This window comes from Apteryx mantelli, chromosome 1, assembly GCF_036417845.1.
Source record: "Apteryx mantelli isolate bAptMan1 chromosome 1, bAptMan1.hap1, whole genome shotgun sequence".
NCBI lineage: Eukaryota > Metazoa > Chordata > Aves > Apterygiformes > Apterygidae > Apteryx > Apteryx mantelli.
This window is the reverse complement of record NC_089978.1, coordinates 21,149,763-21,204,016: the sequence shown is the minus strand read 5'-3', so window position 1 is coordinate 21,204,016 and position 54,254 is coordinate 21,149,763. Positions and strand designations below refer to the sequence as shown.

The window sequence follows — 54,254 nt, the reverse complement described above, 5'->3', positions numbered from 1 at the left end:
TGTGCTGGGTGCCACAGAATAGAAGAACTGTAGATGCAATTAAGCAGGCCAGCTTAATTGAGTCAGATTGTGCACAGCTGAAAGGGCATGAACAGTCCTGTTTGCTGCCAACAGCATGTCCCTGAAGTTGTGTATGTCCATGTGTATTGTGCTGATTTGCATGCAAAATTCCTGTTCCCAGGAGGTACAATAGGCTATACTACCATGCAACATGTCTTGACACAAGGAAGAATGACTTCATCTGAGACTGAGGGCTGCAGTTTGGAAATAAAGTGTTTCATCAGCAATTGTAATCCCTTTTGGGAACTGGGAACTCTACCCATTCTAGTCTTGCCTGGAATTTCCTTGTAGCCTCATGCAAATGTTGTCCGTCAGAATAATTCCCATTAGATTCTATCTCTTTTGAAATAATAGAAGCTATCGCAATCAAATTACAAGCACCCTTGTCTGACACTGTGCCCATAACAATAAAATACATAGCAATAAAACACACTGCACTGCTTAGACCTGACTTATACTACATTTGTTTCCTCAAGCTTGACATGTACAGAGTTGATGTAAAGTTGCTTTAATCCCATTTTTCTTTTATCCAAATAAAGCTCCTTGTACAACTCAAGCCATCAGCCAGCCTGTATCTACCAAATGCCAATAAGGCTGCTGTGTTGCCTGTGTGAGTGCTAAGAGGCACATCCCACAGTGAACAACTCATGGCAGTGCCAGGTCTCATTATGGTTTTGAACTCCCCAGCCTGCGGGTCACAGGGACCTAAGCTTGCCTCTCTTCCCCTCCCCCCCCTTCCCTTCCTCTCCATCTTCCCTGAAAGCCCAGCATTCTTGAGAAATGACCTTTTCCTGCTATTTACCTTTGTGAAAAAGCAGGCATAGCCATGTGCCAAGACAGGCACCACCCAATTTTCCATGCCTGCCTTGACCAGGAAAGACAGCCTAGACAGTGCCGTACTGGGAAGGGGCTGTGCAGCCAGGTGGGGAGAAGAGAGAAGTGGCTGTGTATGCAGCAGAAGGACTGTGAGCCCAGGGCTGCTGCTTGGATCAGAGCAGCTTGGGATGAAAGCAGGTCTACAAAGGGCTGGGAGTTACCCTGGGGCTATCCTTAGGGCATCCTAGCACAGCTGTGATCTCCATCTCTGCAGCTGTGGACAACTTGTGTGACACCCTGGAGTGTGCGTAACTGCGCACGGGGGAGAAAGGGCACAGTAGGATGCAGGACTCATGGAAAGACCGAGCCACCAGCAGGAGTTACTATGGGCTGAGCCAAGAGGGGCTGGTGAGGAAGTTCCAGCCAACACAACACTGCATTCATTTGAAGTGTGTGGTTTTTGGTGTTTTCCCTTGAGGGTGTCCAAAGTCCACTCCAGCCTCTCTTTGAAAATGTTGCCCTTTTATGTGGTCAGATAACAAAGACATAGGGTTTTTTTGCATAGTCAGTGTATTCTGCCACCATTTACTCATAAGAAAATAAGTTTATACAGGAAACACTTAGCATCAAGAGCATTTTGTCACTGAGACAGATTTCAAAGTCTCATCCTGTCAGAAACATATTTCTTAACAAAAGAAATGATTTACTGACCCATGAAAATGCCCCTAACAAGTCACCAAGTACCTGCTTAGTTGGAGCCCTTGACTTTTACCAGTAAGTACTCAGAGTACATGGGCAGTGCAAACATTACAAAAGACAGTGCTCTTCTTGGACGTCCACCTTTCCCAGCCTGAAGCAAATCACTTTATGATGTATTCGAATGAAGTGGAGAGCAGAGGCAGGAGCATTCCTCACCCAAGGACGTTCTTTTCTTCTTTCTCTCGCAGTGTGTTGGCTGAAAGGGATATTTCTTTTCTCGACCTGGAGTATGTTGTAAGCCTGAATGCAGACATTGCTTAGGAACAATCTCAATGGCATTTTTTAAGAGATGCTGTGTGGCTCTTTCCCTGTCATTTCTTGGCATGGTGGCTATGGCTCTGCTTCGCCTGTGTTTACAAGATCCCTTCTCACAGACTTCTGCAATGAACTACGCCGGGACTTCTGCAAAAAGAAGCGTGACCATAAACAAGCTAGAGTGATGTAGGTGACTGGAACATTTACCTTCCCTGGGACTCCATCACCTTTTGGAGCCAGAAATCAGGGACACTCTCTTTAAATGAATTTAGCAGTAATTATTGCTCCATTCCTGAATGACCTGGTTCCTTTAGCTTAGTCCAAGTCCAGCTGTTTCAGTCTAAATATGGACTAAGTAACCTCCTGAGCTCCTTTCCCTGGTTCTGTGCAGGTCATACGCACCTGCAGTTACACAGAAATCCTGAAGATACTTTCTGCATCATATTACAGAGGTCTTTCAGGGAAGATCCTAGGGGCTTGCAGTTTATCATTTCTTTTCAAATCAGCCAATATAACTGTCTCCCCAAAGAGCTTGGAAGTCACCTTCCACTGCCAGGCCCAGGGAACAGCCTTTCTTCTCTCTGGGGTATTCTGCCCACCAGGGACTCGTTGATCCTCAAGAAAAAGAAATGCAGAAGAGTTCTCAGTTTCGCCAGTCTGTGGCAGCTGCTGATGAAAAGATTGGGAAAAGCGACAGGCTGAAAAGACACTGTCCTTCAGGCAGGGAAGAAGAGCTATTAGAAAGTCAGAAGGACTGGGAAGTGCACAGTGAAGTGCATAAAGATGTCAGGAAGAGCCTAAAATAGCAAACACAGACATTTCAGACTACTACAGAGAAGAGCATTCAGGGACTTCTTCACCAGCAACTGTTGTACCCCACAGACAGTTCAAAGTGATGTTCAAAGCGTTCTCCATGATTTATTGCACAAAGCCGGGGAAGAGCCAACTTCCTTATCCCTTTCCAACCCGTTACAGGCAAGGGCTATGAAACTTTGATGAATACAGAACAGAACCCACTTCACACTTCCCTTCGCTGTTTACAATGATTTATACCATCATAAATTACTGACTCTTTCCATGAACTGCTAGTTCACTCCCTGACTGTTATCTCCTATTGTAGACCAAATTTATCAGAATGCAGGTCATAAATCATGAGCATTGATCATTATTCTAGCCCTTGAATATTAAAAGTCCATCTATTTATACTGAACATTCATTCATCACTTGCAGAAATGCAGTAAAAGAACCTAGCACAACCAGAAAAAAAAATGGAAATGGAATAGATCACACTTACTGGCCCACAAACATTTCACTCAACTGCAGAAGAATTAACTTTTCATTAAAAGTGCTTCCGGGGTCTTTTACTCATGCTAGCAATATATCTAATATTTCCTCTGGTTTTGCTTTTGCATTTATTTATCAGCTTTTACATATCAACAGCACTATCTGAGAATTGTGATGTAAGTCCAGGATCTATATGTGCCATAGAACTCAGAAGAGCTCTTTCCAAGGAGCAATAACATGCTGTAGTCCAGCCCCACTTGTCCCAAACCCCAGCAAAGCATGATCTGTCTTACTCTGACAAAGTCTCCAAGCCGCCCTCCGCTCAGTAGCTTTTTCATGTATTTTGCTACTTGTTTTTGTGTCCGGTTGTTTCAGATCAGCAGAATCCTTCCAGCAAAGCTGACTTCACTCCCCACCCTGCTGGCAACATTTCCCAATAGACTTCCCAGGTGTGAGGTAATGTATAGGTCATCACCAGTATCTTTTCAAGTTTGTGGAATAACCATGAGTAGATGGTATTTGAATCCTTCCTTGATGTTGTTTGGTGCCCAGCATAGGTATTGATGAACCATAGCTGTCACCCAAAAATTACTGCTCCCAATGAGAAGGTGTGGATCTGGGCAGATGCTACTACCTCACATATTTTGTATTGTTTGATGTGCACCAGGCTTGTACTTTCTTGGTGCAACCTCTTTTACTCTATATGGAAGGTTTCCATTGACCTTCCCAAGATGTGTATAATCTGGGGAATATACCCTATTTATTACCTATTCAGTGGCCCTTGGTCAAGCCTACTGTTTTGGCTTCATTTATTATTTCCTGTACACTGCAGAGTCCCTCTTGCACAATTTCTGTTGACTTTCCAGCTCCAAATTGTTGTCCATTGACTAACAGCAGTCAAGCTTGAGCATGCAGCTGCCTGTTGGTTTTCTGTCATCACAGTAGCTCTCCTGATGTTGTCTGCATACAGGGGGACCAGTGCCTGCTTTGCACACAGCTCTGTGCACTTCTGTGGCCAAGAGCTTGGCAAGCACTGCAGAATGTCCCTCATCAGCATCACTGTGTGACCCCATCACACAGTGCTCATTTTGAATCTGCTCCACGGAGTACAGATGACAGCTGAAAGTCAGCAGATTTTTAGGGTTCCCCAAAATATGCACGTAATGACTTTGATGAGTGCTATATTATCTTCATCCATGAGTGATGATGGAGCCGTCGCTCTTGAATGGCAAATGGTGGCAGGCAGTTTCATGATTCATAGAATTACAAGAAAAAAAAGTCTGAAATTGAGGAATGCAGAAAAAAGGGGAATGAAAAAGAAACAGTGGGAATTTGAGAATTTGACTTATCTTTATTTCCCTGGATGCTGTCCATATGGATCCCATATAGCTTCACAAACATGTCCCAGGAGGCATTACTCCAGGGAGTAGCATGGGACACAGGGATGCTACCCAAAGAGCCCTGAGGTTGCAGCTGACTCAGCCAGCTGCACATACCTGTGATCTCCAGGCCACAGCTGCAATACAACACAGACCTGTTGGTGGAACCTGTTGGTGTGGGCTTGAATGAGGCTTCTGCCTTCATAATAGCCCCCCTCTTTTTTTTTTTTTTTTTGACAGCATGGGATTTTATATTCATCCCCTCAGTTCCTCATGACTCTTCCTTCCCAAACCCAGTTCAACTCCTTTGTCTCTGGTTAGTTTAACAGGAGGAAGTGTTTTCCATTGTATATTTGTGTTCAAGAAATGACTTGGTTAATATGATGCATACACAGGTGCAACCAGGTTATTACTGAATCACACTGTTCTTGTTTTTAATCTGATTCAGAACCTGTACTTGAGCCCTCAGCAAACTCTGCTGGATTAGTCATGTATTCAGTGATTTGAATATTGACAAAAGGAACAAGGGAATGTATTTTATTCAGATTGAATTAAAATGATGCAGAATCCTGCCCACTTCCCATGGAGGAGTCATCCATCACACCCGGCTGCTGCCTATTCCCCCTGCTCCATTCCCCTTGAGCTCTTGTCACTGAGTCCAAGGACTTAAAGCAAAGATTTTAACTCCTAAACTCTCCTCTGTGTCTTCCCTTTCTTCTGCGAGGTACACAGACTCAGTCCTTCTCCCACTGCTGACATCCAGCCTTTCCTCAGGCTTCACTGGCACTGCCTGCCCCTCTTACTATGCCCTTTAGGGCTGCTCCATCAATACTGCCTTTAGCAATTTCTCTCCCTCATCTCCAGTGTTTGCCACCAACTGGATTCTTCCTACTCTTATCTCTGCATAAGTAAACTACTGTGGGCTTCAGCAATGCTCTGTGTGCTCCAAGAGATGCGGAAGGACAAAGGCCCTCCTCAGATAAGCATCGAAGGGTCAAGTGCTCCTAGCAAATCTGATAAAACTTTGCTTGAACACCAATGGGGCATTCACTGATACGTAATGTGCTGGACGAGGGACAGGGATCAAGCAAAAGCAAGGCCTGCCCCTAGCTCTGGCCATACCCCACAACTGCTCTCCTTCTGTGGAAGAGCCTTCCTGAGGGACAGTGGAGAGCACGTTCCTCAGAAGCAAAGAAAATCACAACACTCCTTTATAAACCCTCTGCTATCCGTTGGAGCTCAGGTCTATGGTGTATCTTCATGAGCCACACTTTTGCAGACTGTAAGGATTACAGGACTGGTGTCTGTGGCCTGACCAGTGCGAGTGATGTGCAGCAACATCAATATAAACCAGCATCTTTGCAGCTCTTACATTAAATTTCGTGTAAAAAGCACACTGAGTGCTATTATCACACTTGAGCAAGCCTCAAATCCTCTGATCTTCCTCCTACAGCATTTAACCACAGTGGTAACTTTACCAAGTGGCAACCCATTAAAAAAGCTGAAAGATGATGAAGCAGCAAACAAAGTATTTATGTCAAATAATAAAAAAATGTCCTTTGTAAATAAAATGTGCCTTGAAAATGTCTTTCCAGATTAAAGCTCCTATGACCATGTGTTTGTATTCACCAAACTTTGGTAACGATACTCCAGAGACCATTCTATAAAAACCTATAAAATGCAAAGGCCAATTTTTTAAGGGCTGGGATGGCAATTAAAATGAACATGGAAATAATGGGTGGCACATATTTCAAATACTCAGTGTGTACAATGGAATCAAAGGAGATAAAACAGCTTGCTCAAAGGCTAACAAAGTATGATATTTTTAACATTACTATGACTAAAATGAGTGTTTGAAAAATTCATATGGAGACAAACCGGTTATACATGCTGAGTTGAACTGGGAAGGTGCTTTTATTGCTAATGTTGGTGCAAAATGTCAGGTGTAACATAAGTTTAGCTCAGTCTGGAAGAAATTTCCAAAGTATAATCTGACTCTATAGCTATATTTCCAGTTGGTTAAAATAATTATGCACGACAAGTACCAAGTACATGTAAGCTGTTAGGTGTTGAAAAAGCCTCATTTTAAGCAAAATGATGAATAACCTGAGGTTGCTAGACCTATGATTTAGCAAAAATCAAAATGCTTGTGAATAACATATCATAAAACTGGTCCTTCATGGTAGTCAAAACTAAACCTCACTGTGAGGAATATCAAGAAGATATCATCACATTGAGTAAGTGGATAATAAAATGGCAAATGAAGCTCAGTGTCAGTGGTGCAAACTAATGCACAGTGAGGAAAATTAAACCAAAGTATACTTATTCCAGTATATAGGCATATATGGCCCCTTGGGAGGTACTTGTTCTAGTTCCTAGAAACTCAGAGCAAAGAATCTTGGAGTGACTATGGAAAACGTCAGCTCATTGCTCTGAGGTGTTCAAAAGCCAAAACCAAGTAAATAGAAATTACTAGAAAATAACTAGAGAATGCAACAGAAAACATTGTTCTGTGCCTGTATAAACTGTGAATACTGCATGTACTCAGACCACCCGCAGGCACAGAAAGTTGTGATGAGGACAGTAAAGACGCAGAATCCCTCCTGCATGACACAGGCAGCACATCAGGCCTTTCAGCATGAAACGAAAAGGATGGAGAGAGGATATGACAGAAGTTTATGCATTCATGAAAGCATGGAGAAGGTGAACAGGGAAAGCTATTACTCTCAATAGTGAGGACTTGGAGATGTCCCATGAAATTATATAAGAGCACATTTTAAGTAAATTAAACAATATTTTCACATGACATAAATAAGCTATTGAGTTAATTGCTCCAGGATCTTGTGGATTCCAAGGTATATCTGGAATAAATATGAAATATTTATATATTCCAAATATAAAGATATCATCAAAGCATGATTAAACAAAGTAATGCCAGAAAGTGAATCAAGAGCTATTAAAAGCATAGATCCAGACAGCCTCTGGAGGTGGCCGTGGGCTGTTAAATGAAGAGACACAGACACAACCTTTGGGAAGCCCTAAGATACAGATTGCTGGAAGATGATTCCAAGATTTATGCTGTCTTGAAATAAACTAAAAACTGTTTCTGTGTTAAAGAAAGTTAAAAAGTATTTATTTTTCTAGTTTTATGAAGCTTTTATTTTTGCATTACTTTACAATACACAGTAATCTATGTTGTATACATTTATACACATTTTTTAACAAGTATCACTTTCAGTGCTATTAGAACAATCCTTCCTTACCATTGAACATTTACAGAAGCCAGAGCTGTCAATACTTGGCTCTTGCACCTCCTGCTAACTAGCCAAGCATTAAGCCAAGTTTAGGCAATAGGCCTCCATCCTTGGACTTGTAATTTATCAGAATTCCTTGCCTGAATTCCCTTCCTCTTCCCAAATAAAACATTCCATAATTCCTCACACATAAACACAAGCAAACAAAAATGAATAAAAATGAAAGTAACATTCAGCTTTACCCTTTTTGTTTTGGTGGTAAATGACTGAACAACATGAACTGCGGATTTCCTTCAAACATTTACATTTACCGCTATCAAACTTTGGTATTGCTTTATAAAACATAGTTGATTCTTCCAAACATTTCTTCTTAGGTTTTTAAAGAACTTACATATATGACTTCCTTCCTTCCTTCTAAACTTCCCAGAGCAAAAACAGATCCACTTTACTATATTGTAGACACATACATAAGGTCTTGGGTTTTGTAATTCGTATCTATGCAAACCACTAGATCAAGCTTAAATGATATTTAAATCTCTACTGATGAAAGCGTTTTTACTTCCAGACTTATCTTGTAAAACCAGGTTAAGTATTAAGCACAACATATAGGACAGATCTCTACTTCAACTTAAAGATATAAACACCATTTTCAGACAGTAGTTTATATACTTAGGACAAGTTTTCATTACCTCACTAGTCATATGCATAGCATTTTACCATCTTCTAGGTTTTTTTTATATGCCCTCTTTAAGAAAGCATTTTTTTCTGCTGGGATTTTTGGTCACATTGTTTTAAAAAGCAAAGACTCTTTGCTATGTTGTAATCAAGTGTCATTTAACAGAACTCCTTCCTGGTTGCATGGTTTGGGTCAAGTGCAGATAGTGTGAGGCAGCCCTGAGCCTGACAGCAATACTAGGCATAGTTTTCAATCAAGCCCGAGGTAAAGGCTGCGATGGTTCCCGTCTGTGTCAGTGCTGGTCCAAGCCACTCAGTCATGCCCGGCTGGCCATGGCCTCTGTTCTCAGATTCCCTTAAAGATGATATTTAAGGACACTAAAGCAAGAAGCCAGTACAAGAGACCTCTTTTCTTCTTTTTTTTTATCATCAACCACAGAGCCCAAGCTCCAGGGAAGTAACACGTAGTGATCTTCCATATGGCAATTAACTCTTCTTTGATTCCCTCTTCACATCTTCTGCTAGGTTGTTTTCTCTCACAAAACCAGTTTCAAGTGCCCTTTACTGTGGTGAAACCAAGGCTGTGCTCACTATTGGAGATATTAGAAAGGTTTCACACAGCTGTAAAAAAGCCCACAAGACTTCAAACGGAAAACAATCTAAGGCGTACTTCTAAATTACCCTTAGCTGCCTGCTGCCCTCATCCCCGCCTCTGGCTACCAAGACAATTCATTTTATTAGCATCAGATTAGCAGTTAGTTTATCTGTTCCTTGTTTTCCAAATTCAGGCCATCTAGTAAGCCGGGCGGGAGGCGCCGCCGCTCAGCCCCGCGGCCCGGCGGAGCCCCGCGCCCCCCGCCCGGCCCCGGTCCCGGTCCCGCCCCGGTCCCGCCCCGGGAGCCCGCGGGCGGGCTAAAAGCGGCGGCAGGTGAGCGGGGAGGCACCGCAGAGCTCCGCGGCGGCGGCCAGGCTGGGACCGGCCGCTCCGCAGCACCGCGGAGCCGGGAGCCGTGCCGTGGCAGGTGAGGCTCCGCCGCGGCCCCCGCGTGCCGGCGCTGGGGTCGGGACTCGGGTGCGCGCATCCCGCAGCAGGGCCGGGGCCGCGGGGAGGCGCCGGTTGCGGCCGGGGTCGGCGGCGGCGCGGGGCGCCCCGGGGCCGGGCGGAGCCGCCGGGGACGCAGCGGGGCCCGGGCAGCCAGCCCGAGCGGCACCGGCACCGAGCGCTCCCGCAGGCTCCGGTGCGGGGGTCGCACCTGCAAGCCTCCCCCAAAGCGGCGTTGCAAATTCCGGCTGAGAGGGGCCGTCAGCAGTCGGCCCGGCGCGTCCCGGCGCGGAGGGGTCGCGCTGGCTCTGCGCGCCCCGCGCTCTGCTCGCGGCGAGCTCGCCAGGAGCTAATCCGGGTGCGGAGGCAGCCGCAGGACTGGAGCTGCCTCAAGGCATCCGGAGCGTAACCGTGGAGCGGGGATTTCGGGTGGTTTCCAATAGGGAATGGCTGGCTGGGCGGGTGGGTAGATGCGCTCAGCCCCCACAGCCGATTTCATAGCTTTTGTAGCGGCAGATGAGCCGGGAGACTCTTTCCTCCCGGGCTTGTGGCAGTGATTCAGAACGGCAGTGTGTGGCCACGCTTGGAGCCCTGGCTGTTCATCCCCCTGGGATATGCACTTCAAATACTTTCTGTCGGCCTTGATTACCTCCCCCCCCCCCCGAGGGTTTTATTGATTTTTTTTTTTCCCCTCCTCTCAAATTAATTAATTTTTAATGAATACACAACAGATGAGAAAATTCTTCACAGAAAGATGAAGGTATCTGATCATAGCCAAGAGTTTTGGTTAAAGCAGAAAGCTGCATAAATTGTTGCCAGTCTCTGCAGAAAGGGAACATGAGAAGACAAAGGAATTTCAGCCACCTTCTCAAGGCTGCCTTTTTTTGTTGTTTTACCCAGTTTCACCTTTCCTCATCACAGTAAATCTCTAACCTCTCCCTCTTGCCTCAAGGCCTGTCTGTACAAGCAAGGCCCTTGTACCCAGGAACTGTGTTGGGGCATGTTAGTTCTTTAGTTGTGTTGTAACTACAGTAGGGTAGAAAAGTTCTTTTTTTTCTTCTTTCTTTTTTTTATTTTTCTCCTGTTGCAAGGTACCATGCTGTCATCACAGCATACACCCTGTTCCAAGAGAAGAAGGAGCTCTTATCTAAGGCCAGAGTGGCTCTCCCACACAGCGAAGTTAAGCCTTAGCCGCAAAAGATGATGGACCAGCTCTGCAAGTTCCTAGCTAGGGTTTCAAAGGGTTTTGTCCAGTTTGGTGATAGTTTCCAAATGGCTGTGATTAGTGAAAGCCAAGTCCTGAGACTGAATATTGACTTCAGCAAAACTTAAGCCTAATTTTCAAAGGGGTTAAAGAGTGTTTTGGGGTTTTCAAGAGTGGGTGGCAGGGAGGAAGGCTGAAATGGAGCGTCTTTGAAGTTTGACCTCCTGTTTCTTTCAGTGGGGTGTGATAGCATCTAGAAAATCAACAGTAACTCTTTAGCTGATGGCTGTTGCCTTTCAGCTCTCTGGCTCTGTTCATCTCCTTATTGGAGGAGACAGATGAATGTGGAAAGGCAGGCCCTGCAGTGGCCTCCTTTCTCTCTTGGTTACTGCTATAAATGCATGCAACCCTGAGAGAACCAGCCTGAAGTTTCTCAGCAGTGTTGGCAAAAGCAAATGTACTTCCAGGGATGAAGGGGCTGCCAAGAAAGAGAAGTGTCTGAGCTGCAACAGACAGCCTTGGAGGCCTGCTGGAGGTGTCTGGAAGGCATGAGGGCTTGTGCTAGAGATGTCCAAGCAGTATTTACCTTGGAGGCAAAGAAAGCAGCAGCCATCCTAGCCTTCCAGAGCTGTGGCATTGGCAAAGAAGGAATCCTATGAAAACCACTTAGAAGTCTCCACTTTGTCTAGATCTGGCCTTAACTCATGCAGTGATACCATGCTTCTCCATAGCTTTGGCAAACCACCATTGAGAGTCATTCACAGAAAGGGAAATATCTCAAGAAAGGGAAGGAGAGCGTAGAGGAGATGCAGGGAGGCAACTTGTTTGAAGATGTAATATACTTTCTATCACAAGCTTTGAGAAAAGTAACAAAGTATGGTTGTCCCATCATAACTATATAGAAGGAGTGTTTAATATGGTGGTTGAATCCATCATCTTCTAAATATATGGATGGTGTTAATAAAAGTGACTTGCATTTGCCTTTGACTCTGAGTGAGTGTTAGGAAATCTGCCAGTCCATGGAAGGCACGGTACTGATTCTTCACCCCTTGAAAATTGACCATTTGGTGTCATCTTTATGTGATGTTACAGGTAAAAGGACACAGAAAAGAAGATGGACTGGGGAGCTCTGCAGGCCATTTTAGGAGGTGTAAATAAACATTCCACCAGCATCGGAAAGATATGGCTCACAGTCCTGTTCATCTTCCGTATCATGATCCTGGTCGTAGCGGCAGAGAGAGTCTGGGGAGATGAACAACAAGATTTTGTCTGCAACACACTTCAGCCTGGGTGCAGAAATGTTTGCTATGACCATTTTTTCCCCATCTCTCATATCAGACTCTGGGCCTTGCAGCTGATCTTTGTTTCTACACCTGCACTGCTGGTGGCCATGCATGTAGCTTACAGAAGGCATGAGAAGAAAAGGCGTTTCAGAAATGGTGAGAAAATCGACATCGAAGAGCTGAAAAATGAGAAGATTCACATCCGGGGCCCCCTGTGGTGGACATATACCAGCAGCATCTTCTTCAGGATCATCTTTGAAGCCATCTTCATGTATGCTTTCTATCACATGTATGATGGGTACCAAATGCCTCGCCTGATGAAGTGTAATGCTTGGCCCTGCCCCAACACAGTGGATTGTTTTGTTTCTCGGCCCACTGAGAAAACCACATTCACTATTTTCATGCTTGCTGTGTCTGGGATCTGCATGATGTTGAATCTGGCTGAATTGTGTTACCTAGTGATAAAAGTTTGCGTGAGAGAACGCAGGAAATCAACAGCTCTAAAATAATTCCTCCAGTACCACGATTTCTTAGGTCCCCATTTTACTCAAACTTTCTTAGGTGTCAGAAAACAATCTGCAATATTTCCACGCTGAAGGAAAAGGACAAAAATGAAAGATCATTCATAACTTTAAAATGATATCCTCCCTGGGAAGCTGCCACTGAGCTTAGTTCGTAAGCTAATTCAGTATTCTTATCCACAAATAAAGAGAGCAGCCTTTTGGCAGCAACTTTTCCAAGTACGTCTACTGCTGTGATTCTGTTTGGTGGGATAGGGTCACTTTTCAAAAAGTGGGAGTTGAAGGGCCCAGAGGAGGCTCTAGCGCCCAAAGGAGAGGCAGAAATCATAAACACATTGCCTGCATTGTACTGGTCAGCTTCAGGGGCAAGCCAGTAACAGAGTTTGATCAAAGTGGGGGGAAGGGGAAGGGGGATTTTTTGGTGAACTTACTACTTGTGAAAGGCAAGAAGACAGAGAGGCAATCATGTTTATAGCAGGTTATATTCATGTTTATAGCAGGTTGTTATTCTTTCTCTAAACACTTTTGAGAGCAAGCAAAGGGACTAGGAACACAGGCTCTCTATGGCAGCACCGGGGATCAGCCATATTTTAGCTTTTCAGCTCCTCCTCTGCACTGAGGAGCCACCCCAGCAGGGCTAGTGCTGGCCAGTCTCAACCGGTTATAAGTGTCATAAGGTCATTGCAGCTTCCCTCCATTCACAAGGGCTGCAGCAGTGGGAGGAATGAAGTATATTTTTTCATTCTCTTGGTCAGGTGAAAAAAGGCTTGCTGCCTTGGAGAAGGAGGGGCAGTGGGACTGTCTTCCACCTGATTTGTGCTCCTGCAGCATTTTGCAGAGACCCTCAGTACAGTAGATTTTTTTTATCTGATGAGACTTTTTACCACTTGGCTGGGTCTCCTTCAGCTGTTCATCTTTGAAGATTTTTGTTCAATAAAGAAGAAAAAAATTGCCTCATTATTTCATTCTGTTTATTATCCAGGACAGCATGATATACAGTGGATTGCAGCTACCAGTGCTCTTTCCATCAGTCATCAGTTTTACGGAGGCTTTTCTCCACAAAACCTTCTCCTCGTACCTTTCAAGGGAGTACATCAAACCACTCCCCATCTCTCCAATAACCCATATCATGAGACTGAATCATCCTTCCTCTTCTTACTGTATGTCTAGCAAGAATTACAGACACCTTGCAGAGCTAAAATTGCAAAGTGTCTCAATCAGAAATGAGGACGAACTTGATATTTCTCTTAAACTTCACATCGCTAAGCTGTGAATTGTGTGTTACTAACTGGAAGAACTATGTGAGTCAGTCTGGTCTTGTCTGTACACAATAGCCACAACACGCATTCAGGTTTATGCTGTCGTAGGCAGTTACACCAGCACATATAGCATCACACAGCTCCCAAGTGCCTGCCCATTGAACCCACTTGTAGAAAGCTGGCTATTTCTCCTCATCGGCTTTAATAACTAGTTTTCCCTTCAAAAGAATGAGCACTATCTCAGCTTCTCTTTTTGCATCCACCAGCTCCTCCAATACACTCAAGTTTATCACCATTGGAGTAAACGAAGATGCATTAGTTAAGGCCCATGTCCTCTCACTATGCCCTGGGAACGTAGCATAAGCAGACTCCCATTGCTGGTGTGCTAAAACCCAGTGTTACAACTTAACTGCAGATGGAAGCGTGGCAGTTAATAGGGGAGCAGGAAAAAAATCCAAACAGCATCCTCAGAGGCATGAACAAAAACATGGAAAGTCATTAATAATGAGCTGAACTGAAAACTTGATCTGTGAAAACATCCTTAATTCAACCCTGAAGAACAAAGCTTGGCACATATCAGGTTTGTGCTTGGTAGAGTTCCTGCATTGTTCCAAGTACAAGTACAAAGAGAACAAACTATCTACACTCCCAGTGCTTTAGTATTACATTTCTTTTGTAACAACAAGATTTTTATTTTCTTCTGAAATCATAATTAAAGCACTCTTGTGGTGCCTGGGTTCTGTCTTACTTGCATGTGCCATATATTATGTAACATGTTTAATGAAAATCTGTTTACCATAATAGAAAATGTATGTGCCAATGCTACATTTAATAGCCAAGAGCTACTGTAAGCATTTTAGACTATGCTGCAGGTTAGTTTCCAGGTGGTTGCACTGCCTGTTGTCCTACAGACTTCATGAGCTGCCAAAGGAACACCACAAATGTGACCTGTACTAGAAATCAGTTCTGCTGTCTAAATCAGTCATGTACTAGCAGAGCTGCAGCTGATAAATAGCTTACCAGCTCCATAAGACAGAGATTGGTCTCCCAGTCTGCCTTTGAGTTTGACTGGAATTTCGTTTAGACTGGAATAAGAAAATGAGATGCGCCAAAATTGACAGCACTATTTATTTATCTTCAGCTAGCAGTTTGGCAACCAGATTATCATGAAGGGGACAAAGAAAGAAATTGGGAAAGTGACTGGAAGTGGCCAGGAAAGGACCTTGATCCAGAACTGTAGCATCAGTGACAATAGGTCTATCAGGTTATTTACCGTCTGTGACATTTCTTTTCTGTTTGTATTTGACTAAATAGCTGCTTTGTAAGAGAAAAAAAATTCAGCAACTTCATAGGAACTAAGCCCTTTGCACCTATTTCTGTGTGCTACATTGCATGGTTGACCTCCTACAAATGATTTTCATATAGATTAAAATACAATGCTGTATTGGAATTGTGTCTGTCCTTTCCGGAAACATTTACCTTTTTGGCACTTGGTTCCTAGACTCTTTTCACAATGAAAGTTGCAAGGCTATTGACAACTGAAGCAGCAAATCTGAAATCATGACTCTAAAGGAGGCTGATTCCTTACTGTCCAGTGTAAAGTGTAGCCAGAATATAAGGCGTCAAATAATGTGATATCAGAATTAGGAAGTATAGGAGTGGGACAGGCTAGAATTATACCTGAAATCACCAGGAATTTACCATGGACTTCAAGGCTAAACTTTCATCAAAAAACCTTGAAACCAAAACCACAAACATGCTTGGCAGAAAGAAAAAAAAGAAAAAAAGGAAACTTCACTTGTAACCCACACTCAAGATTTGGTTTTATTAGCTAGAGAAAGAAAAGGCCTTCTCATGAAAGAAAGACTGAATTAAAAGGAAAGCAGGAGCCTGTATTTTTGATTTCTGTATATAGAAGTAACTTTATGAAAGATTCTCTCAGACAAAAAAAAAATCCTTCAGTTATTTAGCAGTTACCATGAGCCAATGTACTGTGGTATCCTATCTCACAGCAAGAATGTAAAAGACAAATGTGGTCCGTACAGAGAGAAACACTCCTACACCATTGAGGTTCAATTCAAAATGGCAGCATTGTTAAAAGTTGATTTTTTTGGTAAAAATTCTACTGCAGCAAATATACAACAGTTAAGAGCACTTTACTACAAACAGCCTTGTGGAAATTAATCTCTTTTTTCCTTAGTCACAGTTACCTCCTCTGCAACCTAGGCTAATATGTTTTACCAGGCAAAAAAAATCACACTCAAAGCGTTTCACTGTATTTTGTGCTCACTTGTTCTGATGCCCAAAACAAAGGGCAGTCACTACCCTGGGTTTTAATTACAGGTTTCTTTGGATTTTTCACTATCATTTTATCTATGTGGTCATTTAAAATGGTTTGTAGCAAAGACAGTGGTAAGAGTAATGGTAACTATCCAAGATGTAATCAACTAAGACTAATGGTAATGATCTTCAATATATTTCAGGAGCTACGTATTTTTACCATCTGACCATCCTGGCTTGTCCCTGTCATTTTCTCTTACAGAATATATTTCTATTCTGTAAAGTTGGTCCAGCTCTGACCTGGGTATTTTTTATATATGCCATCCTAGCCACCCAAAAAAGCCTCTTTAACCTGGGCTTGGAAAAACTTTAAGCTTTAATCAGCATCTCCCCTGTCTGGCATTCCACCGTTGCAAACACAGCTTCAGATACCTCTGGCATGTTAGATTGGTTAATGATACCCTAGAATTCAACCTCCGAGTTGACTGTACATTCACACATGCCCCTTCCTTTTTTCTGCACTGTAATCACTGACACTAACTCATGATTAATTTTATATCTGCCTGCTCTATGCCCATTGCAATCCATGGTATTTGAATAAGCCCATCTACTAAAAAAAAAAAATCCTCTCCAAGCATGCTGCCAGGTAGCCAGATGCTTGCGTCAGCCTTTCTGGTAAAGGTGTGATGCGGTATCAGTAATGACATACAGTTGAAAGAAGTATGTGTTGAGTGAACTGATAGAGAACTTAGCTGGGCTATGAATCGCTACAGCCTGCAAATGAATAAAATTTACTGTGTTCAAATGCTGTTTGCTCTTTGCTTTTTCGTTACAGAAAAACTGTATCTTTGAAGCTGCTTTGAATATGCATCATGAAGCATTGCTTTCATGCTGCTGTTTCAAACAACACTGTACACTGAGGACTAGAGAAGAAGAAAGCACAAGAACGTAGTCAAGGAACAGCCCAGTTTGATGTACTGCAGAGAACCAAACAGTATTTCTTTCGCAGCACGGCACAGTACCTATGCTAATAAATACTGTAGTGTCTGAGTGCAGTCACACTGGCCCAAAGCAGGTAGAGTTTTTCAGTGGCCTGGCTGTGCTGGGCCAGCTTATCTGTTTAGATAAACACCTATATTTGCTGTCCTCTTTGCAATTATGGCACTATAGGCTTGTCAGCTGGGAAAGAAAATAGCAATCCTAAAATATTTAATTTAGAATCATGAAATTTGATTAAAAAATGTTTTGCAGATCATTTTCTACTGAGCTTGAAACCTTTAAGACAGCACATAAAAAATCCTCTCACATCTCCAAGTGGTCCACACATTAGCAGGATTGCTGCACTTTCTTTTTATGGGGTGACTGAAAATTTTCCTATAAGTTTTCCACCCAGCTATCAACATTTTTCTTGTCACAAGTCTCCTTTCATTCAATTTGAAATTATTATAGCCATCCTAGTACAGAGTTAATCACTTAATCCCGTTGTTCCTGAGTTTCCCCAGCTGGAACATAAAAAATGACAACTGTGTCTTGTTCACAGACAGCAGGAAAGTTTAATTAAGAATTGTTTGCTAAGATCATTGCAAAGACAGGTGCCAGAAAAATAAAATTTTTAATTATTGTGCCATAAAGATTTCAAACCTATGCTATGTTGCATCATTAATGTAATGCCTAATTATGATTAGTCATGTTCCTGCCCTAAATATTGCATCTTTTCCAAGGACTGAGTGTTTAATATACAGCTTAAATAGCTTCCACAATCACTTCATCACAAACAAACAGAAACAAACTACACGCTTACCCACACACATGTGCACACAAAGGAACAAACTGACTAAATCATTATCTCACTTTATCTCTTAGAAAATTCAAACAATTATGACATGGATTTGTCAGGAATAATTTCTGTCTATCCCATGATAACAGCTTTTATGTATAGCAGTAAAATAGTTATTAATGACTCATTGTCAAAATGTGAGGATCCACCAAATGGCATAAACTGTATGCAGCTGGGAGGAGCTGCAAGTACATGGGAGGAGAGGATTAGAACTCCCTAAGATCTTTATCAGTAGGAGAAAAGGTTTAACAGAAGTAGTTTGGGAAGCTGAGAAGTCTAAATGCCACAGTTGAGAAGGATCAAGCACTTGCAGAATTGTAGGATGGAGAACTGTTCTGAAGAAAGGAACAGTTTTGTAGAGAAGAGCTGGAGTTTGTAGTAGATCCTCAGTGGAACATGAGTCAATAACATTACTGACCTGGAAAAAAATATCAAACTGGGATGCATAAATGCCTGTCAAAAAGATGATGTTTGAAATAATGTTACCACTCTTTTTAGCATCTGCAAGTCCTTACCTGGAACTTACTTTGGAGCAATCTGTCAAAAAAACAGGTATCAGCTGGAGAAATCCAGAAGTCAGGAATAAGAATGACCAAATATCTAGAGCATACACAGCACCTATGAGGAAAGCTTGAGAGAAATGGGTTGGCCTAGAAAAGTCTGAAGAAAGACCCAATAGTGCTCATCAAATATGTAAAAGACTGGCAAAGAGGATGAGGATTTTGCTCTTTGCATCTGCTGGCAACAGGACAAGAAATAACAGGCTTACATTGCAATGAGATGTTGGCTAGTCATTGCAAAAAGCTCTCTGTGGAGAGGGCTAAGCATTGAGTCAGATGATGCGCTCTCCATCACTGAAGGTTTTTAAGGGCAGGTTAGTCCAACATCTGTTGAGGATGCTGTAGGTATGGGACTCTTCTATGGGACAGAGGGAAGAGCTAAAATCTATGGGGAAGGGGACCTCAACTGAAAGAGTCAGTTGTACAGGTTCTTTTTGCTGAGCCAAAGCTCAGCTACTAAATCAAAATTAAAATCTTGTTCATATAAATTCAAGGTTACATATCAGTGCAGAGTCTATCCAGTATGATCTATATCAGCATGGTTCCTTTGTCCTTTTAACAATTGTAATAAAGCATTTTTGTGCTATAATAAATTCCACCTGAAACACAAGAGGTGGCATTATGAATAAATACAATTGTAATTCATATAAATGAATTTGGTCATGGGTGTTCTTTTATATTCTCCTCAGCAGAGTGAGTAAAAAGCTCCTCTTGCCTTGGTCTTGTATCTCACAACATCAACATTCCTCCCAATGGCAGCTAGGTTTCTCTACAAACCTTCCAGTCTTTCCTCGACAAGCCACTAAAACCCAGGTCAACTTTCCATTTTGCTGCCCTGAGCTCAGCTGACTATACATGCAAACATTGCTAGAGATCACTGCAGCCTAGTCTTCACCCAGCAGAAGTTTCACAGCAGTAACGTGCCTTTTCATGTTACTGGTTTCTTCCAGTTCAAAGGCAGATTCACACTGTGCAGCAGTCTGGATTTTTTATAGAAATTTTCCCATACATAAGCTCCGCTTGTTTTTCTGTTTCAAAGCAGGAGATCTATTGCTGTTCCTTTCTTTGGAAGGTAGCCAATATTTGAGGCCTTTGCAAACTCATGATGCATGTCAGTAAGGTATATTCCTGCTAAAATATACCGTATTTGTTCTTGCCCTGAACACAATGGAAAAGAACATCAGACAGGCAATTTCCTTGTTTAGAAGCTATGGCTGTGGTTTGGCATTACAAAGTCTTCACTGGTAATACTAGTTTAAGGTATTGACACTGATTTCATCCCTTCCTATCCCACCTGCGTCTTTCTCCTACCCCATCCAACGCAGTGCCTCCACTCCAGGATCTTTACTGTGCCAGCACAGTTGCTTGCACAGTTGCACTGGGCACTGGATTAGGTGACTGTTTTAGCTGATGACGAAACAAACATTTTGATTTGCTGGATTGTTTTTTAGCTGGATCAGTTCCTTGATCTGGCTTACAGGGAGGCCACATGAACTTTTCTGCTGATGTGACTGTGGGGCAGTAGGCCATGGCATTAGGCAAGAAGAGCTGCCGGGAGTCAGCAGAAGGGGTGGAGGGAATGGCCATGTCTTAAGCTGTATTGGCTGCTCCACACCTTGTAATTTCAAACCACAGCCTCTGGCTGTATTTTCGTAAGTGGCTGCTACCAGAAAGGGGACAGTCTCCCCACCTTTTCCCTCTTTCCCTGCTGTACCCTTCCCTGCTCTCCTCTCCTCTCTCCTGGCCCTGCTTCTACCCTACTGACCATCTCCCTTGCTCTGACCCACTCTCCCCTCAACCCCAGTATGAGTTAATTTAACTCACTAACTGAACAGAAAACTATCTGAACTCTAGGTTTTGCTTTATTTTCAGCCCAGTTAGTTTTCTTCCAGGTTTGGGGCAGGCATTACTGTCTTTCAAATACCAATACTTCTCTTTTATTTCTTCGTATTTTTGGCAGCAGTGTGGAGAAAAAGCTTCAAGCCATGACAGAATAGTAAAAATGTCATTCCTCTCAGGATTCTGCATGTCCCACGTCTCTCTTTTTCAGTTCCTCCTCATAACACATGCCTGGTTTGTACAGTCATAATTCTTCTGCAACATTTCACAAGCAGTTTTGCTCCCAGGCAGGTGACTGAATGCATCTCACTGCTACATAACCCCGAGCAGTCCAGTTTTGTCAGTGTATTAAGAGACTTTCCACAGTTTCCAATGGACTTCTGAGAGGAAGCCTGTTCTGGTGGGTAAAACACCAGTCTAGGAGCCCAGTGCCATTCCCATTGCTCTAGCACAGATTTTCTGTATACCTAAGAGAAGTCATTAAGTTTTCCTGTGCCTTCATTCCTACAAAACAGCAATAACAATAACCCTTCCTGTCACCAGTTCTTATTTGCTAATATTCTGTGTTCTCTGAGGTGTTTGTCAGTAGCGTCTAACACACAGAACACTAATCACAAAGTGGCATAATAATAACAGCTTCTATTCGATATGAGATTAAACTACTACTCCAGTGTTTTTACTACAGTTTTATTTATTAGTTGAACGGTTCTAAATACTAAAGTCTTTTGATTTACTTCATGTAGAAAACAACTAGAGGAGAAGAACGGACTTTACCACTACTTACTTCAAACTGTGCCTGCTGAGATAACAGTAGCCTTCCTTTAACATTTAAATCTCTTTAGTGCCATCTTCTGTGGCAGAGTGGCATGTCAAGTCCAATTCTTTTTATTGACACATACAGAGTGCCACAACATGCTGAACTGAAGGTCTTCTCAGCTCTTTTCTTTGTGCTGAATGTGTGGACACAACTGCTATCAGCACTGCCATGCCACATACCCCTTCAAGTGGCTTGTTCACTAGTAGTTCACTAGTAGTTCACTAGCTTGTTCACTAGTAGTTCACTAGTAGTGACATAGTACTAGTAGTACCACAGTTTAGAGGTCCCACCACTAAATTATTCTGGGGTGCACAGATACGGCAGCAGTGATCCTCTTCAAAACAGGTGCTTACATTAGAAATAGCATGGGATGAAACATTGTTTTCAATCAAGACTAATCTGAATAAGTTTCAATTTCTTCTAGCACAGCAGCTCAGGTTCAGGCTAAGATCAAGATATATCCCCTTAGCTTATGAGATCTTTTTATCATTTCATAAAGCTTGGTATCTCTTTTTGATCTTTTCCCTTGTACTTTGCAGTGCAAGTCCATGTCTTCTGATCTTAAAAATACTGACTGTTCTCTTCACCCACTCCTTTAACCCCGCTCTGTCTGCCCCAGACAGATTGTCACACAGTGCTCCTCTAAAGATTTTTTACACACAGAACAGGGCTTGTCACCTATGTGGAGGCCTGGGTTCAAGATGAAAAGTGAAATTGAAGCAGATAATTAAAGGAAGGCTGGAAATTATGTAAGTATACATTTTAATGTGAAAAAATAAATGTGAATTTAAGTTTTATTTTGCTGTCTAGAGTTAATGACAATGGAGGAAAACCTTTAAACATAATAAGGACCTAGGGATTTGGACCAAAGTGGCATCTGGCCACTGGAATTGCTGTGCACCTTTAAAGACAAGTGCCAGTAAGGAAACTGGCAGGATGGCCCTTTCATGGGAAACTGTCTATCAGAGTATCCATATGAAAAGACACTTCTGAACACCTATTATTCTATAAATCTCAGTATACCTTCCTTATGAATGAATTTCTCAGGGAGACATGTCCTATTTTGTCTAGTTTTCCTAAATCCAGTTCAGATCCTCCTGTTCTAGTATGTGACTTTCAAATAGCCCCTCATACCACCTCAGCATGCTCTTATGCTTGGGCTTTTGCCAATGCATAATCTGTCCTTATTTTTATAGCTGTTCCTTTCAGGGTTTCTGCAGTGATTTTGCATCCTTACCTGTCTCATTTTCTACAGATGTCCCAGAGAGCTTTACTGACAGTCCAAACCTCTTCTGGTAAGAACGCAGAATTCTTGGAAAGTAAATTCTTAGCAGATGAGTGTAGCCCCATGGTAGTCAGGCATTGCATCTGATAATCCCCATTCAAGATGTATTGAATTCTGTACTAACAACCCTCTGTGGCATTACTGAAAGGCTGTTGTAGAACCTCACTGCTTGCTTGACTAAGAATATTTTTCTAACCAATAGAATCACAGAATCATGGAATAGTTGAAGTTGGAAGGGACCTTCAGAGATCATCTAGTTCAACCCCCCCTGCTCAAGCAGGGCCACCTAGAGCACTTTGCCCAGGACCATGTCCAGACAGCTTTTGAATATCTCCAAGGAAGGAGATTCCACAACCTCTCTGGGCAACCTGTTCTGGTATTTGACCACCTTCACAGGAAAAATGTTTTTCCTTATGGTCAAACGGAGCTTCCCGTGTTTCAGTTTGTGCCTGTTGCTTCTCGCCCTGTCACTGGGCACCACTGAAAAGAGTCTGGTCCCATCCTCGCTACACCCTCCTGTCAGATATTTATACACATTGACACAATCCCCTCTCAGTCTTCTCTTCTCCAGGCTGAACAGGCCCAGCTCTCTCAGCCTTTCCTCATAAGAGAGATGCTCCAGTCCCTTAAACATCTTAGTAGCCCTTCACTGGACTCACTCCAGTAGTTCCATGTCTCTCTTGTATTGGGGAGCCCAGAACTGGACACAGTACTCCAGATGTGGCCTCACCAGGGCTGAGTAGAGGGGGAGAATCACCTCCCTCGACCTGCTGGCAACACTCTTCCTGATGCACCCCAGGATACCATTGGCCTTCTTGGCCACAAGGGCACATTGCTGCCTCATGCTTAACTTGATGTCCACCAACACTCCCAGGTCCTTCTCCACAGAGCGGCTTTCCAGCAGGTCAGCCCCCAGCCTGTCTTGGTGCCTGGGGTTATTCCTCCCCAGGTGCAGGACCCCGCACTTGCCTTTGTTGAACTTCATGAGGTTCCTCTCCACCCATCTCTCCAGCCTGTTGAGGTCCCTCTGAATGGCAGCACAGCCCTCTGGTGTTTCTCAGTTTTGTATCATCAGCAGACTTGCTGAGGGTGCACTCTGTCCCTTCATCCAGGTCATCAGTGAAGAAGTTGAACAAGACTGGATCCAGTATTGACCCCCTGCAGGCTACAGGTCTCCAACTAGACTTTGTGCCACTGATCACAACCCTCTGAGCTCTGCCATTCAGCCAGGTCTCAATCCACCTCACTGTCTGCTCATCTAACCCATACTCATATACTTAGAATCATGGTACAGCTGTGTTTCTGATATATTATGCTTCTTTAGTTTATACTTATTTGACTCGTGCCACCACTAGCTTTTAGTTTAATAGACATTTTCCTCCTTATTCAGTTGAAATATTTATAGGGAGCAATCAAGGACTGCAAGGATACAAGAACGTGTGGATAGTCTGCTTCAATTTGTCACCAGTCCTCTGCTACACGCTGCTCTTCAAAGTGTCTCAGACAGAATTTGTCTTGGATAGTATTTTTACTGAAGGGAACAACAAAGGGCCTTGAGAGTGACCTGATATGGTTATGTTTTCACCTCTCTGACTGGCATGTAGCTCACTATTAACAGAAACTTGTGTGTTACTGCTGAAGAGTCATTGTGCTGGTTTTCAGTTATTCTGCCTAATGTTTTCTCTCCTCAGGGCAACAGCCAGGAACACAAAAGTCTGACCAAAAGCTAGGCGATGGCAATATTTTTGAGTACGGATGCTGAAATTATCAAAAGCCACATTTAAATCATCATGTGGACACGTAAAATGTAGTTGCAACCAATCAGGCTTTTCAAATAGTCTGTGCATGACAGCATGGCAGCTATTCTTGGCTGAGGAGGGTCTGTTAAAAGAAGCTTTTCAAAAATAATATCCATAATGCCTTCTTTTCCGATATAGGCTCAGTCATGGGTGTAGGCTCTCAAGCTCCAAAGACTTGTCATTTATAAAACTTGAGGAGTCTCTGGAAGCGGTAAGGGGAGTTAATGCAGCGTTGCTTTACGTTCTGAAGAAGAAGGGATCCGGCTTGCCCTAAGGGCAGTAACTGCTGTGTGTGGAGCACCCCGGCACGCGGGGGCGGCAGCCCGACGGGGTGCTGCATAGAATACCTGCAAGGCGGCAGAAACACCAAACAAAGCCCTCCGGGTGAAAAACTCAGGCTGAAGACACATTTAACACCTCGTGGATGAAAGCGAGAGCGTCTCCTTCCGGGGCTGTAGGCCCCGAGGAAACCGCGTGAAAGCCGCCACTGAAGCGGCGCGGCTCCGGCGAGCCGTTACCGCGGCGCCAACGGCCGGCGCGGGGCCGCCACAGGGCGGCAGCCGCAGCGGGCGCCTGTGCCTGTGCGAGACTGTTTCACATACGTTTTCCTTAAAAACACCCCCGTGCTCTGTGCGGGACGCCAAGCGGGCGACGACGCCTCTCCCGCTGCCGCGAAGGAGTGTCAGCGGGTGCCGGCCCCAGCGCCGCGGCTACCCAGAGCCCCTCACGCCCGCCCGGCCGCCAGCAGGGGCAGCGGAGCCGGGGGCGGGTGGAGGCGGAGGGGGCCCGAGGGAGCGGCGCTCGCCTGGCTCCCTGCAAGCAGAGCCCCGTGGGACGGGCGCCCCTGCACGCCCAGAACCGCGGCGGCGAGGGACCGCTGGCCTCGACCGGTGGCTCATTCCTCAGGCTTCTCGGAGGAAGAGAGAAGGCAGAGCGCACAGGCGCCCGCCACGGGCCACGCAGAAACGCGCGCAGGACCGCGCAGCAGTCGCCCAGCCGCCCGCCCTGCGCCAGAGCCCCTCGGCGGGGGGCTGCGTCCGGGGCTGGCAGCGCCGCCAGCCGTGGGAGGCGGGCGAGGGGAGGGGGGAGAGGGAGGGACGGGTGCCGGTGCCTATAGGGGAGGGAGGCGAGGCGAGGCGAGGCTGGCTGGCCCAGGCCCCGCGCCACAGGCGGCCTCCAGGCGACGGGCCGCCGCCGGCGCGAGGGGCTCTGGCGCGGCAGGCAGCAGGTAGGGCCCGGCCGGCCGGGGGGCCGCGGCGCTGCGCCCTCCTCCCGCGCTCCTTTTCATACTCCGAGAACAAAGTTTGGGGCTCTTCTTCTTTTTTTCTCTTCTAACACCCCTCCCCATTTAAATGAGATTCTCCGGACTCTTCCGAGCGAGTTAAGCTTTTGCTCCTTAAAATAGCAAAGCGTAAGTAAAGCTGCCCCGCCAGCGGCCGGGCTGCGCCGCTCGGCGGGGAGCTGCGCCGAGGGTGCGGGGGGGAAGCGGCCGCGGCAGAGCCGGGGCCTCTCTGCCCCTCCGCGGGGGCGCAGCGAGGGGCCGGCCCGGCCCCGCGCGTCGCTCGGAGGGGGAATCGCGGAAAGGGGCTTCACTGCTTCAGCTGCCCCCGCGGGGCGGGTGTCGGGCTCGTGCCCCGCCGCGGGAGCCGCCGGCAGGAGCGGAGCTCGCAGCCGGGACCGGTAGCACTGCCAGGGGCCGTAAACTGCCCCTGGCGTGGCGGGGGAAAGCGCTCAGTCCTCGCAAAATACCTCGGAAAACGCGCTGGAAGGGGATGTGCCAAACGCCCTTTTGCGTCCTGGACTGGCAAGGCTGTTGCCCAAGCGGGAGGTGGGGGAAGGCCCGCTTCATTCAGGGCTAGTACTAACATCTGAGCATCGATGTGCGGCGTTTCAAGCCAGTTTTACTCCTGGAGTGGAATTAAATCCTAAATAAAGCAGACCCAGTATTTCTTTCAGCTTCGTGAGTGGTGCCACACACAGTAATGGAATTGATGAGTGTGACCTTAATGACCCAGGGTTTCTTGGGGTGAACTCAGCGTTACCTCAGCCCCTTCTCCTGAGCGTGGTTTTCTCCTGAGCATTTTCCTTTTGGGCTTTCTCCTGGGCGCACAGAAAACGGCTGGGTGTCCTCCCTCAGGCCCTGCATTGACCAGGCCTTTGCCTCACTCTGGCCAAATGTTTGGTCTGAAGGTTACCAGAAATGTGCCAGTTGCTCGCTTGTTCACTTAGGACTCAAAAGGAATGCAAAATATTTGATGTGAATGTATATTCTTTGGAATTTTCCACAGATACTTATGACTTACTTAGGCAAAAGTTTGCCATTGCTGTAAGAAAGATGTGTTGTTTGTTAGTTAGTTTTTTTTTCCTGTAGGCATAGTATCAAAAGGCATTTGGGTCCCTCCCGGACTCAATGAGGAAATCACATAAGCCTGGGATGTTATTAGGAATCCTGAGAGTGTGTTAGGTCTGTAAGAGCCTGGAATAAATAGGAAAAAGCAGTTGGACTGAGAAGCCAGACCCGGAACTTTAAAGGGAAGATTCCCCTGGAACATATTAGAATTAACCTAAAAAAATTAAATGTTTTCCATCAGACAAAAAATGTCCTTTGAGAAGTTTGAACAGGGTATCTGGTATTGTCCCCCTTGCAGTTACTGTAACCTGCTTGAAATCCCCTCAAACTTACACCTGCCCATCAGGGTGCCTGCTCCTCTGCAGTGCAAAAGGGTCTTGAATATTTGAATTCCTGGAAAGGCTTGTCTTTCCCTTGTACATCTGGAGCGGGGGCGCTCCTTCACTGTGCAGTTTTTAGATCTGCGTGGACAATCTTGTGTGGACACCTGATAGATCTGTCTCGTTCATGCTTCACTCACTGGGGATGGAGGGGCTGATACCCTCATGCTTGACGATTACTCCATAGTGCCCTGGTAGCAGCGTACCCTTCGCACCTCTCAGGGTGTTGCACTGGTAAGTCACTGTCTTTTAATTCTAACACAGAGGTCTAATACGGCATTTGAATATTTTTGGAGAGGGAAGGGGTTGCTATTGTTTCCATTTTTTTCCTGTCAGTGGTGAATCAGAGCAAAGGTTTATGTCAGGGAACAGAGGGGTTTAACAGGTGGGATCTGGCTCTCCTCCTGGGCTCAGCTCTGAGCTCCTTGCACTTTTCCTTTATTCAGGCCAAACTTTCACTAAGTCAAGAGGAATTTTGCCTAGGACTTAAGGAAGAGGCTCCACAGTAGTAAAGTATTTAAGATAATAACAAGGTCAGTTAAGCGACTCATTTCTTAAAAGTGTTTAAAATGCAATGAAAGTGATAGTAGCTGCAGCTGAAAGTCTTACACTGCGAGCAGGAAGGAGGATATTTTTCAAGCCATCATTTAACCAAGTTTATAAAGCAAATTAACAAGCCTCAACCATTGTGTTTTTTATTTACGTACATGGCCAACTACCTTTAAATTTCACTGGAAATTATAATAGCTAATTCTGCCCCTCCATGTCTCTCACTTTGTTTGGAATGACGTGGTCACACTGCAGATTTTGTGCAATGTGACTACTTTTACTGGATTTAAATCATGACTTTCAACTGGAGTTAAAAAACTGATAGTAACTGAAATGCTCAATCATGAATTTTTGAAAAAAGGAAATATTGGAAGTTGTTTTTTCTTTTAACAGTAATTTTCTGTCATACTAGTTTGTAAAATCTAGATAATTTTAAAGATAAAAATCTAAATCCCATAGAAGATATTACAAAGTGTAACAAGAAATGAAAGAAAGCGTGGGCTGAGTTTGAGATAGTGTATGACAGAGACATCTGTTAAATCCCAAAATAGTTGCCAAAGGACATTTTCTAGATATACCAGTATAATAAAATCATAGATACACCAAGTTAGCATAATTTAGTAATATTCGTAATGTAGTTGTGTAATTATTTATGTGTGTATGACTGTGTGTGGATATGTATTTTTACATATATACACGTATTCATGTATGAATAAAATTACAAATAAATTATTATATTTCACACACCTGATACATAGCAATGTACCTCTTCTGTGACGTCATCAGAAATGCAAGTCGAAATTATAACTGTCAAGTTGGTAGATGCCAAATTATAATTATTTCTCTCCTGTAGAGTGAAACATGACATCACAGCTTTTTAAAATATGTTCTCTCTTGCTCATTATCTTTCTCTCTCTCTCTCTCTCACACACACACACCCCATCCACAAAGTGTATTTCTGTAAGTACTAAACTTACCAATTAATAGCACAACATTGATTCTTAAATAGAACTCAATGTCATTTCTATGAACTGCCTCTTTTTCAGTATTTGTCTCAAAGGAATGAGTTTTTAAGTGACCCAAGCAATATATGGCTCCCAGTGTTTAGAAAATGATCCCAAGATCCATGAAATTCTTGCTTTTTATACCATTGAATTAGATTCCATTCTGAAACAGATTCTCTATCATTCCCTAACAGGTATTTCCCCATGAATTACATGAAATACAGATAAAGATGTTTCTTTTTGAATCTCTATTTTTTCCAACCACAGAAAGAATAAATATCGCCCTTCACAAACTGTATGTAAGATTAGGGCTAAACAATTTCCTAGCTCTGTATTTGGAAGCATGACCTGCAGCACTGGAAGTAGCACTGTACGGTTGAAGTTTAATATAATACTACAAAAGGAAGCTTGGAATTGCTCTCAGCTAAAATATGGAGTGGTGGCTGTTTAAAGTTAGATGTCTGAATTCAGATCTAAGTATTTAGTTGTGTGGCTTTATTTTTTGCTTTTGAGCACTCTCAGCACCCACTAAACTTAATGGTGACTACTCAAATACTGTGTGAGCCCTTGGGTTGATGTCATTAACCATTATTTGCATCAAGGCATCCCTTTAAAATTGTTGACAGTTTTTTGGACAAGTTACATTGGTTTGAAGAATTACTCACTGGAGAGTGCTTTGATACTGAAGGGAGGTATGGAACCTGGCTTTCTGAGACCCTCCAGCCAGTGGAGATATGTGTCCTGGCGTTGCTTTTGGAAATGATATCCTTCTTGTATGTGTGTTTAGGTAATACACATCTGTGGTGGAGGCAGTGTTTGCCATAGTTGGCACTAAGATGAACATTGAAGTTCTCACCTCTGCTCAGTTTAGATGCTATGAAGTATCCTCTGATGGCTTATGCACTTTGTGTACTGAGTGAATTTTCTGATCCTGGAATACAGAAATAGATCTTTTAATTAATGTAAGCCTTAGAATAGTTTGTTAAGTATATTCTTTAAGAAATGTATCATTGTGTCACATGCTTTACCACCCTGAATTATCTCAGAATGGGCATTGTTGGTCAGTAGTCAAAGGGAGAAACAGCAGGAGTTTTAGTGAATGGAGAATGATTGAGAGTAAATTCAGTGGGATTATTGCTCACCTTTCCTTTACTTATTACAAATTATTGTTTTTGTTCCTCTGCTAGTCACTAGATAATGAAATTCTTCAGAAGAGCACAAAAAATCCTACTTTCATTGTACTCACTCTTTCCTGTTGATCTCAGTGAGAGATATACCACAGTGAGCCCATAACGAAAAACATCTCTATTCACCTGCTTTTCTCAAGTTTGCTTACAGTGCAGGGGTTTTGTGTATATTATATATTTTTATTTTTTTCATGAGGACAGCTTGACTTCATTTTTGGAAACAATAGAAGGTAGTAACTATCTTTATAAAGAACAGATTTTGGCCTCAGTCACACTGGAAGCGATGGTAATGGCAGCCATGCTGAAAATGGACCATACTTAATGAGTTAAAGAGAATTTAATGTGCTAACTTTTGCTGATCAAGAAATTTTATATTACAATTTTAGTAGCAAAAGAAAAAACCCATAAATTTGACTACTTACTATCTATCTGAACTGTCTATTTTGCTTGATCTAGGTAGAAAGCAAAGAGTGAGGCAGAACTGAACTGAGAGATACAGAATAATGGAAAGGATAGTAGAGAAATGAAATACTGAATTTAAGGTTATGTTAAACTTCTTTAAATCCATCAAATATCACATTATTCATTTTGCTGTTCCTCCATAACAATATTTACTACTAAAAATAAAAGCATTCCCAAACAACATTAAGAAGGAATTAAATTGAACATATCTTCAATTGATTTTTAGTTTAAAAAAAAAACAAGATTAATGCAGTATGGCTTGAGAAATTAATACTTCTCAAGGTTAAAATTACTTCTCTGTGCAAAAATCTCATAAGCCCAAGAAAATTAAAATCAAATTAGGAATATATAAATAAGGTATGCTAATAAAATTAACCAGTCTTGGGTTAGTATTTTAAAAGGGAAAAAATACACTCTTTTAAAATGATTGATTCCAAAAAAATATAATTTGTTTTAAGACCAGGAACACTACTACACAAATCAGTATTCCATTGTTAATACCATCATTTACAATTGATCATGCTATGCTGGAAGAGGAATTGTATAATATTAAAGAGAATGAGTTTTTATAGGCTATGAAAGATCTGTTGTTTGTGGGGGGGGCTGTTAGTTGAAGTAATTTTGTATGGATAAAAAGTGTATTAACGTTCTAGGATTATTAGCATTACAAAATGCAAAATACTAATGGCATTTTGTTGCTTTTTGTGTGAAAACATACTACTCTGCATTGTGCAGGTACTGCATTTCCTCATAGTAAAATCATGTTATATGAAAATTAACTGAAATAACTTTAATTACTTTAACTTCTGAAAGAAGTGCTCAAAATTGAATGCAGCCTGAACAACAAAGTCAGATCTTTATTTTGGGGGAAGAGAAGAAATTAGATATTTTTCACTTCTTAAGTATTGAGAGAAATTATTTCAATAGAACCAGAATCAGAATGTAACTTTACTAGAAGTACTCCCTTTACTAACTTTTTTTTTTTAAATTGCCTGATGGTTACTAGGGTTTCAAGAAGATCAGTTCCTGAAATAAAGTTACCTGTGGATGTCTAAGTGCTTGTTGACAGAGACTTTGTTCTGTTTACAACGGAGATTTTTATACTGACTTTGGAAATGTTTCATTTTGCACAACAGTGACACCATTGTTGGAAATCATAATAAATAAAATACCCCAAATATTGCATTTTCTCACTGGTAATTTGCTACATGTAATGATGAACTCCTTTTCTTCTTGGGAATTGTAACACATGCAGGTACTTAGACAAAGAATTTAAGGTAAAAAAAGTAAAGTGTAATTCAGTTGTATTAATAGAAATATTCCAAGACTTTTTGATAGTGATTTTTCTTTGCATGCAAATTGTTATATCTGAATTTTAAGTATGATCTAAGTGTTCCTGAAAGTATTGAAGGCAGCTGAAAGTAAAGTTTTGTGTTTTGTTTTCAGGTGAAGGTTGACATAGAAAACTCAGAAGGTGGCGTGAAATACTATAGTTCATTAGGAGAATGCGATGTACTTCTTGCATATATTCCAATTAGAAACAGGCAAAGATATAACAGAAATGATACCAGCAGAGTATAGCTTGCTTCCCAAGTCAAGACAGCTAATAAGGATTTGATTTGAAGAAAATCTTGTACTCCCAGTCTTTCCAAATCAGGACTCCTGACACTGCCTTAGATTGGACACAGGAAGCCTGTCGTACACAACTCAGTAGAAACCACTGAAAATGCATACCAGTTGTTTCACAGAAGTGAGGCCATAGGGATATTTTTTTTTTTCAATAAAATCTCTGTGCACAATTGCTTAAGTGCCCTTGAGGTTTTTAAAAAAATTACATTACTGATGTTTCAGTACTTGTGATTCAGTAACACCAACTGTCAGGATAGTGGGGAAAACCCTATAGAAACCTTGCCACCACTCCTGTCAAAATTTCTCCTTCTTTCCCAGTCTTTCAAGTTATGCAAATAATTTGCTCTTTTTAAAAATAAACAAACTCAGACATGACTAGGCTTTGAGAATATGCTTGTTGTTAGTATCCATGTTCCTACTTATAATTACAAAATTAAACTGTAAAATCTGCAGGTTACAAATAATGATTTTTTTTCTGTGATTGTACAGTATGAAACACAGCAGAGAACTGGAACACTACTCCTGATAACAATAAAATGAGTAGAGTGAGCCAAACTTTTATCACACTGAATAGTGCAGTCACATTAATAGTAGGAATATTCTGATTAACTGAACTGATTTCCATCTCTTTTTTTCTAAAAATAGGTGAGAACAGTTAGAGGCATCTTGAGTGGAGGAAACAGGGAAATCACATTGTTTCAATATTTAAATCTTGTAGAGATTCTAGGTATGAATCTCTCTTGGCTGCCACTTTATGTTGACAGTTACCTGTACAGGCTAGGTGCAAGGCACTAGAAAATCATAGTTCTGTGCTCACCAAAACCTGTGGCTGCATAGGACATAGGATTATGTAATTCTTAACATATGCATGCAATATTTTGCAGAAGGAAGTACACTTAAGAAATGTCATTCGTTCAGGAGCAATCTGTTTTACCCCAGCATTGTGTAATTACAAGATTTTTAACGCTGCTCTAATGTTCTTATTGCAGGTTAGAAATCTGAAACGATGGGTGACTGGAGCTTTCTGGGGAGACTACTAGAGAATGCGCAGGAGCACTCCACGGTTATTGGCAAGGTTTGGCTGACGGTACTGTTTATCTTCAGGATACTGGTGCTGGGGGCCGCTGCTGAGGAGGTCTGGGGAGACGAGCAGTCAGACTTTACATGCAACACTCAGCAACCTGGTTGCGAAAATGTTTGCTATGACAAAGCCTTCCCCATTTCCCACATCCGCTTCTGGGTGCTGCAGATCATTTTTGTCTCCACTCCAACCCTCATCTACCTGGGCCATGTGCTACACATTGTACGCATGGAGGAGAAGAGGAAAGAGAAGGAAGAGGAGCTGAAAAAGAAGGGAAGCATCAAGGACAGCAACTACCCAGGAGCAGCAGCATCTGGCAGTGGTAGTGTTGGTGGAGGAGGCAATAACATGAAGGATCCTCTTGTCAAAAGGGGAAAGGAGAAGCTCCCGATCTGTGATGAACGTGGTAGAATCCGCATGGGGGGTGCCCTGCTCCGGACCTATGTCTTCAACATCATTTTCAAGACATTGTTTGAGGTGGGCTTTATTGTGGGCCAGTACTTCCTGTACGGCTTTGAGTTGAAGCCAGTGTACCACTGCAGCCGCTTGCCTTGCCCACACACTGTGGACTGCTTCATCTCGCGGCCCACTGAGAAGACCATCTTCATCATCTTCATGTTGGTGGTGGCCTCTGTCTCCCTGCTGCTGAACATGCTTGAGATATATCACCTGGGGTGGAAGAAGCTTAAGCAGGGCATGACAAGCCAATACAGCCTTGAGATGCCTGTCACAGCAGTGACACCAGTCATGGTATCAGCGGAGTCCAAACCTGTTTCCCTGCCTCCACCGGCACCACCCATGGTGGTAACAGCTGCTGGACCCCCCCCTGTTCTGCCTGACACCCACATTGTCACACCACTGCTGGCCCCGGTGACCGTGCCACCGTGTTACGCTGCGGCTGCTCCGAGAGCATGGCCCCCCTCCAACACAGCATCCATAGCCAGCTACCCTGTCACTCCACCAGCTCCTGAGGAGAAGCACCGTGCTGTGACTCCCACGCCTGTCTCCACTCCTGTCACCATCCCTACCCCCATCCCGACGCCCACGTCAGCTGTCATCAACTACTTCAACAGCAACAGCCATGCCCTGGCGACTGAGCAGAACTGGGCCAACATGGCAGTGGAGCAGCAGGGGAAGGCGCCCTGCAGCTCAGCGGCCTCCTCTACCCCCAGCAGTGTCCAGCAGCTGCCTCCACAGCAGGAGGAACCACTGGAGCAGCTACTCCCACCGCCGGCTGAGCCTCCCATTTCTGTTGCCAACAGCAGCAGCAGCACCAGCCTGAGCGGGGCAAGTGGCAGCAAATGGGATGTGGAGGGTGAGGAGGAGCTGTCGGAGGATCTGCCTGTCTCAGCTGCCTGCACCACTGTGGAGATGCATGAGCCACCGCTGCTTGTAGACACACGGCGCTTAAGCAGGGCCAGTAAGTCGAGCAGCAGCAGAGCCAGGTCAGATGACCTGGCCGTGTAGTGCTGTCCCCAGTGCTTGGGGGAGCAGATGTTTGAGGGCAGAGCGGGCAGGGGAGCTGCCCAGGGAGGCCAGGCCTGGTGCGGGGGGGAGGCCTGGCTTCCAAACTTTGACGCGTGCTGTTTTTGCGCTCTGTGAGTTGTAGTGGGGAAAAATATCGACATTTTCTAATAGATCAGGGGTGGCCAAAGCATGGCCTGTGGGCCAAGGGACCAATCTCACTCTCTTTAATGTCCATGGCAGGTCTCCTGAGGGCAGCCATACTGGAGGCCTGCACAGATAACAGATGGTAATGGTAACTGGTCATGTGCCCTGAGGCTGACTTTCATCCAAGAAAAATGTTCATATCTGTAGTACCCATGTACCTGCCCATCATTTCCCTCTTGCCCTTGCCTTCACTTCCACTCTCTTTCACATAAGCTCTTCATGAACAGTTATTGACTTATATGACTTATTTTCCTTGCTGGCCTTATGGCAACCATCAGGATGGCATATTGCATATTGGCGCCTGTCATCTCCATGGACCAACTTGCCGTATTAAAGACCGAGGTGACTGCAGTCTCTTCCATATAACATAAATGAATGCAGCTTTTGTGCTCATGGCAAATTGCCAGCGTGGTCCTCTTGGCTGGGCAAAGTTTGGGTAACCCCTGTAGTAGATTTTATCATTTTGAGGTTCATCTTTCTATTATTATTTTTTACTCTTGACCTGTTAGGAAGTGTCTGGTTTGACCTTCTATCCAGTGTTTGCCAATCATGACCACACCATGTTTTTCAACCCACAAATATGTTTGAGCATGTTTGATTATAATTTTAGATGACATCTGAAATTGCTTAGAGGAGGACAGGAATCTAAACCACACACCTCAGAAATTACTACACAGAACAATTTCTCTTCAGAAAGATGATGATTTCAGTACATTGTGGCCCCATACGTTGCCTGTGGACAAACAATAGGATGAAGTACGGCTCTGCATTTTAGAATGTTAGGTATTAGCTTTAAGTTAGTTGGAAGGATGCTTTTTAGAAGTAAACTCGAGTGCATATTTTTAAGTATTTGTACATTTTTAGAGTAATTTTGATCTGTGGGTTTAAAGTTACTTGACTGTGTACTTACTTATTTTAGTTTGATCTTTAATCCTACAAGAAAATGTAAGGAGAAAGAAACTTACCAATGGTAAAAGTCTCAAAGCAACATCATTTCCTGTTATGTTTTACCCTTTTCTGTAACAGCAATCTGTAGTGTCTTACAAGTCAGTAAAAACAGATTTAGACAATATTGTATTGCAGAAAAAGTGACTAAAATATCAGGGCAACATGGTAGTGGATGAAGGTCCTATTCTGGTCCCACTGAAGTCATATGCAGAATTTTTGTTCAGTTTCACAAAGAACAAGTTTTGGGATGGATCATGCAGGCCCTATTCAAGAAAAACTGAAATTCAGATGGAGTTTTGAGTGCTACAAGGAATGTAGGTTTGGGGCCTTAGATAAATGCATAAAAAGCTTGCTTTGGAAAAGTTTTGCATTTCCCTTAAAAATGAGTGGAGGAAACTGCTGGGTATTTTTTTCTAAGGTGCAGCTTTCCTTACAAGTGGCTCAATCCTTTATTCCTTTGTAACAAATACTCTCACAGAATATAGTCAGAATTTCAAATGCCTGATAAGGCTGGAGAGAATTGTGGATACAAAAAGAATGCAGGATTAGGCCCAACTTCTGTTCTAAGCATAATACAAATGAACTGATGCTTAGAGTCAGTCCTATTGCTGCTATAAATCTGAAGTATGATAATTGGAGAAGAGCAGTCAAACACACTGGAATAGCCCTTTGCATGTTCAAAGTATTTGGCCTGGCAGGGCAGTCCTTACTCAGGCAAAGCAGGGTCACCCTGTAGCAAATAGTTACAATTGCCAGTTATCTCTGCTGTTCAGTGTTTTCCAGAATGTGTTTATTTTTTTCAACAACTAAAATGCATTCCCACCACTCAAGACTAAACATTTATTTTTGCTACTTTTTGAACAGACAGAGTCTTTCAGATCAGAGGCACTGTTCTGCAACCCTTAAGTGTTGTCCCATGACTTCTTTGACCTGCTTGTGTGAACCAGGTGAGGAGAAGTCTTTCTGCTGTCCCTGATCTTGGGGACAGAGACTAAATTAAAAGTCAGTGTACAATACTACAATAAAGTTAGCTGGTATTAGGAATACAGCTTCAGGCATACTCTCATGAGTTTTCTGTGTTACAAGCCATAAAAACCTTTCTGCAAGGAAGCTAAAAGCTAAATTATGCTTTCTGTTCTATCCATGCAACTGTGCTGAACTTAGATTAAAGTTGATAAAGTTGCCTGGATGTAAAAAAAGGCAGAGTTTAGCCCTCCAGTTTTTTAGATTTACTAGCAATTATAGTAGCAATTGTGTAAGTTTAGATAAATGCCAAGCAATTATATTGCTGAAATGATTCAGTATTCATCTCTGTATTTTAGTACATCAAAATTCATGGGCTAGATTTACCGTTCTTTTATGCTTCTGAAGAATGAAGTCAAAGTCTCTCTGGAGTGTATATATAAACGAGATCACCTGGAATATGTGTTTTTCTTGTATTGAGCCCTGAGAGCAAAATTGACCTTTTGTTTCATGGATCCAAATCTTTCAGTCCTTACCTTAGCACAACCCCTACAGAATGCGTCCTGCAGGACTGCATCCATACTGTATATGAAAAATAACAGAGATAGATTTAACTTGCTTAGGATCAACTGATACTTAGTCTGCCTTTTTCAAATTAACATGTGTGGTTAGTCCTGCAGAGAGTTCAGGTATTTTTTGTGGAATATATGGCATTTTCAGGCAGAGTCACTACTGGAAAGCTGTAAAAGATGATTCATTTCTGTCATCTAAGGCTGCGGAGAGAAATGTAATTACTGCAACCCCTAAGAGAAATGTGACAGAACAGCCTCCCCATCAAATGAATACTAGTCTGAGAAAATAGTTGTAAGACAAAGCAAAGATACAACTCACAAGTTGTGCTTTAAGATCAGCTTCTTTAAGTTCTACCAAACAGCTGTACAGTGTCAAGCTTCTTGGTTACCTACACTTTCATTTGGAGTCCAATTATGTTTTTTTCATTTAAGTCCATGTAATTGATTCAGTAGAACTCTCCTTTAGTGCTTAAAACTCCCTTTAGTTGCTGCATCACATCTGGGATCAGATTTGTTGAAAAAAATCTCATTGATGTGACAGATTTTGAGATTTTTAATTAATCTTTACTCCTGAAATTGTCACAGAAATCAACAATCTATGAATAAAGCATAAGAATCAAACTCAAGATTTGGCCTGATCCACACTGTTACATTAGGATTATAGGTCTTAATTCAGAACTAGTGGAGAGATTATGATAAAGCCCAGTTATTTCACTTTTTACTCAAGAAAAATACATATGGACTTTCTTCAGTGTTCCTGAGCAAGAAATACAGATAGAAATACACTGTATACAGGTAGAAATTACTAAGTATACAGATAGAAATTGCTACAGATACAGATAGATAGAAATTACTAAGTATAGTTCAGTATACAGTTAGTAGCTGATATATCAAAGGGCATTGCATTTCAATGATTAAAGATTTGCCCTATATTGATATTGAAAACCAGATTAGCTCTCAATTTTCCACAGTTCTAAAAAAAAAAAGTACAAACACTAACTAATTTGCATGGTAGAACAGAGTCTGTTAGCAAAAATACCTGTTAGTTTCCAAGTAATTTACTCGTTCATATTAATCCAAAAGAGAGAATTGGAAGGAACTGATACTTTGACTTGACCTGATCCTGTGGTTGGTCAAGCCCTATTTTGAAAGATCTTATACACATACCTAACTTGAAGCTGATAGGTGAGTTATTGCAGAACTGGAAGTCAGAACAAAATCATCCCTGATGTTATTAAGCAAACTGAAAAAAATAGGCATTTTTGCTCTTTGAATAGGTGGATTGTGGGAAAATTGTCTTCTGTCTTACTTGAGATTAAAAAAATGCTAAGGTATGTAGAAGAAAAGAAGAAAAACAAAAAAGGATGCTCTTTGAACAAGATACCAGGTGTATGGCATACTACATTGTTTTGCAATAAATAAATTTACTGGTACTAGTGGACCCTGCTTCGAGCAAGGAGGTTGGACTAGATGGCCTCCAGAGGTCCCTTCCAACCACAGCTGTTCTATGAAACTTATTTTCCAAATCACTGATTTCACTAGTACTTTTTTCATAATAGTTTTACAAGGATGTAGTAAAAATGCATGTGTATTAGCACATTTCTTGGCCATGGGCACAGTTAATCTGTTTTCTATCACTGGGCTTTTTTCATTAGTGCAGCTGTCAGTTAATACAAAAGCAAATGAAGTACAGACAATTTACAACTCCACAGTTCTTCCCTTTGTATTTTGATTAAATGAAAACAGCCTGCTAGAACATTCCCTTTATTAAAATGGAATGTTTTGTCTGTGAAAATCAATCTCTTGCTTTTCATAGAGAAAAAGTGCTCCTTGAATTTGTTATTCTGACTTTGAAAAAACATAACTTCTTTGAAATAAGTAGAATGTCCTAAAAACGCAGGCAAAATGTGTTCTTCTCTGGTATAATTTGGAAGCCAGTTGGTATGCAAAAGGGAAGTGGTACCAAAGACTGATTTGGCTCAGTATATTTGTTCTTCATAAAGGCACTTGGAGCTAATTAAATGTCTGACATATTGCAGTTCTTGAGATTATTTTCTGGTATGAATAACTAAGCGTAGGATCGGTAAAATAATTAAGACAAGCCTTAAAAATCAAATCAGTACTTAGGTCCTTTTTTGGTTAGACAGGGACCACCTCCTCAGCTGATGCAAATTGTTGTATTCCACTGAGTTCACCTGAGTGACAACAGTCTGTACAAGCATAGCATTGAGCCCCCCAGTCCTATTTTTTTTTAATGTAGGCCCTAACACCATGGATTTGAACAGGCTGGGCTTTTTTTTTCCCCAAATGTTTTTTGTTTTATTTACTGTGATTTTTCTTGTGAAAAGTTTGCTCTTGTATTTTGATTTTCTGAAGTTTACATTCAGTTTTTGATTTCAGATTGCACATTTGGATGAAATAAACTGTTTTATAAGTTTGCATTTGTATAAAAAGTAAAAGAATGACTCTGCCAATATGTTAAACCTAAAAGAGAAATGTCTTACTATAGCACAGGAACTCTTCAGGCATAAGGCGGTACCGTTAAAGAAAATTAATCCTGATTACTGATCTATAGTATCAGTTTTCTCTATGTATTTAAAACATGGGAGCTGGATATATAGAGAGCACATGATGGAAAAAGAAACTTTTCATCATGAACTCAATCATTACCAAATAAATTTAGGGCTCATTATTATTTATATGCCTTTTGTGTGTTTGGAAGTTCAATGACAAAAATTAGCTGTGATATATGTCCTCTAAGTGATAAATTTGCAGCCTGATTTAAAATTCCAAACAAAATATTTGTGGAGAAACATTGCACTGTTACACTGTAAAAGATTTTACAAAAGGTAAATGTTTTGTTTTCCAGACAAAAATATGGTTCTGAGCCTGCAAATACAATTTCATGCGAGTAATTTTTACTCTTGCAAATGGAGCATTAAAGGTAATGGGACTGTTTGCATAAGCAAAAAATACTGACGTAAAAAAGAAATTGCAGATTTGTGTTTTAAGTTTGTTTTAAGATGCCAATCAAATTCTAGAAGTTTCAGTCACTTAAGAGTTATGCAAGAAATGTGAACGTACTTTAAGATGTGGAATATATTCCTATTCCCATTTACGCAGTTTCTCACAATTAAAAGGTTGTATAGCATAAGAAAGCTTACTCAGAGTTTTCTTCTTGCCCTCCGGTTGTTTGTCTTCTACATGACAGAATCTCACAACAAAAATAGCGAGTTTTCTGGGCCACCAGGGACTTGTAATAACAATAAAAGCAGCAACCAGTTAATATGCTTTCTTGAAAGAAGTGCCTTTGTATTAAATTCTGTAAGAAGCAGTTGATGTGTTAATTTACCTCAAGTGTTTACAAAATCATGACTAAATAAACTTTTTGTACCACAGTATTGTCTCTCTTAGATTAAATTTTCATGGATGTGCAGATGATCTTGCAGAACAGCTAACTAAGCTCAATTAGCTCTCTCCCTTTTTTTCACTTATTCTGCTGCTTCCTTTTTTCATACAAAAATTGCATCTGAATGGCATCTGTTGGAAAACTGGCTATTGAAACCCATCTCCGTGCAGTGACTTCAGTGGAAGTTCATGGCCCAGAAGACAGCTATGACCAAGACCCACACTAGCAAGCGCGAGGGGTGAAGACTGACCCTCTTGAAGCGAGTGCGGAGTTTGCCTCTGCCTTCTGCAGAGTACAGGTTTCATCCTTGATTCTTATTTTAACACACCTGAGTCACTGTTCATCTCATGCTATGTTGTATGGTGTGAATAGCTATTCCCATCTTTTCCCCCAGTGCTAACTGACTTTCTTGGACTCATCCAGGCCATTATCCATCCAGCTGATATGACTAATGAGGCTGTTACCTATAAACGCACAAAGTGGTTTAGTGCAGGGAAAATGCAGCCTTACTGGGGATAATGCAGAGTACCCACTGCGTTTGTAATTTGCTGACTTGCCCTGTGTAGGCAAAGCTCACAGTTTAGCACACAGAAATGTAACCCAATTTTGTCCTGAAAATGTACAATGCACTAACAGCAAGTATGTCTGTATATTGTATAGTCCAATGAAGAGACTACATCCAGGTGTCCAAGAAGTATAATCTGTAAAAAGCAGCAATGTGGGCAAGACTAAGTGACTCTTGTAGAAGAGTTGAAATTAGTATGGAGGTTTTGTGAAACTTGATTTCATATACAGCAATTATATGAGCATAGAAAGTATGAAATCTTGTTCAAAACATTTAGCTAGCCTTAAAGATTACACTTAAGTTTTTTGAGTAAGAATCTCTAAGCTGAGTGAAAATCACTTTGTCAAATATACTTAACCTTTAATTTCAGTCCAATAAGGCAGAGGATGAATTTAAGTGATATGATGAATTAGAGATATCTTGTGTTGAAATTTAACACTTTAAGGGCATTTAAGGGTATGCTATTATTGATGTAACTTTAATCCATGTTTAAAAAGTTGTATCTTTCCCATGGAAATTTTGGAAGTGATTGTACTTCAGAAAAATCTGATTAAGTAACTAAGTGTGTCCAACCCATGCTAGTGTGAACCCAGTTACACATTTCTTCCCCCTTTTTAAACAGGCATGTTCATATGAAAAAAATTCTTTGTTCCTATGAATTCAACACTTCCTATTTAAAAACTCATAAATAAGGTCAAAAATACTTTTCTGGAGAGAAAAATGCAGGTTTTAGAAATCTAAAACTTGCTTGCTGATAACCTGAGGGTCCTCTGGAACCTGTGAGACCCCATTTATGGGGTCAATCTATGAATCTACTTACTGATAAATTCTCAGCCAGAGAAACTTCTGGGAAGACTTACTTTTGCCAAATGTTATTATTTAAGTACATCACTTGGGTTTAGGGTTCTCTCTAATTCACAGTAAGTGTGGAAGTTCTCTTTTCTAGCAATTGCTATTAAAAAGACAGTAAAAAATTAGTTCCAGGAGACTCTATAGCTCAAATACTAAAACTTAGCCATCCATTACTTTAGATCTGTTTTATCACTGATTTTGGCAGTGGATTATTTCTGTATGGCAATAGAAAATAGATAGTTTCCCTATGGATTTTTTTTTTTAGATGCTACTATTTCATCTGTGTCAGATTAAACGCTGTACAGTCCTGTATCAGGATCAGGCCAGATGCTGCTGACAGTGCCATGGTCCTGGCAGGGCAGGGTAGTTTCTGTCCTGTATTCAGGGTAGTACTGACTCTTCGTCTCTCTTGTATCAGTGCAGTGAAGTGCATTTTTTGATGCCTCCTGTGCTCAGGCAATGCTGTACCTGCTTTATGTGATGTATTCATATAGTACACCAGTTTATTCATGGTCTTTGAGGACCAGGCAGGGGTAAAGCAAGCTGAGAAGACTGTAATACGGATTGTACTAAGGTAATGCTTAGCACTGAGAGGAAGCCAAGGAAGAATGTGAAGAAAATGATACCAGCTGTACTGCTAAAGATAACTCGCTTGCCTTTGGCCAAGAGCACTTCTTACTATAACTATATGTGGCTGGAATATGTTTCATTATTTTTATTTAGATGAAGATTTCATTGCCAAGTTCCATAATTTTGTCACTTGAAGAAGGGACAGAGTACCCCCAGGAGAAGCGAGTGCTGCCTGGTGCAGACTGTGGCTGCGCGCTGGGCGCTCGCTCTCCCTTGGGACACAGCCACGGTGCCTTCCCTTTGCGTGCACGGTCTCCTGAAGAATTTCTGGATGAAATATGGAGTATGGAGGTGCTACTCTTAATCTCTAAAGATCTGCATGAGGATATGGGTCCTTCTTGCTCCCAAGGCTGCCTTGCTCAATGTGTACCTGTGGCAGGTGAAGCAATCTGTTCACATCATCTTCTGCAGGAAAGAAATATAAGCTGGAAGTCAGGAGAACTTCTTCCAAACCATGAATTTCTGAACTCCAGGGCAATGGGGCTGTGAAAGACTCTATTCCTGGTAAGATACAGCACTGGAGAATGCTCAGGTTGTATGGGGATGGATTGTTGTGGGACACTTACATATAGACAACATGATAGCATAGTAGATTGTCAGCTTGTCAAAATAAAAAAAAAAAACACTTTTCAAGACAAAGTGAGCTAGGAATAACCAAAAGCGTGTCATTTTTATAGGAAAAGAAAACGCCCATTTTAAAGCCTCAAAAAACCACAAAGCACTTAAAATGCTTATCATAAATATTTTAATATTCCCACTGATGTCTCCTAGAGTTTAAAAATTTAAAAAAAGCTGTACAATTGTCTACTTTAGAGCAGATTTTTATAATGACTGTTAACTGTGAAAATGTTTTAGGAGATATCCGTCCTTATTGCCTCTCAGTGACATCTATATGAAATGATGTAGATTTAGTTTCCTAATTTGCTGCCAAAGCTCTGAATTTGATCTAAGTCCAAGTCAGCCTGGATCTTCGTCTCTCATGCAACATTCACAATGCTAACGGCAAGTTGTGATCAAGGTAGAGGGCTGTGCACCAGCACAAGCAGCCACCCACCACTCTGTCAGGGCACAGGCAAGCTCGTGACAGCAATGGGAAGGGGAAGGGGAGGGAGGTATTACAGCTCTCTAACCTTCCATTTTTAGGAAGAAATTAGTGGTACATAGCAATAAAATGTTGTCCTTGATGGTAGTTATCTCCCCTTCTTTTTCTCGCAGTAGTTGATCTGTGTATTTTTGTGTCGCTACTCATAGTATAGGGTCCATCAGGACTATTTTTACTGCCGAGAAGAGGATCCTCAATGAAGCGCACTTTCGCTATACCGCATTTTTAAGGGCGAGCCTCAGCATTTGTGGCAGCGACTACAGATGCAGTCAGCGTGGCTGGTGCTGCGGAGAGCAGGGCTGCGTATGGTACCGCCAGGCCACCCGGCGGTGCCCGGGCCCGCCGCGCCTGCCTGCATTCCTAAAGCAGCCGGCGCCAGCCAGCACACGGCCGATGCCTTTTGTCCACCAGGTTCCTGCCATTTTAGAGGTTGTTTCCTTAGGAAAAAAAACAACCAAGTGAATACCTGTGACTCTTCATGCTCATTGTTTTTTGTCCTGTGGGAGCATGATAAAACATTTTAAGATGTCCAGGCCTTCGCTGCTCCAAGTAATGTGAGACATGGCATTTTAAAGAGTTCCTGTACTAGTTAGAGGATATTTCTAAAAATACAAAGTCAAGCTCTCAAACAAATTCAAGCTCTCAAAAAAGCAAAACATTTTTCTGTGGGATAGATTTTTCCTGTGTTTACACAAGATCCACAAAAGTCAGTGAACAGATGGGTGTACATGAAATAACGGCTTACATTCCATACCAGAATATGGCTTATATTTCTATACTCCTAAACTAAATGAAAACTCAAAAAGATGGAGCAAATAATTATCAGCCATTTTATGTTTTTATTTTCTAAAGATTTGGGCTTTAAGAAATGTTGTGGTCTTCTGAGCAGAGACTAAGGTATAATTATGGCTGGCTTGTCCAGTGCCGCAGAGGGACTCCCTGTTTGCTTTGCATGGCTTATGGAGCGGCTTTTGCTATGTAAATTCCACCCAAAATGCAGAAGTTAGCAACTGAAGATGGTTTGGCTAAGTAAACTAGTTCTGTTTGGATTTAGTTAGGGATAATTTGGGGGGAAAGTACCTTCTTTATTTTGAGAAGTGGAAGAAGAGGAAAGGCAGAATCATATAGTCAGAGTAGTTACATTGTTCCTAGTTGTCTGTTAAGAGGTGTTTAATGCTGAATATAAATCTATTGTACTAGATCTCTAAAATAGTGGTAGTTTTCATATCCCGTTCACCATACCTCCTTTCTATCTCACTGCTATATTATAAAAGAGATGATTTACATTTTTTTTTTTTTTTTAAATCATAAAGTTGCTGCTGTCTTTCAAAGTCCCAGTGCATCCTGTAGGGCCCATGTGTATCTTTAAATAGACCCGTGACTGGAGTTTGAATACAGTAAAAACAATGAAGTTAGACAACAGAAAGAGCAGTCAGAACTGACAGCATCAGTTAAACTTATTTAAATTAACCACAATTAAGATAGAGAAGTATCTGAAAAGTTACTGAAAAGTAGCAAAGGATTGTTAATGCTGCCCACTGATGTCACACTGATTTTATCGAGCAGGATCAAAAAGATTCCCTGTTTATCACTCATGTATTTAGAGAACAACTAAAATACCAACCAAATCTTTCAAACCTGTAAAAAATCATGTACCAATATGGTCATTCCTGTAGAAATAGCAGTCTGCTTGAACAAATGCGTTTTGAACTGGGAAAAGCCTTTGCACACTGCATAAAACCTGCTAGATGAGTTTTCTTTCATTTTGACTTTTAATTTTGGGATGAAGTGAATGAAAGCAAGCGCAAGACAGAACCGGTTGTGAGAAGGCAAATGGGGGCAAGCTCCGTTCATATTTTAGGGCTAAACGTCTAGAGCTGAATCCAGTAAACTGCCATTTTGGATTTTTCTTTATTATTTTGCCTTTAAAAGAAAAGCTTTGGATGTAAAAAGATCACAAATAATTAAATTTTCACTGTAGTCCTCAACAGAGAACAAATCATTAACAAGGACTGGAATGTACCTCACCTCTAGGCTCATTGCCAACAGTCACCTTTCCTGCACTGACCACTGCTTCCCCTGCCCGCTCTGCTCTCCCAACCTTTACTGCTTAAAAGCATCTTTCCTTTTCAGCAAGACTATAGGCCTTAGACAAACGCTTTCAGCAAGAGGACTGTCTCTAATTCTCGTGGCCTGGTCTGTGAAGTAAGAGCTCATCATTGCAACATGTTAGTTGTAACTAAGGTAAACAGAATTCTTTCAGAATTTCTATTTCATGAGGAATACTGAGATTTCAAAGCAAACTGCAAAATATTTTCACATATTCTCCATGAAGCAAAGTCTGATAAATTTTCAGTAAAACAGTTTGCGTTAGAAAAAAAATGCAGATCATCATTTTGGAAGAAAAGTATTATTTTGGAATTTGGTTCTTATTTCTAATTTATATTATTTTAAAGTTATTTTGCAACACGTAAAGGGGAGTTGTAAGGTATAATATATCATGTAGGGTCAAGCCAAATAAAGTGGAGGTGGTGATGATGGGGTGATTTCTGCACTCTTCCCTTTAGGCACCAAAATTCCAGCTACAGTTGTGTTTTGGACACCTGTTTGTTTGTTATTTTGGATCTCATTCCCTCATCCTTGAGTTCAAAGCTTTTTTTTGTACCTAGAGTGCTGAGGTGCCATCTCTGTAGATGATCCAGCCAGGACAGTACTCCCATTGCTGCAGAGTAAAGTGGAGAGAGTATAGACTGCTTGTCAGCCATGTATAATGCAGAAGCTTAAACATATTTGCTTAGGTGTTAAAATCTGTTACAGCGAAAGCTGTGACCTAATGTTTTAACAAAGTTTTGTGTGTGACTGAATTCCTTTTCCCCACAGCTGCTATAGCAAGTCATGCATGACACTAAAATGTGCATGGCAAGTTTTGTGGTGTATAGGAGAAGTGCAATGATCTGCACGTAATTTGGGTAGCTCTCTCTATTTTTGGCTAAAAGAATTCTCTCAGTTGCAACAATGTAAATCCAGTATAACTCCATCACACTGGTGTAACACAGGTAAGACTTTCTTTGTGTTTAAATGACTGTAGTGAACAAGATCAATTGTAGAAAGAATAGTTCTTTTTTAAAGAAAGATCTGCAACTTTAGTACATAATGGGCCAAATTAATCTCTGCCATTTCAGTGGTTTTGCAGCAGGAATTAATTTAGCCCTAGGCAACTTTACAATAACTCATATATAAGTGTGCACAACTAAATGTATTACACTTTAAACTAAACTCAGCATTGCCTGGAGCATAGCTGGTCTGCTGAACCTCTGAAGCTAGGAACTAGCCATTGTTTGGAGAGTTTGTTTAGACAGTAGCATTTTTGTTCAATTGGCTACATCTGTGGTATTTTAGCGACAGCAGAAGTGTTCCCCATAACTGCAAAGTGACATTATAGCTGTCAGACAAGTTGTTATTCTAGGATATGTATGCATTAACTCATTCATGTACCTTGAAATAAAATTTTAACCAAGTATAGAGGAATAGTTGGTTAGATGTTTCACTAGTTCTGAAACATTTGAGTTATCTCTTTAACTGAGTTACCTCTCTAATTCAGAAAGGGTCTTCTCATAGCAGAGCCCTCAAAAGTAGTAAAAGGAATGGGAGTGTGTGAAGAGTAAATTTGATCCAGAATGCATGAATTCAACTTTAGATAAGTTAGTCATATCAATTTTTCTCTGGTGTCATGATTAATTTCTGTATAGCTTTCAGTTATAAATGATACCAGCCATTGCTAAAACACCCTTTTGGTTACTCAGCCTACAGTAATTGCAGTTGAAGATCATTGTTTATTCAGACTCCACTAGAGAAACACATGGACTGCATGTTTTAAGAAACCAGTATCTGTCAGAATTGCACAAATGCCTGTGTAAGGAGAGAAGGTAAAGCCTATCGTAGAATCATAGAAATGCTGGTTGAAAGGGACCTCTAATCCAACTTCCTGCTCAAAGTGGGACTATCCCTAACACTATCTCAAGTCAGCCAAGGCTCTGTCTGGCCAAACCTCAAGTACATCCAAGGATGGAGATCCCACAAGCTCTGGGTAACCTGTTCCCAGGCTGCACTACCATGTATGTTTTTCTTAATGTCCGCTCTGAACCTCTCAAGATACAACCTGTGGCTTTTGCCACTTTTTACTCCATCTGCCACTATCAAGATGAGTTGGACTCTGCTGTCCTTGTAACTCCTTTCCAAGTAATTGTAGGCTCCCCTTAGCCTTTGCTTCACCAGACTAAAAAAGCCCATCTCCCACAATATCCCTTTGGGGTTCCTGTGCTCTAGGTCCCCAGCCAACCTCACTGCCCTCTGCTGGACCCTTTCCAGTTTGTTCACATCCCTCTTGAACTGAGGGACACGAAACTGGACACAGTATTCCAGGTGTGGTCTCACTGGTGCTGAATAAAATCAAGCAAGTTGTCCTCAGTTTCCTCCTTGAGAGGATGATTCCCAGGACTGTTACAATGTGACAGCAAGCATTTAGAGAGATATGCAGTTAGGACTGTGCTGGGACAGGAGTGAGATTTCTGATTCAGAGGTAAATTTGAAGTAGTCCTTTAAAAAACTTCAATATTCAGTAGCCAAGAAAAGATCAAACACAACTGAATCCCGAAGAGAGTAAACTGAAAGCTCTAAAAAGTATATTTTGGAAAAAATAGGCAAGAAATACACCTGTGTGAGGTGCTGTTAGTTGTTACAGATCTTTGGCATCATGGCCCGGGTCAGGTTTGAACCAATTGGGGCTGTTCCTATCAAGAATCTTTGCACTTAGAAGAATATCTTCTTCTACATAGTCTGTTTTCTTGCATTGTCTACCAAATGTCCTGTACCCAGCTGTTAGGCTTATTAGCTGCCTGTGGTGGGCGAATGCCCAGTTGTCACCTAGTCAGCTACAGTGATTCATGTCTGGCTGAATAGCTGGCTATGATGATGTGAGGTCAGGTCCCGCCATGGCAATTTTGGTGTTGGACTGATGGGGTAGGGTTTGTGACAGAGGAGGCAGAAGAAGACTGCCTCAGCAGGACAAATGTGATTTCCTTTTTTGTTAGTTTTCCACCCTGGGAATAAGGGTACACTTATCTCTTTGGATATTTATAGGGTTTCCTGCAGGAAGTTGCTTTATAAATAACTAGAGATCTCAGGGTAACTTTCAATTCCTTTATAGAATAGAGGACTTAGCAGAAAGAAGGGAAGTTTATCCTCTCTCAGAGTCTACAAAGCTACTGCTTGTGAGGCTAGTTTTATCATTAGAGCTCTAGCCAAGGTGTATGTGCTTCAGCAGAGCTGTCCAGGCAACCAGGGAAGTCTTGTCTTTGCAATGTCAGACAACCCTGATTTGCACTGAGGTTAATGGCCCCATTGAACTGACATGAATTTGAACTGAATGCAGCATTTGGCATGTCTTCTGCTTGGCTGACTCTCTCTTGTATGTCTGTCATGACTACCTGGAGTTTAGGCAGGAATTAAAGTGCTGATGATTCTTGGGAGCACTCAGCAATATTCTCCCACATATTTGGAGCTTGACTGGGTGGTGGATGGGGTTTACTGAAGAGCATTGGGAATAGCATCTTTAATGGAAAGGATGCTGCTGGCAGGGTCTGAGATAGATAGTACACTAAAGAGTCTGGGGGACTTCTCTTAGTGACTGTAATTTCTATGGTCAGGTAGAAGTCCATTAAGAAATCTAGGCAGGAGATCTCTTGCTGCTGAGAGTTCCTGGGAAGCTCAGCAAGCTCAGGAAGCCAGTTACTGAGGTCAGGGCTAGCTGGTCTCTCACCTACAGAACTAGCAGGTTCTTTTGGAGACTGGGTTTATGGACTCTTCTGTTTTGGTAGTGGCTCTGGGTGTCATGAGGCCATTGGGAAAGTGCAGTCTCCCAGGTCTGTAAGGAGAGCAAGAGATAGACACTGACTGGCATGGCACTGCATTGCCTTGTGGTGCTGGTCCCCCTGAGTGTCTTTACTCCTTGTCATCCTGCAGTGATATGTATAAATCCCATCCCGACCAGCTACTGTCAGCACTGTGGCTGAGAGACCTCTTGCCCCTCCTGCTGAGGGCTGGTCAGTGCCTTGCAGGGACTATCTCCATGATGGGCCTGAGGTAAATGTCAGCAGAAGTAGGGAAGCTCTTTTGCAGAGAACATGCAATGTGGTGGCACAGGTCAGGACGAGTGTTTTGAATGACAGGGCCAAAGTGTGAAGACCTCATTCTGTCTATATGCTTGATGCTGCACTGGTATTAATAGCATTCCTGGAGGAGACCCCAGAAACTTCATATGCTGGAGATGGGTATCTTGTTGGCAGTGGTGTCTGCAGTGCCTCTGTGCTCAGCATCAGTCCTTTGTGAAAGACCCAAGGTGAAGCACAAATAGGTAATGTTTAAATCATCGTGCTGAGCACCATGAAGGAAAACCCTCCTTAGCAAGAGGAAGGAGGATACTGAAGGTTGGGTAGGACCACCTTCCAGAAGGATTGGACCACCTTCCAGTGCGTTGGTACAAATTACCTCATCTCCCAGTTAGGGAATTTGTAGGCAGTAACTGGAGCACTGATTGTGGGAGCTATGTTGATATAGATGTGGGATTTACACAAGTGCTTAAGAATTCATTATTAAATATAATATTTGGAAAAAGAGAGCTTATTTCTCATTCTTGACTTCTAAACCCATCAATTCTAAATTTAACCAGACCTACATGCTGTACAGCTGCTCCTCATTTTTATATCTGTACAAGTACTTTTTTACTGGCAGTATTGCTCGCTACAGTGCAGAGAACCTTCTTCAGGTTTGTTTTTTCCTAAAACTTGACACTGTGTCGTGTGTTAAGAGGTTAAAACAAAGGTGCATTTAAAAGAAGTCATTCAGCTCCTGTTCAGCTAGAGTGAAAGGAGCAGTCAGTACTGGGTTTAGACTGAGATTCTGGGTGAGTTGCTGGGGAGCAATTTAAGGATCACCTCTGAGGGCATTCCCGCCCCATTCAGTCCTTCCAGTGGCAGAGGTCACTGTCTCCTGGCTGCCTGAGGTCACTGTCTCCTGGCTGCCTGAGAATTGCTGAAAATATCACATGGACCAGATTTCTTTAGAAACCTTATCTAAGCTATTCCCCTTGACTCTTGCTGTACACCTCCTCTGTGCTTCCTTCGCCTCCCTTTCCTGCTCACACACGCTCTGTTGTCTCATCCCTTTACAATTCCTCCCTGGTCTCCTGCTCTTCTCCCCTTACCCTGCCAGTGGGGATCTGGTCTCACACCCAATGTCCTCTAATTAAGGTGACAACCACCACAGCCATAGCCCTATTTCTGTCCTGTCCTTTCCACCTAAGGCACTCATGCTCACTTTTGTGGTGTGTCTGTCTTCCCTCCCTTCTCCTGCTGTCTCTGGGACACTCATTTAATCTCTACAAATGTTGCAGCCAGCGATGACATTTCATTATGCTGCTCTTTGTAACTCCTCATTCTTCCAGCTAACTGCCTTTAATGACTTCTTTCTGGCCAAAGTTCGGAATCAGTGCTTCACACTTTCACTCCTTGGCCCTTCAGGAGCCTCTGACACAATTAGCCATGCTATTCTTGTCCTCCTTTCTTTTTGAAGACCTTTGTCTTCTCCTTATTCTCTGTTTACTTCTCTAATCATTCTTCCATGTATCCTTTGAAGAAGTCATCTCATTGCTCCTGAAAGACTTTGTAGGAGTTTCCCAGGTCCCTTTTCTTAATGTCCCTGTCTTGTCTTTATAAACCTTGGGTTTTTGGGGAACTTCTTACAAACTTAACTACCATCTCCGTGCAGCTGTCACACATTTCCAGACACAATCTGGAATCCCCAGGCTAAAACATCAGCCTGTCTGATGCATCATTTTAAAGATGAGCATCTGTTCCAACTCAGCATAGCCAAAAGACAGTCCATAACCTTCACTCTCAATCATTCTTAACTACTGTGACTAAACACCACCAGCCTCCTGGTCACTCATGATGTCATAATCTGGGTGTCATTTTCTATGGAAATCTCTCTATATATCTTATAACTGGCCTCTATCTACACTGGGTAATCCAATGACCATTAAGACTCTTTTGGGGTAATATTTCTCATATATGATGTGTGGGGAGTGGTGCTGCCTTAGTACTGACACGCTGAGCTTTCTGTACCATCCTGTAGGATACCATTATTGGTGCTACCCCTTCCCTCAATGTTTGCTTGAGCATTGTGCTTGGCTTCCCAACCACCTGACATTCCTTAGTCATCCAGTCTCCTGGCACCAGCCAGTCCACATGCTCTGAGGTCCTGGGCATCTCGCCGGACACTGTCAGGGAGCACGTGGAATGGGTTGACCACCTAGGCAATACTGAACCAAACCATCTGAGTATCTCAACAGAGGCAGTCTTCTCAGGACCTTGGGGGCCGTCAGTGGGATGTACCTATGCTTCCGAAAGCCTCTCAGAGATATCATTACCTATGTCAGATGCTAGTGACTATACATCATGAATACTACAGCTATCCAAAATGCAGGGGTACTGTGCCAGATTTCCAGGGATCACTCAGTAGGGTAGATTGGCAGTAAAATGGTGTTATAAAAATGATTGTCTTGGTATTACCAGACTACTTCTTGGTAGATTTAACACTTAACAAAGGTTAGGCAATTTTTTCCCACTGACTACATGGGTTGCCTAAAATTAGGCACTGTGAAGGCCCAGTAAGGAATTTTCAGGGTAATGAGGGACTGCAGGTTCTGGTGAAAATCAGTGTTGATTTGTGCTGACGAACCACCTAAAGCCTCTAGAAATCTCCACTCATATATCTGTTCATCAACCCCTAAATGAGATTTACTTATGAAACTGAGACGAGACCAGTTTCACTTAGAACCGGCTGCTTCTCAGTATTTTTCTAAAACCAGCCCTCACGTGAACATACTTACATATTGGTTTAGCTTAACTCTGTTCTGAACTTTCCATTGGCCTAATTTTAAGCAGAGTTTCATTTCTGATTTCTTGAGACAGACTTAAAACATAGCTTAAAAGATAACAGGCTTAAAAGATCTAAACTTGAAAGGTACTTGGCTTACACTCTGTAAAGTAGGTCATGAAAAATGAAGCAGGCCCATGCAAATTAAATATCTGACAGATAAACTTGCCTCATGAAGAGATCCAGACATCAGAAGCTTGCCTGATTCTGGGACAACTTCCAAGAACAGAGAGAGAGCTCTGCCTGTAAAAGTAAAAGGAGTTTTCCTGACAGGGTGGCTAGTACTGCCCAGCCATGGCATCCTGAGGGAGTATTTTGCTTTCTTTGTGGTTCAGATTTTTTTTTTCCTTAAATCAACTGTTCCATCAAGCGATGAGTTCTTGATTTGACTTACTTATTCTGCTTCCAGTCCCCAAGTTATTTCATTTAATGCTCCCTCAGGTATCTCTCCACTCTGCTGCAGCGAACAGTGTTGACATATCCCCACACACTGGAATCCACTCACTTCAGGATGCTTATCTGCCTGCAACAGGAGCCCAGTCACACCGAAATCCTGTACAACAGTGTTTCTGGCCATATTTTTGCCTAACTAACTGTATCATTAGTCTTTCTACATTCTCCCCCCACAGAGTAGCCAGTGGTGAAGTGGATCAGCTGGGATCATTCTGCCTCCCCCAGACCAAAAACAACTTGCTTGTATAATAAATCCACGCTTGAGTTACAAATATTTTGCACTAGAAGAATAACAAAAGATCATTCATGATATGCAAAGGGAGCTTGATTGTGTTTAACTATTTCCAGCTATTGGCCAAGAATAAAGGCTGCAGGGAATCTGAGCTGGGCTTTTCACCAGGAGCGTTCTCTGACCTTGCAGCCCTCTGCTGTGTATCGTCATTGTGACCTTGGCTAGCTGGCTAGCCTTTTGGCCAGCAGTGGTCAACTGAATTTTTGGAGCTGTGCTTTTCAGGTTAATATCCCAAATTTTTACATGTAAGATAAAGATTTAAAGATCTAAGATAAAATTCTGCCTATTGGTGTCAAAGCCTTAATTCATCGATTGTCTGCAAGTATGAACTGCATATAGACACCCTGAAGAAGAGAGCTAAAGGGTTAAGGCTAAAATGTAGAGTAGTTACCAAGCAACTATTTTCCCTTCAGTATACAACACTGTGTTATCAATATGCCACTCAGAGATAGGCATGAATGACACAGTGAAGTGGGCCCTGGAAGCGTAATCAGCTTCGTGGTCCTTACTGCTGCAAGCTCAGCTGGTTTGTTTTGAGGTATAACTGCAAAGTGCAGGACATCAAGCCAGAAAAGCTCATTTCGAGTTTTACAAATCCAACTGTTCTGTTGACTTGACCGATTTTTCTGTATCTCTGAATTCATGTCAGAAAGGTTAGGAATTACAAACTGTCGGCCTGTATCAGCCCAGTGTTTCTGAGGGAGTGCTATTTGGCCGGGGTACCTTTTCTAAAAATGACCTCCTGCCAAGAGTGGGCTCACACAGCAGGGGAAAGTTGGCACTCACTGCATTTCTTACGAAATAAGTGCAGTAGCTTAATTTATACTGCTCTTCTCCAAAATGATGCCCCAGTATTTCAGTGCATTCATTTTACGCTCAGTGTTAATCAAACAGCTGTGAAACCTTACTTCTGCTGGCAATGCCTTTGCATTAACCTTGAGAAAGTCCTGTCA

The 54,254-nt window shown here is 42.2% G+C and overlaps 2 protein-coding genes across 2 annotated transcripts; both read left to right on the top strand.

Annotated features, from left to right (window-relative positions):
- The first annotated feature begins 11,837 nt into the window (after nt 1-11,837).
- On the top strand, nt 11,838-12,744 carry GJB2 (gap junction protein beta 2). The gene has a single exon (XM_013962231.2). It carries the CDS (start codon nt 11,843-11,845, stop codon nt 12,518-12,520), a length of 678 nt encoding a protein of 225 aa, XP_013817685.1. The 5' UTR covers nt 11,838-11,842; the 3' UTR covers nt 12,521-12,744.
- A 20,031-nt stretch (nt 12,745-32,775) lies between these two features.
- Nucleotides 32,776-34,317, top strand: GJA3 (gap junction protein alpha 3). The gene has a single exon (XM_013962232.2). It carries the CDS (start codon nt 32,776-32,778, stop codon nt 34,315-34,317), a length of 1,542 nt encoding a protein of 513 aa, XP_013817686.2.
- Nucleotides 34,318-54,254: the final 19,937 nt, after the last annotated feature.

What these genes read in the sequence shown, in the direction of transcription:
- GJB2 (XM_013962231.2), top strand. Translation starts at nt 11,843, where the DNA reads ATGGACTGGGGAGCTCTGCAGGCCATTTTAGGAGGTGTAAATAAACAT.
- GJA3 (XM_013962232.2), top strand. Translation starts at nt 32,776, where the DNA reads ATGGGTGACTGGAGCTTTCTGGGGAGACTACTAGAGAATGCGCAGGAG.